We start from the raw sequence: 72089 nt of genomic DNA on the forward strand, positions 1-72089 counted from the left end.
TCCCTCGGTCCATACGCGGAATCAGTGGAAGTGAGAGGCGACAGGTATATATACCACACCACCCGCCGGCTTAGGACGTCCGTCGCCGCCGCCGCCGCCGCGCCCATTCCGGTGCTGGACTCGCTGCGACGCACATCGTCTCCGCGCACGCAACGCCATGGCTGGGAAGCAGATTGCCGCCGCATTAGAAGACCTGATCAAGGCGTTGGGTTTCACCGGCAGCCGCCAACGGCAGTCAAGGCGCAAAAGATCGCAGCGGAACGAGACGATGCTCCAGTGCTACAACTGTCAGCAGCTGGGGCACATCACGCGCGGGTGTAAGAACGCCGCCGTGTGCTTAAAGTGCGCGGCGGCCCACGACACCCGCAGCTGCACGAAACCTCGTGGGGTGGCTTGCAGCTGCGCGAACTGCGGCGGGCCACACGCCGCCAACTCGCGTAGCTGCGGCTACCTCCGCGAGTCACGCCGTCCACTCGCCGCACCACGCCCTGCGGTGACGCCAAGCGCCTCAACGGCCGCCCCGCCCCCCCGCTCCGGCGTGGGGTGCGATCCGCGCCGACGCGAGGCTGCCACCGACGAAGCTCTGGCCGGCTTCCAAGCCGCCTTTGCGGCCGAAAGGGCCGCACTGAAGGAGGAGCTCGCAGCGGTCCATCGCCAGCTCCAACAGCTGCGCGAGGAGCTGCGGGCTATCAAGAAGAAGCCGCCAGTTCCCGCCGCCGCCCCCGCCGTGAGCCGTCCGGTGAGGGTCGACGCGACCACGCAAACATCCGCCGCTCCCCCTCCTGCAACAATGCAGGAGGTGGCGCCCATGGAAACGGAGGATGTGCCGCCAGTGCTGCCCCCCTCCAGACCAACCCATACCTCCCCTCCCCCATCGACTGCTCCACCTTCGCACGTACAGCTACCGTGCTGTATTTACGGAAGTGATCACGAAGAAGGAACTAACCTTGATAAACTCACACCCAATCTTCACGCCTTCACAGTGGGACGAATTAGTGAACGTTATAGACTTATTCATGAAGGAAGAGTTCTGGTCTGGTAGGAGGAAGCCGACCCCTGAAGACCTGGAAGCCATTGCAGAAATCGAACGTAACCAGCGACAGTTCCAGTAATGTAATGCGAGGCCATCACCAGTGTAGCGGGACCCATGCAAACCCCACCGGCCCGTCACTTCGGCCGTTCGTTTTCCACTTCTCTCACTATCCCTCTCACTATCCTTTAATCTTTCTTTTATTTAAAAAAAAATGCAAGCACAAAGTCAAGCAGAACAATAAGTCAAGTAATTCCCTACCGAAAACGTCATGCCAGAAGGAGAAGCGCCTCGTGCGCTAGAACTTCTCTTACAGTCGAGGATACTCCCTCAGCCTTGTGCGAAGTGAAGTGAAGGCTTAGGACGTCAGTCAACAGGAGTAACCTGATGGTTATGGCACGCTACGCCGTCGAAAACTCGTTCTACAACGACCAGTCAACCCGTCTGCTTGCCCGAGAGACCTTCAAGCATCTCATTCGCCGGGAAAATCTACGAACACACATATGATTTCCTTAACTTCGTCTGTTTCGTGAACACCAGTTTTTATGTTAAGTGTGGTGTCCTCCCCACTCGTTTCTTACAGGGTGCCTAAAGGAAGTTGCTTTCTCGAAGCTATTCAACAATTCAAGCAAATCAAATTAATGGTTTTCATTACAATAAAGTAGAGTGACAATACTCAACTTTCGTTAGTACGAGCTGTCGCAAGCGATGGGCCACATGCAACTAATCAATGTTCTTCGCTATATATAATGTCCACACAAGTTATCACAAAAGTTCCTATGGATCACTAATAACGGTTCTGCTAGTGCCTCTGCTAGAGCGCATTTTCTACTGTCCTGGTGACGGTCTACTATCGTCCGGCCGAGGCTCGCAGTAGCGGCGCTTACATTGTCTTCCGGTAGAGGCTGCTCCTGTCGTGGTGACGTCACAGGCAGCGTGCTTTTGGCTGACGGCATCTCACAGCCCGTGGGGCGGCGCTTGGAGAATTTTGTCTGTTGTATTGCCATTCTCAACACAGGCTCTCTAACTACAATGCTGGCAACCAGAAAGTGATTAGCAGGACGTGATGCCTGTAATTAAAGTTCACTGTGGCCACTCTGATGGAGAAATAAAGTCATTGATCATTGAAGTTCATTACGCTGTGGATTTAAAATGATGTCTGGGATTAATAGAGAATGCAGTTTACTATAACAATTTTCACTATATTCAGAAAACGATAAAGCGTAATGTTTCAGACAAATGTTTACCCAAGCAATGCTACTATCAGCTGTTGTACTATCAGAGCTGTTCGGAGTCTATAGCGCGAATGCTATCATCCCTAGATAACGAAACTGTTCAATAATCGTTATCGATTTAAATGTTCAAAGTGAATGCTCGCCAAAATTTGCCGTTAACACTCATCAAATGCCACGCTAGTAAAGGTAGAAGGTCTGTCCCGCGGCGCACGTGAAAATACGACATCGCAAACTGAGAATAAATTACTGAAGTCGTTCTGCAATTAACACTTTACAACAATGCGAACTCATTGTTACGTGCATACCAAGTTACATAATACGGCATCCAATGCTGTCCTTGCAACTGCGCAGAAGCGACGCGGCTTCTGACACGGAGTGCGCGCTGATACGAATCTAGAAGAGAACTGAAGCCTGACTCTACTAGCTCCCAGCGCTCTGATTTATATAGCCGCGGTGCGGACCGCCGAAGGCGCAGACGACAACATTTTCCTTCCCGACTAGCCGCTGGGGCTAGCAGAACACCACTTCAAGTTACTAAATAATTAATTGCTTCATTTTCTGAAGGCCAATCAAGCTCTCAATTTAATTGTGCAATCAGCACACAGGTAAGTATCTGTAATAAAATACTGATGGGGCTAGGTTAGCCAGCCGGGGTGGCCGAGCGGTTCTAGGCTCTTCAGTCTGGAACCGCGCGACCGCTACGGTCGCAGGTTCGAATCCTGCCTCGGGCATGGATGTGTGTGATGTCCTTAGGTTAGTTAGGTTTAAGTAGTTCTAAGTTCTAGGGGGCTGATGATCTCAGAAGTTAAGCCCCATAGTGCTCAGAGCCATTTTTTTGGGCTAGGTTAAATACTTTTGGCGAGAGAATTATTTTGTTTGCACTGCAGGCAATAGATGAGCTCTGAACTTGCCCTTTGGAGAGACGCTACAGCTATAGTTTTATAGCTAACTTTTCGAAACTTCTCACATCTTTGTTATTATAGAGTATCTCCATTCTACGTAAATCTAAACATCCTAGCTTTATCTAAACACTTGCTTAATCTATCTTGCTTCGGTACTTTAAGGACACAAAAAAAGAAAGTAATGAATTTCAACCAAAATATCACTTTGTGAGATCCAGCAGGTTGTTTCCATTAAATAACAATTAAAAAGGAATCCGAATATAAATTTTGAAGTTTCTAGCTCCTTCCTGTTCCGCCGATGATTTTTACGTAAAACGTCCAAATTTCGAAAACAGTTATAATTACTAAACTGAAACTTAACACATTATTTTAGCATCATTCCCGAACTGCTATTAACTCGTCAGATCATTTACTTTACTTTGACGGTATTGCACAACATTCGTGACTTCATGGCTAGTATGAGTGGACCAGGCTGGCACACAATGGAAAGCATATGAATTCCATATGGCGTGAGGAGGCTGCTTCCCTACAAGCCCTCTCTTCACTCGAGTTCTTCATTTTCGTGCCAGCGCTTATCGTTATGCCGGAACATTAATCTTCTTGCTTTTCTGAATTCAGCGACTTCTCATCACTTTTGTAGTTTTCCGGTTTAATCTCAATCTGTTTATTCCATCCAACAGGTCATCTCATTCTTCTTCACATTCACTGAGGTTAGCAATATCATCAGAGGATCACTTGATATCTTTTCACACTGAATTTTAATCCCATTCTTTAATCTTTCGTTCATTTCCATCATTGCTTCTTCGGTGTGTAAACTGAACGGTAAGGGAAAAAGATTGCATCCCTGTCTTGAGCACTTTTTAATCCGAGAAGTAGTTCTATGTCTTCCACTCTTACTGTTCCCTCATGATTCGTGAACATATGCATATTACCCGTCCTCTGTGGATGACCTGTATTTTTCTGAGAATTTAGAACATCTTGAACTACTTTACATTGAGAACGCGTTTCATAGATCAACGAATGCTATGGACGTGTTTTTATTTTTCTTCAACTTTGTTTGCATTACCAATCGCAATTCAGTACTGCCTCCCTGGTGCTGTTGCCTTCTCTGGCAGAACTGACCATCATGTAACTGATCCTTAATTTTCTTTTCCATTTTTCTCTATATTATTCTTGTTAGCAGCTTGGAGGCATGAACTCTTAAGGTGATTGTGCGATAGTTTTCGCATTTACCTGTCCTTAGTGGCTTCGGGATTATGCGGACGATGTTTTTCTGGAAGTCTTGCGGTACGCCGCCAGTCTGATAGATTCTTCCCGCCAACCTTGGATAGGCATTTGGTTGCCACTTCCTCCAAGGATTTTAGAAACTTCGATGGATTGTTAGTCATCCCTTCTGCCCTATTTGATGTCTTGTGTTCCACAGATCATTTTTTAATTCTGATTCTAATACTAGATCCCCCATAACATCGCTATCGACTCCAGATTCTTCGAACATGTCATCAGAGCTATCTGCTCCCTCACTGAACAGTGGAGTTACTATTGCAATCTTAATGTTACCACCCTTGCTATTAATTTCACCGAAGGTTGTTTCGATTTTTTAAAATGCTGAATCAGTGGTACCGACGATCATTAACAACATTTTGTGGGAAATCAGTACCGGCATTGAGAGCTCTCCATCGAATTTGTCAACAAAGAGATGGAAAATGAAACGTCTACTTACTTCCATTGTTTCGACGACGACGACGACGACTAACAGTATATAGTGGTTATTTATATAACGCTGAGCATTTTTCAGAGACTACTGATAGCAAAAATCTAAATATTTTTTTCCTTAATGACGATTCAACAATAATCCGTTACCCGCAGTACTTTTGTAGAAACGAGCAATATTTAGGCACGTGAAGCTTATTGAACTTCACGCAGCTCTCGAACTGTATGCGAGAGCTCATATCACTGTTTTTGTCCGTTACTGATATTTGAACTTCATCCATTCTCGAACTGTATGCGAGAGCACATATCATGTTGAAATTTATTTGTAGAGTTTGAAATCTTTTTGCCTCAGCGTCAGAATCATTTGCCTCTTGGTGGATCTGTTTTTGTCCGTTGCTGTAGTTTGAAATTCACTTAGCTCTCGAATTGATTATTGGACGTTAGTCAAAGAGCAGCCTCTACATCAGTAGTGAGAGCGTGGGCCATTGCAATTTCAAGATCTTAGTGTAGATGACGATTCTGATGCAACAGGAGGCGTCATGAACACAAACAGTAAAGAAATTTTAAGACGTACCATGTAGAAAACTTTTCTAGGCGCACACACACCTTAGTTATGAAACGGTAGAAATCGCTAGTGGTCGCAGAATTTTTGTTTGCTCCACTGCCAATTTCGACAGCACACGAACCCCTTTACTACACATAGTAATGGCTATAGCATTGCTACAGACGGTATTATTCTCGCATCTGCTTTGCTTTTCAAGACTGAAATATCGAAACTTTAAGCAGAATCATATCCTTCATAGCACAACTCAAAATGCAATTAATCAAGTTTTGTAGTATTATAATGTGGTTTTCTAGGACAATTTCTTACCTATCCTTGGAAGGCCTGATTTGGTTGACGTTCTAGGGACGGGCCTATTGACGGTAAGAAGGTAAAGAAGCAATAATATGTGATTTTATGTAGGATAAATATAAAATTCGTAAAAATACATAATTACAGGGAAATACGTAAAATATCTAACGATAAAATGAAATATTTCAACGCTGGCAACATAATTTGTCAAATTTACACGTTTAACGTGCATACGAGCGCAGGACAAGAAACATGTTATGGTATTACTTAAAAATTTGGGCTGTAGTGATAACTACTAAAAATTCGCGATTCAACGCTTCTTCACATACGTATCGTGGTACATGATTGTATCAGTACGATCACAGAAAACAGCAAAATTGAGTCTTACTGATTTCGAAGAAAGTAGTCTTTAATATCTCACTTGCAGACAACTAAGTTGTAAACACAAAAAGAAATCACCGTTGCCTTTGTTAAGATCACTGTTGTGTGTAAGTCTGAAAAACTAACAAAATGCAGAAAATGAATACGGACTGCATGTTCTCAAATTTCATAGGATTTAACCCGTAGCTGGGGATTCCCATAAAAATATCAGTTACTGATAAAATTATGTGAAAAAAGGAAACAATATTTCCAAGAGATGGGTAGGGTTTTACGAAGTACTAAACGTCTAAATTATTTTGTAACACAGATGACTGCGTAACAAACTCAAGCAATGACAACTAGTAAAACAACAATAGCAAAAATGTGGCTTTTTCCAACAAGACGGGCTATTCGTTTGTTCCATAGATATTGGAGGTCTTGTTGAATAGCAATGGCACTGTTCTTTTCACTTGGAAATAAATGTTATTAACATCCTACTTCTTTATTCTTCATGTCTACATATTTTCAGACCACTGCTGATTTCTAATGTAATTATGCCGATGCGTGAGAAACAGCGTGCTGTATTAGAGTTTCAAATTTGAAGACTTCGTCCACAGATCGAACATCCTTTCCTTCAGCGTGACAATGGCCGAACTAGTTGTGCGACATCTGCAACAGTCCGAAGCCTTGGGTTCACTGTCATCGATCGTCCTCCACACAATCCCGACTTGTCCCCAATTGATTTTTATCTGTTTCCAAAACTTAAAGAACACCTTTGAGGACATCAGTTTGATAGTGATAAAATGGTGCAAGTAGAGGCGACATTGTATCTGTGTCAACAAAGTCAAACATTCTATAATGACGATATCAAAAAACTAGTCTGTCTTTGGAATAAATGTTTTCGTTACCACGGGGACTATGTTGAGAAATAAATATGTACAGATAAAGAATAAAGATGCAGAATGTTAGTGACGTTTGTTTTATTTAAAAATATTTAAGAATCTCACATAAAATATTCGGAGGCTTTACTTTCAGCGCGTCTTCATATGTCTAACTGCTGCTAGAATTGCGGCTGTAATTTTCGAATATTCGATGGTGGTAACACTAGGCACCCATCGGAACCATTGGCATTCACACCACAACTAACTGCAGTGAGATTTTGACCAGCGAATTAACTTAATTAACTTCAGTAGGGGACATTTTGTTTTCCAGCTGGATTTGTGAATGATCAACAGGAGACTAGAAGGCTTACTTTCAGATGTTGACTGACCTAACCATATTATTTCAAAAAATGAAATTTGGATCTCAAATTCACTCAGTACTGCTTGCATAGCTGCCAATAAGTTAGTACTGTGATCGGTCAGCTGGTGTTAATCATCAAGGTTTCAGTTTCATCTGAATCATCGACGAAGCTCAACGAGCATTCTTAGGTCTTAATTAATTATTAGAATAGTGGAAGCGCTTTCAGTGTCCTGCACAGAAGCTCGACAAGAATCTGAAACTTACGCGAAAGACACATGTTATGCTATCTAGAGAGGTCAACAGGTTCACTATCCTAATTTAGAATTTATGAAAAGAACCATCCGTGGCGTTTGTTTCCTGATTTGTTGGGTGTGGGTTTCCTTAACGCCATCACCGATCATGAGGACAGAGAAATGTTTACATAAGGCAGAAGTTTCTAGAACTATTGAGCTGTACGTTTTTAGAGTCACTGAAATACAATCATCAGTCCACTAGGACATACGACAATTCGAACTATTTGCTTGTACACATTTTCTTTTCTCCAGTGCAAATATTTCAATCAAACTTGGAGTCTACTATATGCAAATTATAATTTGTGGCTTATCTTTCACTACAACAGTCAACTTCAAAAGGACTGAAAATCTCATCAGTTCAAAATCAACGAAAGAATAATTTGCGTACATAGAGAAATTAATACTCAGAGTTATCTTTATTGTGGCGTGGACTAAATTATACAGGATGTATCAAAGCATATGTCACAACGTGTGGTTTTTGTTAGACTTGCGACCATACTCTGCTAATGAACATAAGTCCAAAAATGCTCCGTTCGCGTGTTGACCTCCATGAAATTTTGCGGAGGACGTAGGCAGTATGGATCACTGAAGCTACGCAAGGAGTTTGCAATTAATGAGGATAGTGCGATAAGAAATATCATAGTAGTGACTCAGCTGCAGAGGAATGGGCGTCCCTAAAAAGGGCAATCACTGGTACAAGGAAGGTAGCCTCAAAAAAGCCTTGAGTAATTGGTGAAAATCTTCAATGGCTCAATGAAAGAATGATGTAGAAGCATGTACAGGGAAACATAAGAATACAGCAATATACATGCCTTAGGAGTCAAACAAATAGCAAAGGCAGGCCAGCTACAGGAAATATCTGGAACACACAAATCATTCAACAGTAGATTGTTTTGTGAATGACAGTCCAGGTGCTTTAACGTGAAGAAATTCAATAAAAAAAGTTCATGTTATGTATTCCGATGCTGCGACCTACACGCTGAACGCAGCAACTGCTTTTTGCCTATTCTGTCCGAACTTAATCCACTCCACCTGTCTGCCGTATGCACTGCAGCGTGTGGCTCAAGATGTGCGCGGCAACTATCTGGAAGTAAGTAAAATAATTTCATACACAAAGAAATTGTTTCTAAGAAATCCGCATCGTGTGTCGGTTTATAGAGAACTGCTGCGGAACCTGGCATTACAAATGTGACCGAAAGCCTTTCCTTTCAGTAGTCCAATATAGAAACTGAAAGAAAAGTAATGTAAATTGTACCTTCTTCGTCTACTTTTTGTTCTACTTGAAGTGTATTTAAAGGCTATAAGGTAGGGTGTGCTGTGTTTCAGAAATTGGTTTTAGTGGCAACTGTTTTATGTGAAATATTCAATAAAATATTTTCGTGATTTTAATATTTTCTTACATATTTTACCCACATTCAGTACATAAAAATGCATATGTCTAGCATGTATGTATTACATAAAAACCTGAAACAGCTTTGTTAAGGTTTTCAAACTTATAATGTGCGATAGTGGATAATTTTGAGACTGAATTCTGTACAACTAGAAAAAACATTTTTTCTCTCAGTTACCTTCTTCTGAATGTTGTTCTGAGTGAATTTAAAAACTTAAACTTCATCGTTAGGCTCGGGTGCGAGAGCTTCTGCGTATTAAGGATTACGGGTAAATGGCAGTTACTCTTAAGAAATATAATTCCCCCCCCCCCCCCCCCGCAACTGCCGGTGTCAGTTTCGCAGTCGTACATGTAAATGTATATTTAATTGTCAGGAGTTCATCTATATGCAAACCGCTAGCTTTGGGACTAGAAATGTAATACTTCAGAAGATCCAGTCTATCAATCCTATTGCTGGAAGAAGAATTGAAACTAATAGCCTCGAGCTAATTACGGGAAAAATAGAATTCATTTGTAGTGTCTGGCCTTGGCATGTCCATCGTCACAACACTGCACCGCCTAGCCGGTGGCTTCTACAAAGAATGGCTGGTGCATGGTGATTATGTAGGTCCTTTACCATAAGGATACAATTTACTAGCATACATTTTAAGAGATGCCCGAACACCTAACAGGGCTGTAGGTTAATCTGTGTAAGGACAATTGTACGAAGGAATACCATAGGAGAAAGAACTATAATATGCATTTCCACGTGGTTCGGCTTTAGGTTTCATGCATATGTGCTCTATTACCCATCGACAGAATTAGAATTAGATTCAAGAATTAGAGTTCAAAGTCAATGTTTAAATTAGGTCATATTATAAGAGGACGTGCAACACGATATGTTCAATGAAGTCGAGGAATTATCACCTTCAGCACGACTAAGAGAACTATTTTGTCGTTCAAACAATGATTCAGTGAGAATTCTGCTTCACTATTTCCTTTATTAATTTGGTTAGGTCCAAGTTAAGCTTTCAATTGTCTCAATGTTTTAGTTGTCCTGCCTCATTTCAAGACACGCATGGTGATTCCAATACCTCGAGTAAGTTTACATACACTGAAGAGCCGAAGAAACTGGTGCAACTGCCTAATATCGTGTATGGCCCCCGCAGGCACTCAGAAGTGACGCAACAGGAGGGAATTGACGCCAAGAATCCTGCAGGGCTTTCTATAAATCCGTAATAGTACCAGAGGGCGGAGATCTCTTCTGAACAGCACGTTGCAAGGCATCCCAGATATGCTCAGTAATGTTCATATCTCAGGAGTTTGGCGGCCAGCAGAAGTGCTTAAACTCAGAAGAGTGTTCCTGGAGCAACTCTGCAGCAATTCAGGAGTGGACGTGTAGGGTATCGCATTGTCCTGCTGGAATTGCCCAAGTCGTCGGAATGCACAATGGACATGAATGGATGCAAGTGATCAGACAGGATGCTTACGTATGTGTCACCTGTCACGAGTCATATCTAGGCGTATCCGGGGCCGGTATTACTCCAACTGCACACGCCCAACACCATTACAGAGCCTGCACCAGCTTGAACAGTCCCCTGCTGACATGCAGGGTCCATAGATTCATGAGGTTGTGTTTATACCCGTGCACGTCCATCCGCTCGATACAATTTGGAACGATACTCGTCCGACAAGGCAACATGTTCCCAGTCATCAACAGTCCAATGTCGGTATTAACGGACACAGGCGAGACGTAAAGTTTTGTGTCGCGCTGTCATCGCTGAATGGTTCGCACGCTGACACTAGTTGAAGGCCCAGCACTGAAATCTGTAGCAATTTGCGGGAGGGTTGCACTGCTGTCACGTTGAAAGATTCTCTTCAGTCATCGTTGGTCCCGTTCTGCCAGGATCTTTTTCTGCCTGTTCCGATGTCAGGGAATTGATGTTTTTCCGGTTTCCTGATATTCACGGTACACTCGTGAAACGGTCGTACGGGAAAGTCCCCACTTCATCGGTACCTCGGAGAAGCTGTGTCCCGTCACTCGTGCGCTGACTATACCACCACGTTCAAACTCACTCAAATCTTGCGGCAGACACTTGTTGTCTTATAAAGGCGTTGCCGACCACAGTACCGTATTCTGTCTGTTTACGTGTCTCTGTATTTGAGTACGCATGCCTATAGTAGTTTCCTTCGCGCTTCAGTGTATGATCCAAGTCTGTTACCTAGTTTCCATTTGTTTGCTATTGTCTGGCAATCTCTTCAATGCTTCATAGAAGATACAGTCTTGTCTGACATACAACGTAAGAAAGTAGCAGTGTTTGTTCTCGCCTCAGTTACATAGTTGCTGATTTTACAAGCGATTTCTGCCAACGTTGTTTATTAGCAGCTCTCTGTTTTCATACTGCAAATAACAACGAAATTTCAATTTGTTTTCGGTTCACTGCTGTGTACTGAATAATCGTATTGCTGTTTTCAATGCTGTTTTAATTTACAGTATGTACAACCGCAGCAGCTGGTTTGTTCGCAGGAAAATGATACGCGAGACTGTAAGGGTCATTCTCGATATGTGATTGATTGTTACACTCGAATATGTTTGCCTTGCTAATGTAATGAATGTTTGCCAATTAATGAAAGAATGAATCAGTACTGGGAAATGGGACAAGCTTTTTACAAACATAAATTAATGCTGCGCGTGGACAGCTCCTCTAATCGAGAAAAAGCCGTGCTGTTGCTCAGTTTGCGACGCTACACGCAAGGTAATTTCATAATTACAGTCCTGAAATTAGTAAAGGCTGTTGCTCAAGAGTGTAGTAACTCTCTCCGTAGGTATGCATACTATCCGGCAAATTTCCTTAATATCTTATACTGAGCTGAAGGGGAAAATTATCACCACTTCTGAGGATTATCAATAATACATGGGTTGGATTATTGAAGGTATTCACCGTATTACATGCTCTCAGTATAATCTCCCCGAATCTGGATCGCCTTCCCCGAAACAAAAGGAAGATGTAGCACACCGTCAGTGTGTACATTTACATCTACATCGCACACCGCAAACCACCTAAAGGCGTGGGGTGGAGGGCACCACTAACCGATCGAAGCTTCCTGTTCCACGCGCGAAGTATGTGTTTGGAAAACACTTGTGAGAGAGCTTCTGTATTACCTCTAATGTCTCGAATTTTCTCGTTGCTGTCATTTCGCGAGATGTTGTGGAAGGAAGCAAATTTTGACCCACTCTTCCCGGAATGTAGTTTCAATAACAAACTTCTCCGTGAAGCATAACGTCTCTCTTGTAGCGTCTGCCACTGTTGAGCATCTCTGTAAAGCTCTCGCGCCAATTAAACGACATCGTGACGGGACGCTCGGCTCTTCATTCGGTCTACTGTACCTTTCCTTTAAGTCCTGCCAGGTAATAATCCCAGACTAATGAACGAAACTCCCTGTTGATGGTTCACATGCCTTTAAGATTCTTTCAATGAGTCTCAGCATGGCATCTGCTTTCGCTACTGCTTTCTATAGCCATTCAACTTAAAGTCGTTCTGGATAGTTCCTCCAAGATATTTTACTGTAAATAAGTTTCCAGTAATTTGCCATCAAAAGTGTTATTGTACGGTACTGGATTTCCATTCTGTCGATGTCTCGCAAGGACCGCCCTGTGACACAGTTTATCTCTTATCTTGTGTTGTGGCGCATTTTCGACGAACAGATCGTAATTAAACTGACTCGTATCGAGTGAATACAGTGGTATTCCAGTACATCCCAGTCTCAAGTGCGCAGGAGCTCACGCACCGTGATCGCCGAATGGCATCGTGCGTTGTGAGTGCCAGAAGGTACCGTCGCTGTCTTCTCACTGCGAAACGAAGATGATACCGCACGACATTGCGGTAGTAGGCTGCAGTGATCGTCTGCCTCTGCGGTAAAGCATGATGAAGGATTAATCCGTGGATAAGGCACAATAACCATCACTTTGCTACCAACTAGTTCAAGGAACACTTTCATTGTATTGCCCCTTTAATCGTGGTTCCCACGATCGAGCCCATATTTCGCATAGTGATGATCCGTCCGAGGAAGACTTCACCCTCCCTATGGTAGCGACTCAGTAACTCTTCTGCAAGTGTGTAACCGATTCCACTATTGCACAACAGTCATCGCATGTGGTAACCAACACGCTGCAATTTTGCGGAACCGAACAAAATCGGAAAAAAATTGTTTTGTGGAACACTTTTACCACAACGGCTAGCTCATACCCAGTGCTTTGGCAATACGCATCCAGCCAGGAGGCAAGGGGCGCAATGCCATCCCGATACACCTTAACACATTTCATCACTGTTACTTTTTTTTTTCTTTTTTTTTCGGCCCGCCACGAATTCCTCTCCCGTGCCAACCCCTTTGTCTCAGAGGAGCACTTGCAACCTAAGTTCTCAATTATTTTCTGGATGTATTCCAATCTCTGTCTTCCTTTACAGTTTTTACCTTCTACAGCTCCCACTAGTACCACCCAAGTCATTCCCTGATGTCTTAATAGATGTCCTACCATCCTGTCCCTTCTCCTTGTCAGTGTTTTCCACATATTCATTTCCTCTCCCATTCTGCGCAGAAACTCCTCGTTCCTTATCAGTTCAACTAAATTTCAACATTCCTCTGTAGCAGCACATCTCAAATGCTTCGATACTCTTCTGTACCGGATTTCCTACAATCCATGTTTCACTACCATAAAACATTGTGCTCCAAACGTACATTCTCAGTAAATATTCCTCAAATTAAGACCGATGTTAGTAGACTTCTCTTGGCCAGAAGTGTTCTTTTTGGCACTGCTAGTCTGCTTTTGATGTCATCCTTGCTTCGCCTGTCGTGGGTGACCATCGATCCTGATGTTAAGTGTCTCGCTGTTCTCATTTCTTCTACTTGTCATTACTTTTCTCTATCTTCGATTTACTTTCAATCTGTTTTCTGCACTCATTAGACGGTTCATTCCATTCAGCAGATCAGGTAATTCGTCTTCACTTTCACTACCTATAGCAATGTCATCAGCGAATCTTATCATTGATATCCTTTCACCTTCAATTTTAATCCCACTTCTGAACCTTTCTTTTATTTCCATCTTTGCTTCTTCGACAGACCGATTGAATAGTAGGTGCGAAGGACTATATAATTTTCTTACACCGTTTTTAATCGGAGCACGTCGTTCTTGGTCGTCCACACTTGTTATTCCCTCTTGGCTGTTGTGCATATTGTACATATTGTATCTCCCTATAGATTACCCCTATTTTTCTCAGAATTTCGAACATCTTGCACCATTTTACATTGTCGAACGCTTTTTCCAGGTCGCTAAACCCTATGAACTTGTCTTGATTTTCCTTTCGTCTTCCTTTCATTATCAACCGCAACGTCAGAATCGCGTTCCTGGTGCCTTTACCTTTCCTAAAGCCAAACAGGTCGTCATCTTACACATCCTAAATTTCCTTTTCCATTCTTCTGTACATTATTCCTGTCATTAGCTTGAATTCATGAGCTATTAAGCTGATTGTGCGATAATTCTCGCACTTGTCTGCTCTTGCATTCTTCGAGACGCGCGGTTTGAGGCGTAATGTCACTGACTGCGCGTCCCATCCAACCGGAGGTTTGAGTCTTCACACGGGCATGGGTGGGTGTGTTATTCGTAGGATAAGTTAGTTTAAGTAGTGTGTGAGTCTAGGGACCGATTACCTAAGCAGTTTGGTCCCTTAGGAATTCACACACATTTGAACATTTTGCAGTCTTCGAAATTGTGTGGATGATATTCGACAGATTCGCACATTATACACATCAATGTTAATAGCTGTTTTGATGCCGCTCCCTCCAATCATTTCAAAAATTCTGGTGGAATGTTATCTTTTCCTTCTGCTTTGTTTGATCATAAGTCCTCCAAAGCCCTCTTAACTTCTTATTCTAATACTGGATTCCCTAACTCTTCTCAATCGAGTCCTGTTTCTTCTTCTGTCACATCAGAAAAAATCTCACTCCCCCCCCCCCCCGTCCCCACATGCAGGCCTTCGATGTACTCTTCCCACCTATCCGCTCTCTTCTCTGCATTTAACAGTGGAATTCCCGTCGCACTCTTAATGTTACCACCCTTGCTTCCAGTTTCACCGAAGATTGTTTTGACTGAGCCAGTCCAGCTTGACAATCATTTCGCCACCATATGATGCGGCAGCGCTGCATCATCACACGCCTCACGCAGTTCCTAAAAACGATGTTCTGCGCTCCAACCACGTGTCACTTCAATCTTCAACATCGCACTTTGTTGGTGTTTCCTAAAAGTACTGTTAGGATACTTGAACTGAGCTCCCACGTTTTGAGGCAGTACATCCTACAACTGACTTAAACACAGCCATCATCGCTCACTGCTCTTCTTCAACTTAACTGGTATCAATTATAGACAGCGCGCAACCTGTTTGATGTAATACCCCCTTGTTACGGCAGATTTGCCACTACTTTTTATCCTGCGCTTGCAAATGCACTAGAAGCTCTGGAGCTTACTTCTATATCCGCATTTCCCTTTAGAATTAGCAGTCTTTAACTTCTGGATGAACTCAGTTTAAATTTTATTAAGTCGCTAAGAAAAACAAAATACTTAAACGAAGAATACAAATTTTTGAAACCTGTTTTGAAGAGCTTTCTTTTTGTTCTGAACAAAGATTCACTAGTGCAGTTAGAATAAAGAAACCAAGGAAAATTAGGATGTTATGTACCGTGGGTAATGAACTTCAGAAAAAGTAAAATGAGAATCATGGAATGTAGTCGAATTAAATCATGTAATGCTGAGGGAACTCGACTAGAAAAGGTGACACTTAAAGAAGTAGATGAGTTTTGCTATTTGGGCAGCAAAATAACTGATGACGGCTGAAGTAGAGAGGATTTGAAATGTAGACTGGCGATGGCCAGAAAAGTTCTTCTGAAGGAGAGAAATTTGTTCGCATCGAGTATAGATTTAAGTTTCAGGGAGTTCCTTCTGAAAGTATTTGTATGGAGTGCATCTATTTATGGAAGTGAAACATGTGCGATGAACAGTTTAGACTAGAGGCGAATAGAAGCATTTTATACGCTGTGATACAGTAGAATGGTGAAGATTAGGTGGTTAGATCACGTAACTAATGACAAGGTACTGAATAGAATTGAGGAACAAGGAAATTTGTGGCACAGCCTGACTAGAAAAAGGGATCCTTGGTATGAAATACTCTGCGACATCAAGTGATCACCAATTTAGTACTGTATGGAAATATGTGTGTGGGGGGGGGGGGGGGGGGTTTGGGGGTAGGAGGGGAAGGGTAATCGTAGAGCAAGGCCAAGAGATGAGTACAGTAAGCAGATTCAGATGGATGCATGTAGCAGGGGTTACTTGGATATGAAGTGCCTTGTACGGGTCTGAGTAGCACCGAGAGCTCCCTCAAACAAGTGTTCGTACTGAAGACGACAACAACGACGATGTGAACGAATCGTCCTCTTTCAAAGGAAACGTACCCATTCCTTAGGCGATTCAGGGAAATCAGAGAGAATATAAATCTAGATGCCCGAACAGGAAAAACAGAAAATAAAAGAAAGGTTCAATAGTAGAATTAGTACAATTAAAATACACCGTTGAAGGCTATTAATGATGTGATTCGCTCATGATGTTGCTATCCTCAGTGAAAAAAAGAAAACGAAGAAGTACAGGGTCTGCTGAATTGAAGGAACAGTCTAATTAATGCAGAATGTGAACTGAAAGTAAACTGAAGATAAAACTAATGGATAGTAGCAGAACAGCGGGAACTTTAACGCGAGGACTGGTGATCATGAAGTAGATAAAGTTGAGGAATTTAGCTACCTAGGTAGCAAAATAACACGTGACGGATGGAGCAAGGAGGACATAAGAAGCAGACTAGCAAAAAGTCATTGCTGGCTAATAGAAGCGCGATGTAGGCTTTTATTGAGGAAGAAATGTCTGAGAATTTACGTTTGGGCGCACTGTTATGGTGAAACGTGGAAGTGAAATATGGACTGTGGGAAAACCGGAATATAAGGGAATCGAAGCGTTCTAGGTGTAGTGCTACATAAGAGTGTTGAAAAGTAGGTGGTCTGATAAGATAAGGAATGGGGATGTTCCCTGAAGAATCGGCTAGCGAATGGATATATGTAAGGCATACACACAAAGAAAGAACAGAATGGTAGGCCATCTGTTAAGACATCACGGAATTACTTCCATGGTACTAGAGGGTAGAAACTGTAGAGGAAGACAGAGATTGGAATACATGCAACAAATAATTGAGGACGTAGGTTTGAGATGAAGTTGGCACAGGAATAAACATTCGTGGTGGCCCGCATCAAATAAGTCTGGAGACTGATGACTTAAAAACAGAAAAGAAATTGTTTTACCACTGCATCATCTTGTTCGGTGCCACTGTTATAATAACTTGCCTGTAACGTATTAGGAATGTTACAGGAATTTGTTGCTTTCAGTTGGTTTATTCAGTAACTTATAACAAACGTTCTTAGTGTAGTCACTTGTACCATGATGAAGTTCCTTATGCTCAGGTTGGATAGAGCTAAATTTCCTAGGGTAAATGTAGGAAACAAAAACTATTGTGTTAAAAGTAGCAACGGAGTCCGTTTTTTAGGGGGTGGGGAGGAGGGAAAAATATTTTTATATTTTTCTGTTAGGCTCTCCATGTACCATATACGTACGTTGTGATAAGGTAACTAATGTTGTTAATATCTGGTTCTGTTGTCTTGTGTGCTGCAAAGGCAGAGGCATAATTAGAATCAAAGAATTAAGAATGATTATCAGTATCGATTTTAGAGAAAGCAGGAACTCTTCTACCAAGCGTTATACGTTGTGTGAAAGGCAAATGTAGTTCCATGGTAGTTCACATCCAAATGTCACACTATTGTTGTTTGGTAGAACATTCTATATCATGACAACAAAAGGAATATGCGATCGATTCACTGGTGTCTACCCACACATATATCGATTACACTACAAGTACGCGATGGGTTAATATATTCCAAAGTGTTGCTCCAAAAGTCTCTAACGAACATGGTCACGGTTGTATACGTAGCACACCTTAATTTCTTTCTTTGGTACACGTAAACGCTTAAATGTATAATGATATTGTGGAAGTAGGGAAATGATAACAGTCCAGCGTGAAAAAGAAAGTACAGAGGGTGGGTGCAGCTGAGTGGATTGTTGTCGCTGTGGCCTCTACAGCGGCCGAAGCAAACAGTAGATGAAGCGGCGGGAGTGGCGATGTCGACCAGGACACAAAGGGAATCTGGAGTGGAGTGGAGGCACACGTGCGGACCGGGGTTAGTGTAGCGAGCCCCGCTAAAGGCTTCAAACGGCCGCCTGCACAAAGCTTTGCGGCCGACTCGCCTTCTTGGCTCTCACTCCAGATTAGCGCAGGACGCAGAGGTGGTGAACGAATGGCCGCAAAGAGATGTCAGCTCTTTGAACGAGCTCTCATTTGAGGAAAAATTCTACTGTGTGAACTAAGTGGGTACACTGGTTCGTGGCTCCACGGTGTACGTCAGCGTGTTACGTGTGTATCGTTACACGTCGTCTTTTCAAAGTGTTGGGCACTTCGGGCTTCAGCTGTTCATCGGAAAGTTCACGTCACTAGACTTCCGTAACAATATTTCCGGCAAATTTTCTAAACAATCTATTGAATTATGCTACGTGGAATCAGACCATACATCAGAGAATATTTAAATACGTATCACAGATGTCTGAAAAGCGCCATATTTCATCCACATACGAGAATCGGATGAACAAGTCTTTCCTTACAAGCAGTTTCGAGAATCTGAACGTCATAAGTTGAGATTTCGTAATTTTGTCACCCTACGTTATTACAGCGATACCAAATGAAATAAACGAGATAGTATGTCTCTGTCATCAATCGAAATACATTATATTACCATTGCTAATAAGGACTAATGCAATCAGTCGTCGTCTGCTGTTTGTACCGACTCAAACGTCACTGCTATTTTGATGCATCTGAACTCCTCGCATTCCGCTGCCTCTAGCGCTGTTGGGTGACGATGTCGGTGTCGCTAGAGTCAGTGCGAGTGTGGCGCTTCTTAAATGCCGCCACTTGCCGCCTCTTGCGGACTGACAATACGAATTTTCTTCCACCACGATCCTGGAACTGGCAGCGAGTATCGACGAAATCCAGCTATCTGGACCCGTGACTGGATATGTTTCTTTTGCTGGATAGATATCACCAACGTTAGCGCCTACCGTCGGGTGATCCAGTGTGGTAATGGTTACCTCTTCGGAGTTGTGAAACCTGGTTTACCTGGTCGCAAGCCCAGGAATGCTTGGTGGCTCTGGCCGTGATTGAGGAAGCCGGGAAGCCATTGGTGTGCCAGGCTAAGCCAATTTAGCTGTATTAATTTGTGACTACTGTGGTTCAAGCCATTCAGGTTGCTGTATTTATTTCAAACTCAGTTCTGGTACAAGTTACAGTATGTGTACCCAGTTAATTAATTGTTGGGCAAGATAAACAAGAGTTTAGTTGAAGGGTGGTTAGGACTGGTAGCCCAGAAAACAAATTTAAAATTCTCATAAGACATTTATTTTAACCCAGAGACGTGTTGCAAGGAAATTTTACGTGTTACAATAACCACACAGTGCAACACATAAAATTACATTCCTTTTGTAAAATTAAAAAAAGGGATGATAATAACTTTACTTTTATTTACACCAAATCTGATGTGATGGCCCGAAGGAAAAAGCCTAACTTCTTGTAACTTAACTTGAATCTTAAGCGACTCAAAGTTTATACTGAGTGAATTAAAATGCAAAAAATAATTTGACTGAATCGAAGCAGTCATCTAACGTGAATGCAAGGATTACTGCTAACAAACTAACATCTCAAAAATGTAAGCTACGTGTTTTGCAACATGGAAATTCTGCGAGTGATATATCTTTTCAGATGAAAATAATGGTAGGTAAATCACTCTCGACAGAGCTTATACAAATACATTCTTCCGCCACCACACGAACAGGCGGTACACAATACAGGAAGTACCAGAGAAACACAAACAATAGTGAGAACCGCTCTTGACACGAGAACACTCAACTACGATAAAAAATATGCAGTCGAGTTCTCCGTGACATAGCAATTGAGAACAATTAGCAATAATGTTAGCTCAGTCACTGTAGTTAGTACAATTACGTGAAATGTAGAGTGGATTATTAAAAGAAGCTCTTCAACGGGCAATAGATCATGACCAGAAAACATAATTGAGTGTTCTGTAAGCGTAGGTTGAGTTTGTGTCAGATTAAACAATAATATCAGCAGCTCACAGAGAAGGACCGGATCACAGCTGTAACAACGGGAGGCATGTTGCTATAATCGTAGCACGACCAGGAGCCAACTAGATATCAGAGGACACAGTGTTCAATGTTTTCAACCGCTAACCTTCACAAGTAACAACGACCGGCGAGCTGTCGCTCTGATACAACTGTAGTCCTGACGTTTAACATGGTCCTTATGCCAGCAACGCATTAGCTTCAGAACGAGTAGGATCACGTATAGCACAAAACAAAATTTCTTCTCAAAAGTGCACATCGATGTAGTGCCCTACAACCAGTGGTCACTGGTTGCGCAAGCGCTGCTGTGTCTAGCCTTACTGACTGTTAGAGCCTCCTCTTGGCGGAAAAGTCACACATTTCTCCCGTAGGCTCGCCCACCCTGCACTCCTGCGGTCAGAGACAAAGCTCGCTAGGATTGGGATCCAAAGGTCTTTTTGTACAATGAGGTCGGTTACTTTGCTTCAATGGGATCTATCTGAGCCGACGATTGCACAGTATGTTATAATAACTGTTTTCATAAATGTGTGTGGTAGTTGTCTATATGAAAAGAAAATATTTTTTATCTCCCTAAGGTTTAATATCACTCACGTCACAGCAATGGTTTTCCATTCACGGATAATGAGGGACCTGCAAATTTGATTTATTTCATCTGGTTTATTATGATACCTTTCATAAATTATTGTTACTGAATTTTATAACTGCTGAAGAATTGATGGAGGTACATCCATGTTACTGGCCATTTTAGATTGACTGAATAGCGGTACTGAATATTGTTGTGTTCTTCAACGGGAGTTTTTTAAATAAAAGTGTTGTGTGGTTGATGTGCTAATGATAAGGGTTGGAGGGCGCAAGACAGCCAGGCTTTTATTGCCAGAACGTCTATTGAATAAAAGTATCACCCTGATCTCAACTTACCTCTTATACTCACATATCCCGTATGACTGTCATAATTAAGTTCAAACTTTACATGTTGAGGAGCTGTACACAACGACTGACAACATATTCAGTTCGTACAAATCTCTTTGCCGCTGGACAACGTCTCTGGTCTTTGAGTATATGTGGCCAAATGCACAGTGGCATGGCCAACGGTTTTACTCTTTCTTTTAATGTTCTGTCGCGAATGTTGTAGCTTTATTCCTTTGGCTCAATCGGAAGGCGCCCGAATATACAGCCGAAATACCAGTTCAAGAAATGGAGTTTTGTGCGTGTGCACACCCGAAACCCAATAGATAGCATCACAGACGTGTTTTGAGACAAAATAAGACTTTTTGTCTGTGGCAATATACTTTCAGTTGTATTTAGGCTTTACATACCGGCGCAGTCGATGTGTTTTGTCAACTGAGAATCACAACGAATTGCGCGCGGTAGGCTTTCCTACTACGAGTACATGTGACCTGTAAGCAAGCCTTGGGCAAATTTCAAAAACATTTGTGACTGAATTCATCAGGGCTGTCATTCCAGGCGACAACTACCGAAGTTGAACTTAACGACGCTGATATGTTGGTATCATGGTAAAAATGATTTACCATATCAACATCGTGAAGGATATTTACCATGCTACCAACCACATGGAGCAGGGCAGCCGTAGATAATGGGCTCCAGTAGATTAATGTAACAACATACAATAAGTATTTTTATGTTCCAGAGGTCTCCACATAGAAAATTAAGCACAATCTTTTAAGAAAAGATATTCCAGTTAATTTAATAAAGTTTAAGCCAAGTTCTCTGAACCAACCAACAACTGAAATTATTTTAAAAAAAGTATAATAAAGACATATAGTAAAGTTCACAGTTTTTAACCACGAAATTACAGTATCAAAGTAGTTTTAAAACCAATAAAAGATTAAAGTAACACACTTCCATTAAATCTGGAAGTACTTGGTTACTGCCAAGATTGATAGATGGAGAGGTTTCAAAAGCAATAACAATACAGTATCAGCTCCTCTGTACCAAGGACACCAATTCAATAAACATAGTAAGAACGGCTCTGTACAGTTGGTGTGTGTGCCTTGCCTGTTATGAGTACCAGTAGCACCAAAGAGCCCCTTGACTACAACATACAAAAAGGAAATTTACCCACATGCTGTGAAATCACGTATCCATGTACAGTTAGCAATGGTAACGCAAGTAACCATCTGACACCGCTGTCGCAAGTGTATAGGGAATGTTGGACGAGGATGGAAACTGTCAGGATGCGCCATATAAAAACTCGTCCGAGTTTCAAGTGATTTATTATTTCCAGCTACAGTGCCCCCATTTCTCTCGGTCTGCGTCACTAGGTCTCGCAGTGATGAGGACGCAACTTCGCTGTCTTGAAAAAGGCTTGGCGCATAATGGCTGCCTCAGCGACCTGTGCAATGGCCTGCTGTTTGTCGGCCTTGTACGGCCGTGATGTTGTGTCGACGTCTGGATGCGTCTGCAGTTGACTCAGTGGTCTTCGCTTCTATTGCTTCAGTGCCGCCCTTTGGGAGCTGCAAGGCGGCCACAGCGTGATTCCTTGGCAGTGTGGCTAAGATCACGGTGACAACAAGCGCCTGCCATCCGGCATCCAAATATGCGGACCTCAACTCAGGATGCCTCCGGCGTATGTTGGGAGCCAACAGGTCTGCCTGCAGTAGCGAGCTGTGGTATGGCCCGCTGCTGGCTGGCTGTGGACCTCAGAGTGTCGAACCAGCGACGTGCCATGGACTGGAACGCTGGCACCCCATCTGCTGCTGCGTGTAGCCAGTGGTGCGACACGCCCCACCATCCAGGAGAGCTTTCACACTTGAATGCTTTGTTAGTGAACTGGCGCCTATTTGTAAGCGGCTGTGTACTTCTGTTTTGTTAACGCGCCATATTGAGTCATGTACTCATAACCCCCGGTTTGGGCCAGTGGGCCCCTTCTGTGTGTAGCTTGCGCCATACAAATCACTACATTTACTCTTTTCAGTGTGTCCACAGCCCTGTGTCCTCCATTCTACTTCTCAACCGCTGGTAGCTTAACTTACTGTCAACAGCCTCATGTCTGACTTTAACTTGTGCACTCCAAGATATTGGACCAAAGCTAACCTTTTCCCATCTTAAATGGTGGTGTCGCTACATTATTCCCCCTTTGGAAAGACCCGGTCCCTGGTTTGACCTCTAACTACTCTTAAACTTGTTGGGGTCGGCATGTACTTATGACATATTTCCTAGTACTATTAGAAGACTTAGATGTGGTCTAGTAGTCATAAAAAACATGACATGAGACTAAACGTAAAAATTCCTTTCTGCATGACCACTCCACTTAACGCGTGATCAACCACTTACCTACCTGTCTTGTGCCCTCGGTATTCAGTCCACTAGGATTTGGACTACCGTCAGTTCCCTCTTGGAAATGGCTCTCCGCCTGATCAGAATGAAAACAACATGCATCAAAGTTAAGGCTGCGATGGCACTTCGTACAGAGGTGCTCAAAATTATCGTAGCCTTTCCCTGTATTGAGCGACGTTCTGCCCAAACTGTTCAGCTGATACGCACCTGGCTTACGAATCTCAACAGACCTGACCCCAGGGTCTGATTTAACAAGGTCACATTCTGCCTTGGCAAAAACTCTAAAGTTGCTTCTGGCCAGTACAGCTGTGGCTGTGTAACATTTAACTGCGTGACTCCTGAAATTGATGCTGGCAGATGGAAGGTTGGTCCTATTATGTTACTCGCAGTTACATTGATTAAAATTCCGCTCCCCTCGAGCTTTATACGTTTCGCTTCTGCAAATGCTCTCTGCTCAAAACAACTTCCTACTATTATTAAATTTTTTCAAGTTTTACTTCTACAAACTTGCTCAACACTCCCCGCTTCACTGGATACGGGTGGATTGTGTATCATTGAAACCTTGCATTTTTCCTCATAACTGGGAACTGGATCAAAATACACACTCGTGCACAGTTGGTCGTTACCTTTACTGCCCGCCACGAATTCCTTTCCTGCGCTAACCTCTTCATCTCAGAGTAGCACTTGCAACCTACGTCCTCAGCTATTTGCTTGACGTATTCCAATCTCTGTCTTCCTCTGCAGTTTTAGCCCTCTACAGCTCCCTCTAGTACCATGGAAGTCATTCCCTCATGTCTTAGCAGATGTCCTATCATCTTGTCCCTTCTCCTTATCAGTGTTTTCCACATATTCCTTTCCTCTCCGATTGTGCGTAGAACCTCCTCATTCCTTACCTTATCAGGCCACCTAATTTTCTACATTCGTCTATAGCACCACATCTCAAATGCTTCGATTCTCTTCTGTTCCGGATTTCCCACAGTCCATGTTTCACTACCATACAATGCTGTACTCCAGGCGTACATCCTCAGAAATTTCTTCCTCAAATTAAGGCCGGTATTTGATATTAGTAGACTTCTCTTGGCCAGAAATGCCTTTTTTTCCATAGCGAGTCTGCTTTTGATGTCCTCCTTGCTCCGTCCGTCATTGGTTATTTTACTGCCTAGGTACCAGAATTCCTTAACTTCATTGACTTCGTGACCATCAATCCTGATGTTAAGTTTCTCGCTGTTCTCATTTCTACTACTTCTCATTACCTTCGTCTTTCTCCGATTTACTCTCAAACCATACTGTGTAGTCATTAGACTGTTCATTCCGTTCAGCAGATCATTTAATTCTTCTTCACTTTCACTCAGGATAGCAATGTCATCAGCGAATCGTATCATTGATATCCTTTCACCTTGTATTTTAACTCCACTCCTAAACCTTTCTTTTATTTCCATCATTGCTTCCTCGATGTACAGATTGAAGAGTAGGGGGAAAGGCTACAGCCTTGTCTTACACCCTTCTTAATACAAGCACTTCGTTCTTGATCGTCCACTCTTATTATTCCCTCTTGGTTGTTGTACATATTGTATATGACCCGACTCTCGCTGTAGCTTACCCCTACTTTTTTCAGAATCTCGAACAGCTTGCACCATTTTATTTTGTCGAACGCTTTTTCCAGGTCGACAAATCCTATGAAAGTGTCTTGATTTTTCTTTAGCCTTGCTTGCAGTATTGGCCGTAACGTCAGAAATGCCTCTCTCGTCCCTTTACTTTTCCTAAAGCCAAACTGATCGACACCTAGCGCATTCTCAATTTTCTTTTCCATTCTCCTGTATATTATTCTTGTAAGCAACTTCGATGCATGAGCTATTAAGCTGATTGTACGATAATTCTCGCACTTGTCAGCTCTTGCCGTCTTCGGAATTGTGTGGATGATGCCTTTCCGAAAGTCAGATGGTACATCGCCAGACTCATATATTCTACACACCAACGTGAATAGTCGTTTTGTTGCCACTTCCCCCAATGATTTTAGAAACTCTGATGGAATGATATCTATCCCTTCTGCCTTATTTGACCGTAAGTCCTCCAAAGCTCTTTTAAATTCCGATTCTAATACTGGATCCCCTATCTCTTCTAAATCGACTCCTGTTTCTTCTTCTATCACATCAGACAAATCTGCACCCTCGTAGATGCTTTCAATGTATTCTTTCCACCTTTCTGCTCTCTCCTCTGCATTTAACAGTGGAATTCCCGTTGCACTCTTAATGTTACCACCGTTGCCTTTTATGTCACCAAAGGTTGTTTCGACTTTCCTGTATGCTGAGTCTGTCCTTCCGACAATCATATATTTTTCGATGTCTTCAGATTTTTCCTGCACCCATTTCGTCTTAGCTTCCCTGCACTTCCTATTTATTTCATTCCTCAGCGACTAGTGTTTCTGTATTCCTGATTTTCCCGGAACATGTTTGTACTTCCTCCTTTCATCAATCAACTGAAGTATTTCCTCTGTTACCCATGGTTTCTTCGCAGCTACCTTCTTTGTACCTATGTTTCCCTTCCCAACTTTTGTGATGGCCCTTTTTAGAGATGTCCATTCCTCTTCAACTGTACTGCTTACTGCGCTATTCCTTAAAGCTGTATCTATAGCGTTAGTGAACTTCAAACGTATCTCGTCATTCCTTCGTACTTCCGTATCCCACTTCTTTGAGTATTGATTCTTCCTGACTAATGTCTTGAACTTCAGCCTACTCTTCATCACTACTATATTCTGATCTGAGTCTATATCTGCTCCTGGGTACGCCTTACAATCCAGTATCTGATTTCGGAATCTCTGTCTGACAATGATGTAATCTAATTGAAATCTTCCCGTATCTCCCGGCCTTTTCCAAGTATACCTCCTCCACTTGTGATTCTTGAACAGGGTATTCGCTATTACTAGCTGAAACTTGTTACAGAACTCAATTAGTCTTTCTCCTATTTCATTCCTTGTCCCAAGCCCATTTTCTCCTGTAACCTTTTCTTCTACTCCTTCCCCTACAACTGCATTCCAGTCGCCCATGACTATTAGATTTTCGTCCCCCTTTACATACTGCATAACCCTTTCAATATCCTCATACACTTTCTCTATCTGTTCATCTTCAGCTTGCGACGTCGGCATGTATACCTGAACTATCGTTGTCGGTGTTGGTCTGCTGTCGATTCTGATTAGAACAACGCGGTCACTGAACTGTTTACAGTAACACACCCTCTGCCCTACCTTCCTATTCATAACGAATCCTACATCTGTTATACCATTTCCTGCTACTGTTGATATTTCCCGATACTCATCTGACCAGAAATCCTGGTCTTCCTTCCACTTCACTTCACTGACCCCTACTTTATCTAGATTGAGCCTTTGCATTTCCCTTTTCAGATTTTCTAGTATCCCTACCTCATTCAAGCTTCTGACATTCCACGCCCCGGCTCGTAGAACGTTATCCTTTCGTAGATTATTGAATCTTTTTCTCATGGTAACCTCCCCCTTGGCAGTCCCATCCAGGAGATCCGAAAGTGGGACTATTCCGGAATCTTTTGCCAATGGAGAGATCATCATTACACTTCTTCAATTACAGGCCACATGTCCTGTGGATACACTTCTTCAATTACAGGCCACATGTCCTGTGGATACACGGTACGTGTCTTTAATGCAGTGGTTTCCATTGCCTTCTGCATCCTCATGTCGTTGATCATTGCTGATTCTTCCGCCTTTAGGGGCAATTTCCCACCCATAGGACAAACGAGTGCCCTGAACCTATATCCGCTCCTCCTCCCTCTTTGACAAGGCCGTTGGCGGATTGAGGCTGACTTCTTATGCCGGAAGTCTTCCGCCGCCAATGCTGATTATTTATCAAAATTTAGACAGTGGCGGGGATTGAACCCGGGACCGAAGACGTTTTGATCATGAATCAAAGACGATACCCCTAGACCATGGGTACGGGTAGAAAAATGGGAGATTTCGCTCGCTGGTCTCCATTATTAGATATAACGCTGATGGTAGTTCCTTCTGCACCTTGCGCAACCCGCGTAAATGTTGGTCCAGCGGTAAGAAGTCGGTACATATCTGGCCTCGCAAATCCTGATGCTGTGATTCTTGCAGATTCTTTATCACTCCCTGTGCATCCCACACACTGTCAGCTATCCCCTGCAGAAGTGTATTTAACACCACCCGGCTATCTAGGGCTTCCAGACTCCTCCGTAAGGTTCTCAGGTTACTATTTATTACGTCTTCTGGCGCCTTAGCGTACTCCACTACCTGCCCTGCTAATGAACGGAGTAACTGTGAGATATTCAGGACTTCCCCTTCCAATGTCCCTATCTGTGTTGTGTGCCAAGCTTCCGGTGCTCTATCCCCCTCTGCAAGTTGCCTCACTGCTTCCACCGTGTTGTTCATCTCCTTCATATCACTTTCGTCCACGGTTCCAAAGTCTGTTTTCAATATTTTCCCCCCTGCGTTCAACCACTCTCGTTTCCATCTTACCCGTGGCACCACTTCATCCATCCGTGCTGGCCAGGCTGAGCGAGCGGTTGTAGGCGCTACAGTGTGGAACCGCGCGGCTGCTACGGTTGCAGGTGTGAATCCTGCCTTGGGCATGGATGTGTGTGAGGTCCTTAGGTTAGTTAGGTTTAAGTAGTTCTAAGTTCTAGAGGACTGATGACCACAGTAGTTAAGTCCCATAGTGCTCAGAGCCATCCATTCATCCTTCCTGCTTCCGTAGCATCTCATAAGCCTCATGCAATTTATTACAATCCCCGGCTACTTCCTTCAGCATTCCCTTACCCTCTCCACATTGCCTAAGCTCCTCAAACACATCCTAAAGCCTCCTTACTCCACTCCACATTTCTCATACGTTCCATATCAACCTTAATGCCCAGTCCTTCCTCGAGTACAGCACACCTCCACCCAGGTGCTGCACCCACAAGGCGTCCACCCCGATGATGAAGTGATGGATTACCACCAACACTCTCCTTCTCAGTGACCTGAAGAGAGGGATCGCCTTCACTGTTCCTCCCTCTTCAGAAAGACTGCTGTCCCTAGCAGGCTCACAATACTCGAAAACACACGCCTACTCAACTTGAATAATTATCTGTTAGAATGTTGCTAGGTACGATCGAGGCTGTCGTGTGTGAAATGCAGTGAAGTGTACTGTTGTGGAGGAAATATGGGGCTCGCAATAGCTGTAGCACACAATACCGTAATCTGCGATGACTGCTGTCAGCGCTGCTCGCTGCTGACAAATTAGATAACTCTCCTTCTATCTGGATTGACCTTCTCTAATCAAACTCTCCCTACGCCTTGATGAAGTCAAGGACTCCTATTCGCCCCTAGTCTAACTATTGGCGTGGTACACCTGTCAGATAACCAGTCCACCGCTATTCCACTCAAAATTTCGCTCACAGGCATTTAACTGTAACTCTATCCGTTCACACCACACAAGTGTGTCAGCCAACACAGCCAACACAGTGAACAACGCTTAATCACAAGGACTTGATATAGAGTCGCACTTCGATTCGCTCTCGACAGAGGTGCTCTCCCAGTGGAGTACTGAGGAAAGACTTGTTCCTCACTGTTTGAGTACACGTATGTGCGCGCACGCTCTCGTTACGTGTTCTCGCTCCAAGAGCGACAACGGAACGGCCCCTCTCCACACCAGACGTGAAGGGGCATATCTTTCGGTCTCTTCCATTACTCCTTCAGCTCAAAGCGTCAGAAATATCGTCTGTCAATCAGTATTGCTCTTCTCAAATGGGAGAATGACGTTTCGTTTAAGGCGACCAATCTGGAAACCTGCAATATTGGCATTTGGAGTTTGCTGTCTCCCTGTGAAAATCTCTGAAACTGCATGCTATGTGTAAAGAATGCATAGGCTGGGCGCTCCCACACAATGTAGCGGAATTTGCTTTTAAGCCGAACACGCAGTCGTTCCCCCTTTTTACTCGGACCAACGCTGTCTGCTCTACGGGCGGTAACCGGCCAACATACATAGGCTGAGTCGTCCTCTGAAGGGACCGGCCCCCTGGCCTGCAGTTTGCGTCTCCTGAACTAAAAGCAAGCCCCTGCGACTGTCATGTCTTGAATGTGTGTGTGTACACCAGCCTCGAGTATTTCAATCTCGGTGCACATTGGCGATTTACTAGTTATTTGCATATCGTTTTCATGAGTTCATACAACATCGACTTTATGTTATCGAGTTTGGGTTCGAATGAAGCGTCTTGATGTGCGGAATATGATTGAGAGGGCGGAAGATGTAAGCAATGAAGGTCAGGAGGCCACGACGTCTTACAACACATAACAAGAAAGAAAAAGCTACAAATACTTCACTATTTTCTGGATCGCAAAGCATATGGTACATCATGCTGTACTTTATCTTCCTGGTTTTCTCTACACTGAACACCTATCTTTACTCTCTCTTTCTTCCTCTTCCCTTCCTGTGACATATCTGGAATCACATCGGACAACCCTTAAATGGCTGTAACCGCCCAATGTGTACTATTGTTGTTCTAGTGGGTAGCAGAAGCTTAATATTAACGGAGGATGTGGTTTCAACTACTTGGTATGGCCCTTGATCCCTCGTGACGAACTTGTTCATTTTCTGTTTTGGCATATATGGGCTGGACAGCCTTACCCATTGCCCTACTCTATACTGCAGTAAACTTCCTTTCCAGTTCACTACGTCTTCCTGCATTTCCAAAGCCTTCTTATTCGCCTTTTGTACCCATTTTCAAACATGCCGAATTGTTCTCGCGATTTTACGTACAGATTCACCGGTCCTTCCTTTCTGTAGCTTCACTAAATCAAACAGTGATGGCATTTTCGCCCTTACACTACCTCATACAGAGACAAACCGTTATTGGTATGGACTTTTGCATTGTATGTGCATGCAATATGCTTCAAATATTCGTCCCACTAACGGTGATGAGAATCCACATAAAAACCCAGAATCTTCCCGATTGTTCTGTGTACCCGTTCTGTCCTTCCATTCACCTGTGGATGCATCACGCTCGTCTTCAACTTCTTTACATTCAACATTTACACAGTTCCTTCGATGCATCCTGCTCGTCCTCAACTTCTTTACATTCAACAGTTACACAGTTCCTTCATTAAATCTGACATAAAGTTGGTCAGTAATTATTGTATCCGGTGCACCAAACTTCAAAATCCAGTTGTTTATTAATGCTTGTGCGTCCATTGCTGCCTGTTGATTTGGCATAGCCACCATCTCCACATACCTCGAAAAATGGTCTATTATTGTCAGAACGAATCTGTTCCTCAATGGTGTTCGAATGAAAGGTCCTAAGGCATCAGTTTGCAGCACTGAAAATTGACATCTCGCTTCCGGCAATCATTGTAGCTGTATCTCTTTCTGACGCAAATCTGCTCTCTACACACATGGTATACAATTCTTGACATTCTGATCCACATCCTCTTTCCTTCCTCTTCACCAATACCTCTTCGCCACTCTCCTATTCGTCGCTCTACACCAGCCATGACCAGATAACAGGTGATCATGTGCTTCTTTGTCAGTGTCCTGCAATTCTTGCCATACTGCTAGGTCATAAGTTATGACTTCTACTTTCACCACCTTTCTACTCAGTGCATCCACATTACCACACTTCTTCCCAGGCTTGTGCCCCACCTTGTAGTCAAATTCACTAAGCCTCACAGCCCACCTAGCGAGTCTAGTGGTCGGATCCTTCAACCCCAACATCCATTCAATGCTGCATGACCTGTCACTACCCAAAATCTTCTCCCATATAAATAACATTTAAAATATGTGATTCGGTAGATTACGCTAAGCATCTCCCTCTGTTGTTGAGTAATTCCTCTCTGCTGCATTCAACTGCCTAGATGCATAGGCTACAGGATGTTCTTTCCCATCAATTTCCTGACTAAGAACCCACCCCAATGTTTGATTCGATGCATCGCACGCTAGAATAAATTCCTTTTCAAAATCTGGAACCACAAGAAGTGGACTTGACCTTAACACTTCTTTCAGTTTGTCAAACACTTTCTGACACTCTTCTCTCCGCTCAAATTTCACACCGTTCCATAACAATCGTGTCAACGGCTGTGCTAATCTGCAAAACCCTTCACGAACTTCCGACAGAAATGGCAAATTCCGATGAATGACTACACTTCCTTAATTGTTTTCACTGTGCGGCTGGTCCCGGCGGAGGTTCGAGTCCTCCCTCGGGCATGGGTGTGTGTTTTTGTCCTTAGAATAATTTAGGTAAAGTAGTGTGTAGGCTTAGGGACTGATGACTTTAGCAGTTAAATCCTGTAAGATTTCACACACATTTTAACATTTTTTTGAACTGTTTTCGGTTCCTGACAACCCTTTACAGCTTGTACCAACATCGGATCTGTTCACACTCTGGCCTTACTGATTATATGACCTTAATATTTCACTTATTCCAAAGCAAAAGATACTTCTCCATGCTCAAAGTCAGACGAGCTGCTCGTAACCTGATAAAGATTTCCCTTAACCGCGGTCTATGCTACTCCATACTACTTGAAAACACTATAATGTCATCCAAATAGAAAACACACTGCCATGGTTTCAAACACCTCAGCACACTGTCTAGCAACCTCTGAAATGTCGCTGGAGCGCTTTCCAAACCGAATGGCAGTCTGATGTACTGTTAATGGCCTCGGAGAGTAGAGAAAGTATATTTTGGACTATCTTCTGAAGGCATATCTAACTGAAGATAACCAGTTGTCTAATCCATCGCAGAAAAGTACTGGCACTTTCCTGAGTGATCCAAAGTCTGCGATATGTTTTGAAAGGGGTATTCATCCCTTACGGTCTTATTATTGAGGTATCGGTAGTCACAACAGAACAGTTCCATCCATAGATTATTTTAGGCACAACAACTATGCCTGCTCCCCAGAAACTATTCCTATGCTCTGTAATACCGTCCACAAGTGGTTGATCAATGAAATCCTCCACAATCGGCTGCAAATACCTCAGTATTCTGTTTGGCTTAGGGTAAACAGGTGCTTCGTGCCCTGTTGGTATCCTATGTTGAACTAATGGAGTTGCTGTTAACGGCCCTTCCAGATACAACCAATTCTTAAATTCCCACAACATTGTTGCAAGTCCTCTTTTTCTTCTCCATTCAAATGCTTAACTTTCTAGCAACGCAGATCTATCGGCAGTTAGTGGTTGATCGCTATGCCTACCTGTCGAACACCATTCTTCTTGATCTGGTACTTCCAAATTCGCTACTAAAAGTCCTTTTCTCGAATTCAGCGCTAAAGTTATCCCCGTTCACGGGGACTACTCGCCCGTCCTTTCCCTCTTGTATGCATACGACAATACGTTTCAGAAAACAATCTAATGGATCCAAAAATTCATTATCCTCCAATGGTTCAATAACACATACTATACCCACAGGTAGATTTGACTCTGCACTTCCCAAAGCAACTTCCCAGTGCCACTAGACACACACATTCATGCAAATTAAGCCTTAATGTTAATGTATGCGGTTCACTTGGTTTGTTCATTATGTTGAATGCCCCTCTTGGCAGTTCTGCATCGACAACAGTTTCCCCTAGCTGAAATAACATTCCACCAGGTTCCACAGTTCGTTATCCAAGGTCACTTTTGGCATGATGTTGATGCAAGAAATATACTCCTAGGAACTCCTAGGATCATGTCATAGCCCTTGATTACCCATGATACTACCTCCATACATGCACTAAATTGGTCTTTCCCTACGCGAATGTCGACTGTCGCTGACCCAAAAAGTGTCACCTCTTTATCCTCCCTCCACGCAACCTATAACATGGTGGGACTATCTTCCTTCTTCCCATTAAAATCTTAGTAGCCACTGACATTTGCATCCCTATGTCCAACAAAATCTTAAGCTTTTTAGTACATATTGATCCTACCACTGAACATTCCACCTCTGCACACGTCTTTGTAGCACTGAAATTAGATGGGAGCTCCCTAAGGGGGGTCTTGGGCTGCCTCTGCAGTTTATTGATTGTCCTCCTTTATAAACTCCACTTCTCCATTCTATATGCTGCTGATTTCCACCACTCCCTCTATTCCTTGGCGACTGGGTTCATTGCCCCTGCACACGTCCCAAACGACCACGCTTAAAACATTTTATTCCTACTGTAAACACTACTTGTTTGTCACATACCCCCATTGCCATGTATATTTCCTCATATTGGATTGCCAACTGAATGGCTGAACACAAATGTTTCGGAGTCCCTTCATGCACTTTCCGCGAAATATGCGCCGGTAACCTGCTAAAAAATACATCAAGTGCCCTTTGCTTGGCCTCCTGCAACAGAACGCCAATGGCTTCATCACTCTGACCCGACCATGAGTATACACGTTAATTTGTCTTATCCCATCCGCAAACTTCTCTACTGTCTCCCCATGCCTCTCTGTCATTGAACTCAGCCTCTCCCTGAAGTACCGAGCACTATTCGGTTTCTTGTACCTCTGTAAAAGCCCCTCCTTCAACTGCTTAAACTGTCCCACCTTCCTTAAGGCCACAGAACACTTACATATATCTTTGCTTCACCCATTAATCTTCTTATTTCAATTTCCAGGAGTGTATTTCTGAATGTCCTAGAACAGTTTTTAATCATTTCAGTGTAATTTTCTGCAGTAACTAGTTATCAATATTTCGCAAAGCTGCTAATGGTGAATAAAGCAGATATAAAAACATTAACTGTGCCGGAACAGTCCTATTGTTTCATGGACTATCGATTTAGGGCAACGTTAATGCACTCTGGAGATTTATCCCAAGGAGTGTGCGATTTGCCATATAATATGATCAGAGCAGATCTTAAATTATGCTTAAGCCTGTCTATGAGGCCAAATGGGCTAATCTTGCAGATTTCCGGGGCCTCAACAAAATACACTCCTGGAAATTGAAATAAGAACACCGTGAATTCATTGTCCCAGGAAGGGTAAACTTTATTGACACATTCCTGGGGTCAGATACATCACATGATCACACTGACAGAACCACAGGCACATAGACACAGGCAACAATGCATGCACAATGTCGGCACTAGTACAGTGTATATCCACCTTTCGCAGCAATGCAGGCTGCTATTCTCCCATGGAGACGATCGTAGAGATGCTGTATGTAGTCCTGTGGAACGGCTTGCCATGCCATTTCCACCTGGCGCCTCAGTTGGACCAGCGTTCGTGCTGGACGTGCAGACCGCGTGAGATGACGCTTCATCCAGTCCCAAACATGCCCAATGGGGGACAGATCCGGAGATCTTGCTGGCCAGGGTAGTTGACTTACACCTTCTAGAGCACGTTGGGTGGCACGGGATACATGCGGACGTGCATTGTCCTGTTGGAACAGCAAGTTCCCTTGCCGGTCTAGGAATGATAGAACGATGGGTTCGTTGACGGTTTGGATGTACCGTACACTATTCAGTGTCCCCTCGACGATCACCACTGGTGTACGGCCAGTGTAGGAGATCGATCCCCACATCATGATGCTGGGTGTTGGCCCTGTGTGCCTCGGTCGTATGCAGTCCTGATTGTGGCGCTCACCTGCACGGCGCCAAACACGCATACGACCATCATTGGCACCAAGGCAGAAGCGACTCTCATCGCTGAAGACGACACGTCTCCATTCGTCCCTCCATTCACGCCTGTCGCGACACCACTGGAGGCGGGCTGCACGATGTTGGGGCGTGAGCGGAAGACGGCCTAACGGTGTGCGGGACCATAGCCCAGCTTCATGGAGACGGTTGCGAATGGTCCTCGCCGATACCCCAGGAGCAACAGTGTCCCTAATTTGCTGGGAAGTGGCGTTGCGGTCCCCTACGGTACTATGTAGGATCCTAAGGTCTTGGCGTGTATCCGTGCGTCGCTGCGGTCCGGTCCCAGGTCGACGGGCACGTGCACCTTCCGCCGACCACTGGCGACAACATCGATGTACTGTGGAGACCTCACGCCCCACGTGTTGAGCAATTCGGTGGTACGTCCACCCGGCCTCCCGCATGCCCACTATACGCCCTTGCTCAAAGTCCGTCAACTGCACATACGGTTCACGTCCACGCTGTCGCGGCATGCTACCAGTGTTAAAGACTGCGATGGAGCTCCGTATGCCACGGCAAACTGGCTGACACTGACGGTGGCGGTGCACAAATGCTGCGCAGCTAGCGCCATTCGACGGCCAACACCGCGGTTCCTGGTGTGTCCGCTGTGCTGTGCGTGTGATCATTGCTTGTACAGCCCTCTCGCAGTGTCCGGAGCAAGTATGGTGGGTCTGACACACCGGTGTCAATGTGTTCTTTTTTCCATTTCCAGGAGTGTACATGTGAGGACTTGGTATAGGTCTCCAGTATGAAACATCTGTGATCAAGATAAAAGCGAAAATTCTCTAACTCAAATAAAATGACAAGAAGCTCCAACTTATATGCAAAATATTTCATTTCATGGATGGACAAGATTATAAGGAAGTAAGCTCGACGAATCTTCTCCCAGTTGTTCCTAGAACAGAATCGCATTGGACATGTCGTTTTGAAGAACAAATTCCTTCCAAAATTCTGAGATGACTAACAGGAACGTATTACTGTAATCCAGCTTCAACATTTCAAACGACGACTGTAAAAAATCTTACATTCCCTACAGAGTCGATTTAACGGCACAGCTAGATGATGAATTTTGAATCAAGCTGTTACCTTATTATCTTTTGCGGTTGCTAATGAAGTATGGCTTTAGTTGACTCTGCATTGAAATTATTTCTTTGGGCCAACACTGAATATCTAAAAAAAATCCCTGGACACATTAAATCAGTTTTAGGAGACTGTATCGCAACAGTCTTCTCCATTACATGGTCCAAAACCTGCCCTAAGTGATCAAGGTTTTCTCAAAAGTTCCAAATGTAAAATACCACATCATTCAAAATAACTTTGAACACACTGGAATTTTAAAAAGCCTGTGATCGAATCCAATAAGCGGCATGACAAAGCCAAGCCCCTTGCTAAGCCAAACTGGATTGTGGTAAATTCGAACTGATTCCAGTCAGTAGAGAAAGCTGTTGGCGGCATAGATCTTTGAGTTACAGTTATTTGATAGCAAGCCTGTTTCGAATTACTGTGCTGCAAACAACATAAAGGAATTATGGAGATCCAGTAATGGAACTCGTTCTAGTAGAACATTCTACTTCAGAATCCAATAATCTACCAAGGGTAGGGATCCCTCGCCTTCTCCTTTAGGAACTGAAAGATGGCTCCACCCTCCTACTACTGACTGATAATCTATTTCAACTCCCCTATCGTGCATGGAGAAAGATGATAAGGAGACTGTCATACTGGCACCTGGTCTGTTAATTTATCATTTTCTTACATTTTTCAGGGCTGCCACAAGTCGAACTAAGTAGATTTTATCGACTAATTTCACTGTGTAGCATCACAAGAGAATTATACGAACCTCAGTAATTTACAGTTTAAAGCATGACAGTGGAATGCATTGCCCGCAGTGACATTTACATGATAAATTGAGTCTTTTGTTGAACATGAAATTCATATGTTTTAGCAAAATTTATCAGATGCTTCCAATTGGTCCTTCTCTTTTGCCTTTGTCACCTCCCATTAACACAGAAAGGAAGCGGTCCTAGAACTATGTTCCATCTTCCAGCTAACTCTCTGAAGAACTCCAGTAACATCTCCTGCCATGCACTGTCGTATGCAAGCATGGAATCCCAGTAGGAGGAATTTGTATGTTCTGGGACACTAGGGCAATTTTATAAAAGTTAAAAAAATCTCTTGTGAGTGTGTCACTCACGATTTTCTTATTTTTCACAAAATTGTCCTAATCTCCCAGATAATACTATTTCATCCTACTATCCCTTTTACCTAATAATATAATATAATATAATAATACAATAACACGTATAATAAAGGATCATTTATTTATCATACATTTCTTACAGGTGATTATAATAGATAAATAATAAAAGTAAATATATAAAATTATTTACTTTCTCCTTTAGCAGCCATAACATTATTATGAGTTGTTGTTTTTAAATGTTTTTTGAAGGAAGATTTATTTACAGTTCTGCCACATTTACAAGTCTCTTTTATTTTATTATGTTACTTACAGCATTCCTTACAAACATATTTATGTCCACCTGTTCGATATTTATCTTTATAAATTTCTTCAATCCCTTTTTTAATCATACATTTACTACACTGTCTTAATTGTGGCTTGGCACAGCATAAGACTGCTTTAGCTTTCGCTTAGTGTTGTCCATTTAAATAAAATAAAATCAATTAGAAAAATAATTTGACATTGTGAACATAAGTAAATGTATTAGTCAACAGAAGTAAATTTTTTGCATTGTGAACTCTATATCATGAAATTCATTATTTCTATTTTTAAGTTTCTTCATTCCTTGTATGTCAGTTTCATTTGTCCTCTTTTAATTATATCAAAATCAAAATCATCAATTAATTTAGAAAATCTAATTGGTAAAATAACTTTAAAAACATTATTAAGTTATAGACAAAGTTGTTCTCAAAATCTATTATTTAAATATTCAAAGTCCATAAAATTATATAATACATTTATCTCTAGCTCATTTACTTTTCTAATTTCTTTAGAAATACTTAAATTATATAGCTTCTTGATAAAAGTAGTCTCCATTTTTATAGAAAAAATAGATTTATAAATAATAATTTTTATTAGATTTTCAATATTACCTTATGGTAATATATCTATTCTAAAACAAGTATATATTCGAAATCATATGTATCTATTCTAAAACATATATTTTATTATCAATAGGACTTAGTGCTTTTTTGTTTACTTGAATTGTATATATTTCATGTTTTTCACTTTTAATTAAATTAAACTTTCTATGTTGCTCTATTTGTTAAGCAAACAATCTTTAAAATCATCTCATCTTATTTTGTTTTTAACAACACATTTTTAATTCATTAGATTTCTTATATTGTCACCAACTTTATAAGCATACGTCTGTGGTCTTAAACCACAAAATTCTGTCATTACTTTTCCATTACATTGATGTTTCATTTTACAAACAACGTTTTTGTTTACTTGTTGAATATTATATGTATAACCTGTTGGATAATCACTTGTATCAAAAACATCAATCATTGATTCCATATCTTCATAGAAATCTTCGGTTTTAATATTGTAAATATAGATATCTGTATCTTGATAACATAATTCAATATTTTCTCTGTATTTAGGTTTCATAACTCTATAACGAAAATTATATATTAATTCTTTATATCAATCAAGTATACTTAATCCAACATAAATAGGTTTATTAAATATTATTTTAGTTTTATTCATATGAATAGCACCTACATTATCATTAAATATAGTTCTTTGTTTAAATTTTGGTTTAGGTACAGGCTTATCACATAGTTTACAATTTGAATCTAATTTTATATATTGTCTGTTTCTTACATTTTTTTAAAGCAAAAGATGTTACTGATATTTTGGAATATAAGCAAACTCATAAAGCTTTTAAACATGTTGATGAAGGTGATAAAATTTATTAGAAAATCTTAGACTGTGTAATTTGGACAATCTAACATATAACGAAAAAAACACTACATACAGTAATGAATCAGGATTATATTCACTAATTTTATCTTCTAAAAAAAAAAGAAGCTAAACAATTTAGAAAAATGGGTTACTTATGAAGTTTTACCATCAATTAGAAAACGTTGTGTTTATAAGATTAGAAAAGAGATGATGGATGCTTATCAATATCAAATAAAAAACAACGATAATTGCATACAACACCTACATGGATTGAATAAATTAACACAGAAATGATTCATTTAAAAGATGATAGAATTGAAATAAAAGCTGACACAATGAAAATTAAAGATGATCATATTCAGAATATGAGAGAAACAGTTAATATTCCTTCAGAAATAATAGGTAAGAGAAATGAAGAAACAAATAGTTTAATACCAATGTAGTCCCTAAAACGATTAATGATAACTTAAGACGAACATTCATTCTTTTAAAATTATTTGATAATGAATGTGAATATAACTATTATGTCATGAGAATACAACAAAAAATTTACAAAACAACTATATAAAACCAAAGATAGACATCCAAATTGTGAGCAAATGTTAAGATTGAATTATAATCCTAATTCAATAAATCTGTATCAAAAAATGAAAGATAATTTATGGATTGTCTGTCTTATGAACTGTTTTAATATTTTGGATAACTATACACAAAAACAATAGATTAATGATATAGTTAGTCCTAATCAAAGTGAACTACTATAAAATTACTTTATCTTTATTTACCTATCTGTAATGTGAATTACAAAACCCCACCATTAAACATAAACTTTATTATCTTTCGTTTTTAAAACTTTTTCAAATAAGTGTACATACGGATTTTTCTTTTTCTGTAATTCTTGTACATAAAAATTTCCTTTTATATCTTTTAATTCATATGTAATTGGATTAGAATGAATAACATCTTAAATTTCAAATATTTCTGTTGACCAATTAGCTATATATACTTTTTCAAAAAAGCTTTTCAGTTTACTAATTCTAACTTTATCATCTTGTTTAAACTTAGCTTGCTCATTAGCGTCAGCTGAAGGAGATTTTAGTCTGCGACTAGATATAATAGTAATTACATTTAAATTTTTGTCATTAACTTCTATTGGTTTCATTTTTATTGTACAATGTTTTGTTATATTATGTTTATCAATTAGATCTTTAACTAACTTTACCCATTTATAATATTCTTTTAAGGCAAATTTCTTCCACATTTTTCTTTTAGTGTTCCGTTAAATAGTTCAAAAGCAGATGCTTCTAATTCTGAAAAAGTTGAATAATGATTAATGTTGTATTTTTTAAAAATTCTTTAAATTATTTATTATAAAGTTCTTTACCATTATCTGTTTCTAAATTATGCGGCTTTCCATCTATAAATTTTTTCTGAATGCATTGCCTATATTTTTAGCTGTTTTATCTTTAATAGGAACAGCAAATGCATATTTTGAGAAACATCAATAACAGTCTATAAACATCTATATTGTTCATTTATTTTAGAAATACCTTTTAAATGACCTAAATCCACTTCAACTAAATCAGCATTCCATACATCATCTGTATTAAAAGAAGTAACATTTCTTCTTTTAAAATTCTTTCTCATTGGTGTATGTAGTTCAATTATTGTATTTTCATTAATATTATTTTAACTTTCACCAGCACCTACAAAATTTTTTTAACAAATTTACTCTTTTTAGATTTACAAATTCTACAAAGACATTCAATTTATTGTCTTTCATTTTTAGTTGTTACTCTATGTGGATTATGTGTATCAGTAAACTTTTTACACTTTAAACAATTAAATATTTTAATCATGCGAAATATGATTTTCCATTCATACAGATAAAAAATTTATTAAATTTTAAATTATTTCACCAAATATAATTAACTTTACACCAACAAGAACAGTTTTAACAGAATCTTTCAGTATTACACTTATAAAATTGGATTTATGTAACATTATTGATTGACTATTATTATTTAATTTATATATCAGTACAAGAAAAATCTGAAAAACTTGAACATCGATCCGAATAACTGGTCCACAATAGCAGAAGACCAAAGTCGCTGGCGATCAGTTACCTCAAATGCTCTTCAAAACTTCGAGCTGGAACGTTGAAGAATTGAGGATGACAAACGCCGGAGATGTAAACTCCTCCAGGCTCAGCCACGTCCTCCACCTTCCATCAGCTGTAATGTCTGTGGCCGCTTGTTCCACACTAGGATTCGATTGCTAAGCCATCAAGGACACTTCCACACCTGAACTGTGAGAAAGGAAATCTCAGGAGAGAAATGAAAACTCGGATACGAGTATCAGCCGATGACGACGACGATATATCTTATGAGTTACTGTTATATCAAAATCATCAAAGTTTAAAGCTCTATTTATATTTTTACCAACAACAAAAATCCTGTTAAGTATGAAACCATATTCAAAATTGAACATTTTTTGTTCACCACCTGTCATAAAAATAAATTCAAATATTTGTTTATCATATACTTTATCTTTAAGGTTACGTAACTGTTCTAAGTATGGTGTTCAATCTGTTTTTCAGAAATAATCTGAAAAAGCTTTTTCTATTCCCTTTTTTGTAAAGAAATTCTTGAAAGTGTCATAGTTATCTTGATGAGTCTGATTAATTTTTTCAATAAATTGTGTATTGTTGACATAATTATTAAATTGTGTTATAATGCTCATGTATTTTGGTTTTGTAACATATTCGTTTTATAAGTATTGTTTGTTAACTACATCATTCACATCAATTGGACGATTTACATTAGCAAGTCTTCTATATCTAAAACCAATTTAACCTTCAGTTATTTTAAAAATAGCATTAAATTCTTTTTGAACTGTTTAATTGCATTAGATATCTTTGGCTCTATTGATGATTGTAGTTGTTTAATAGTATTTTAAATATTTTCTAAATTTAATGTTGTTGTATTAACTAGTTGTTAATTTTGTTTAAAAAAATGAGACTTATTTCCCAAAATGTCCATTTATTACTTCTAAAATAACATTAAGATTATAAGTATCACATAGTAATATTAAAACGAATAAACATAAATGACCACATATGACTTCATCAAAATTCTGTATTCTTTCTGTATTGTAATATAATTCATCTTTTCCTCAATAATTAACTATTTGTTATGGTATATTACCACCAAACGAATCAAAAACAACTATTTTAAAATTATTTTTATAATAACAAATCCAACGTGTATCAGGATTATCTGATGTATCCAAATTTACTATACACATCAAATTTTAATGGCGTATTTGGTAATTCATCAATCATATTTTCACCACAAAATTTTTTTAATATTTAATTGTTTACTAAGTTCTTCTATATCAAAATTATTTAATGCATTAGGATTTTTATTAATTAGTTTTTCGAATTATTTGTTTCCTTTATCCCAGTTCCAGCTTTCTTATCCATTTCTTTCGTCTAATTTTTAATCAGATTCCTTTTTATTTATAACTGCATTTGCAATTTCTGCAGATCCACCAGTAAACAAGAAATTGTTGCTAAATAAGGTAATGCAGGTAATAATTATGGTAAAAATCTTCGTTCGGGTTGTGTTAATCCTTTACCACATTTCTTTTTTGTTAAATATTCAATAATTTTTTAACAACAGTCATAGCTAATGTATCATGTAAATATCACCAATTTTCGTTTCTTTCTTCGTTTTTTAATGTCTGTTAAAAATTGTTCAGTTGCATTTAATTGTTCATTATTTAATTGCATTTGGTTTAGTTTTGCCATTAGGTAGCAAAGTATAATCAATTGTAATGTTATTCATTTATATAGTAAAACATTTAATAAAATTTTTTTAAAATTTATAATTCCCAACCATTTTCATCAGCATTAATTCCCATACCTCATTTTCGTTTTCCATACATTATTCTTCTAACTGCTATTGCTGCAACTTTTCGCCAAATGAATCATCATCTGCAAACATTCTTTCTTTTGCAGGTAATTGAAGTTCTTCATCAGCTATATGTCTTTTTTCTAAGTCTTGATTATCTCTACAAGCAATATCACATTTTTTACAAACTTCATCTAATGGATTCATACCTTTATCACCTTTAGCTAATCTTTCTTCTAATTTTGTACCTGGACCATAATAATTATAACCTGGAAGATGCATTTCAAATGGTAATTTATTAATTAAAGTATTTACTAATCCTTTTCCATATTTATTGCTTATCCAAAATGGATGTGGAAGAATTTTTAACGATCTAATTAAATGTGGATTTCCTTTTGGATTATCAATTATAAAATCACTTAATTTATTTGTTAACATTTGTGCAATAGTCACTTTTTCATTATGATAATTCTTATTTCCAGCAAATTCTTCACTATGAATAACTGCTAATCTATCAATTAATTGTTTAACATCATTCATCCAAACATATTCAATTGATTTATCTTTATATTTTTTATCTAAACCTTCACCCATTTTTAAGGAGAACTTTGTTCTGAATCATCTTTAGTTGATCATCTTAAATTTGGAAAATAAACATCAAGAATTTCTTTTATTAAGTAATTACATTTATTATCTTTACCTGATCTTATTTTGTTTGTATTATTATTAGAATATAATGTTCCTTAATTACATAATATATCTGCATAATTTGATAAATCTACAGCATCAATCTTTTTATTTAAATCTTCCATAGTAATTTGTTTTTCAGTTGAAAGTTTCATTAATCTCTCTGTACCTTCATATGTTTTAGCACCAATTTTTAGTTTATCACCATTAAATTCCATAGGTAATTTACCAACATATTTAAACATACCAACAAACCAAATACTTCATCTTCACTATGATTAATATACTGTAACATTCTTTCATTAACATTTATCTTTTTAGTTTCATTTATGTTTTTACTTTAATTTATCATTTTATTTTCATTTTCTTTTTTGTATTTATTCAATATGTCTTAAATTTCTGATTCACTTAACGTATAATCGTATTTTCCCAGAATATCATTAGACCAATCTTTTTATGGTTTAATTGGTGATAATTCTCCAAAATTTTCTATATGATGACAAAATGGAATCCTTGGTTATTCAACTCCTCTGTTTCCTTCGATTGCTTGTAAAACATTATCACCTAAACTTTCAATACCTTGTTTTACTTTTTCAGTTGCGTTAATAACAGGTTGATCTTCCTTTTTATATTTCTCATATTCTGTTCTTGGTTGCTTTTTCCAAGGCTTAAATTGTTCTTTTAATTCTTCAGCTTTCATTCTATTTTGTTTAGCATGTTTAACAACTTCTTCATCACACTTTGCACACATTTATTATTGAAGAGAAACATTAATTATGTTTAACATTTATGTTTAACGTTTATGTTTAACAGTTATATTTAATGTCTATGTTTAATGTGTATAGTTATGTTTAACATGCATGTTTATGTTTAATGTTTATGTTTTCATTTAGGTTTAACATGCATATTAATGTTTAACATTTATGTTTATGTTTAATGTTTGTTTTTATAATAATTTATATGGCAACATGTTTTTCTTATACATTTATCATAATAATAACAACCACATGTAGCATTATCATTAGACCATGAAAAATTTGTGTAACTTGATTCTATTATTCCTGATTTTTCATATATTTTTAAGTAATGAAGAGCTTCCTTAAATTCGTTTAGATGTTCAGGTAAAACATCATCATCATGGTCTAACAGATATGTAATATCATTTTTTAAAGTGTCCATTTATTAGAGATTAAAAATCATTTAAAGTTTATAAAATGTTATATTTCACTTGTAAACTTGCTTTCATTTGGTTTCCTAGTCACGTCTATTTTGAAAAATCCAAACTCATCATTCCAACATTTACTACACATTTCTTTAAAATTATCAAACTTTAAATCTTCACCAGCAAAGTCATAGTAAATATGATTTAAATTTGTATTATCTTGACGAAATACATTTAAAAATTTTAAATTATCTCTACCTAACTGTTTTGGTATTTTTGAATAAGTTTGAGCCAATTAAAAGCAACTTCTGGGGTTGCTAGCAACGAAAACAGTGATCCCATAGTTGTGTGCAAAATGAAAAATCACTAGAAATGGAATGCAGAGTTATTCAGTCACTGCGACATATGAGTTTAAATTTAGAGGTGGTCAATCACTTTCGGGGGGGGGGGGTAGTTTGGAAAGTTGCCAGAACGCCAACAACACCAGTTTCCTTGTTTTGAGGCTCTCCTTTACTTAAAATCATTCAGTGTTATGTTATCGACTGTAAGAATTTGATTACAGGGTGCTACGTATAGTTTCCTGTGAGAAGCCATGCATCAGTCTGTGTTAATGTCTGTTTAGAATCAGACACGGACTTTGAAGTCGAAATGGTTGGCAGCGTGCAGAAGCGTGTTAGAAAACACTGTTTGAACAATGGTCAGAGCTAGCTTCTCATTTGCTTACAATATGGGTGATCAAACTTTAAAGTGGTCTCTGCAGCGTCTGTATATTTAATATGATCTTGTTCATATAAGGTGCTGTAGTTTGAGGTGTCGGACTTGGTGAGCTGTTAGGAATTCTTGGATGCTCGTTATCAGATGTGTGCAGTGATCACTAGACGTGTCCACAGGACTATATTGCGCTCATATTTTGAATTACTTAATATGATTAAAACTGAATTGAAATTAAGTACTTAGGTAATTGATAGGTTAGAAGAGCGATGTGGGAGTTAGCATATTTACTGAATACTATGTCAGACGTGTGTATGGAGGGTGTGTGACGTAAGTGGGGCGGTGGAGCGGCGAGTGGCCAGTTATAACGTGCACATGAGAGAGAGTCAGTTAGCAAGCGATCTAGTGCCAACCAAACGTGCTGTTATTCAGGCACGGCAGATTCCACTGCCGAGGAAACTTTGGCGCCAGAAGTGTAGCATGGCGTTCTCGGTCATACAAAGAAACGTGGGGGATGGTGAATGGTCGGCATCGACAGCTTTGAATGTGCCCCGGAAAACAACTCTGGCGCAAAACAGCCGACCGTTGTGTGATTCACCTCCGAGGCAAACAATTTGGCGGGAAACGTGCGGAGGCGACGAATACACGTGGTGAACAGGCATGGGACCACTGTGATGTCAAACTCGGCAAGTTGCAGCATGTCCAGCGGGAACATGTTGACGACGTGGGAGTGATCGCTGGACCCACGCCTAGCGCTGGCCGCCCCCAGCGCACCAGTTGCAGCTGGATCGCGCCACCAGTCCAGCGCGAGCGGCCGCCTCACGTGACAGGCATCGGCATGGCGCCGCGCGCTGGCCGGCGGAGCCAGGGGGTGGCGACGATTTGAACTAATTCAGTTGGAGTGTGGGCGTCGTGGCGACTGCACTGCAATTTCAAAGATGTGTACTGATTTTGTTGGAGAACAAGTGATGAGCATAATGTCTGAAATAAAGTGTCATTTCCCCACCTGGTGACTTAGTGTAGTCCAAGTGACGAGATTTTAATAATGTAGCTGCAGAAGCATAAGTGAACGCGAAAATTCAATCTAGGGGGGTGGGCCCAATTGCCGCAATCTTAAATGACATCCCGGCGACGTTCTCGGGTGGCTCAGATACAACTAACACACAGTTTGACTCCGGACCTCGTACCGAGCACAGTGGATCATGCTACAATCTCGAAGATGTGTACTAAGTATGTGGGAGAACAAGTGATGACCGTACTGTTTGAAATGAAGACTTCAGACCTTTTCCCGTGACTTCACAGGAAGTGACTTAGATTAGTGGAAGTGCAGTTTATTATTATTATTTGACACGATTTTCATAGCTTACGAATGAAACAAAAAGTGACCGCAAAATAATTAAAACTTGGTAGGATGAGGAGGAGTATTTCGTATGTGTGACCGATTATCGTGTTGGAATTTGAACTTGTGACCGATTTTTTGTTATAGTTGTAACAGAAATGACTTTCTCCCTACCTAAATGAGGCGTATGGAATAAATAATAATAAATGTTTGAAATTTCGCGATTTTCTATGTTAGTGGAGGTAGGCCAATAATAATAATATTAAATAATACTTAACAACAATAAATAAAATAAATGATAATAAATGAACATAAAAATAAATGATAATAAATGAACATAAATAATAATAAATGATAATAAATGAATATAAATAATAATAAATGACAATAATAAAGAGAAGCCCACCATTATCCTGTTGGAATTCAAACTTACCGCAATTTTTGCTTCTGGAAGGTTAGGTTAGTGGACATAGCCCAATTGACCTATCTTACCACCAAAATTCAAACTTTCCCCCATTTTTTCCGGAGGTTAGGTTAGTGGACATAGCCCAGTTGGCCTATTTTCCATCCAAAATCCACCATCTTGGATGCCATCATGCACTGTTGCCAAGTCTACATGCCGCCATCTTGGATGACAGCATCGCCGCCATCTTGAATAAATTTGGCAACAATTCAGAGTGAAGTGGCAACTGCTTTGTCCCACTACTTGGGACTAGGCTGTCTTCAGGGTTAATCATGATGACAGACCCTGCCCTCCCGTGCCTCAAAAATGTCTCAAGTAATATAGAAATTTCTTCACGGTGTAAAAGGTTGATATAATGTACTGCATAGGAATGTACTGTCACCAGTTATCAGAGAGAAAAAGGAAATCACTATCAGTCCAGTAACATGGTCAGAATTAGCTTTCCTCATTAAAATACGCAGTCTACTGAAAATAAAATACAGCAGCTGAAAGCTGAATAACTGTTTTTCAACACAGTAATGTGTTACACACTTCTTGCGTTGCAGCTGATTTGGAAGGAAGATCCAGTTCTTAAGGGACTGAACGTCACTGGTATTGATTATAAACATTAATTAATATCATCACATACTCTTATTGCCTTACAGTTGACTTAATTACGAAAATTATTAAGCAAAATATGAACTTTAATTTTAACCAATTAAGGAAGCAAAAACTCAAGCAAATGACTAGGTGCTCTTTTCTTCCTTTCTCAAAAAGCAGGCAAAATAAAATAGTGAAGTTGAAAGGAAATTTAGCAACCCTTCAAAATTTCATGAGTTGAATGCTTTTGTGCTTTTAAAAATTTCGCACTTTAAACAGAAACTTCGTAACGTTTTAAGAATTAGGAAGTTATACACATTTTGCAGCCAAACTTACAACACACATGACAATTTGAATCTCAATAGTAAAATATGAGGGACTTGTTACAAATACGGAAACGATAGGGACATTCCGTGACACCTTGTAACACGGCAACTTGGAAGAATTGGGAGATCCCACTCCTTCAACATAAAGAACAATATCCTTTCAAGCACAGGCTTTTAATATAAAAGGTCATTGGAAATGTAGGTAATACAAATCACATATTAATTACAAGGTTAAAGGATTTCTCTAATTATGATCTAAGTTTAAACCATACGCCCACAGATTACGATAAAGGGCACTGGCCAATGACCCTTAAAAGTTTGCCTAACAGTGGGCCCAAAATGACAACAGCCTTTTCATGCACAACACACTGTAGAAGTATATCAAAAAGTTTTAATAAAAGTAATATCTTTGAGCAAACTGTCGATTGGGACCCTGTCAGGGGAAACAACTGAAAAATTACCAGGTCCAACTTAATCACCAGTAACAACGTATAAATATTACAAACATTTACTATTTGAAGGTTCGTCAAGGGCAAATTATGCAGGCTTATCAAACATAGTCACATTCGATATAAAAGAAAATTGGCAAAATTGCACAAGATAACCTGGCTCTAAAACTACACCAAATGGCAACGAATTAAGGAACAGGCTAAGACCATGTGTTCCTCAAATCTTGCAAAACACCAAGCAGTACACTAAAATCCACTCACCAAATAATCAAAATCTGTGGCGATGCTGAGACACAGAAGTTAGGGTGGGACTGTGCAGGGGCCGTAACGGACACAGGCTCTAATAAGGCACAGCTGACAGTAAGAAGAGACGGCGGGAGACGGCTGAAAACTTAATTAACGAGGAAGATGAGAGAAGCCCAGTCAAAACAGGTTTCCTAGCATAATCATGGCGTGGCCCACACTCGTCGAGTCACTAACGGATCCTGGACGCATTACTGAAGGTGATGTACAGCCAACTCAGCAAACACACCGTACCCAGGTTTGCCTCCATCCCCCTTCGTCCAAGCTCAGTTGAGAGTCACCAGCTCTGCTCCCTGCCCCAGACCGCCTCCGTAAGCAAAGATGTAATTACGACGTGACATGACTATCGAAGGTCTTGGCACGGCTCAAAATGCATTACAGACCGCTGGCACAGGTACGCTGATATACAGCATAACAGTGCTATTGTCATGTGAATTAGCAAGTTGGTACTGAAGAACTACCTAAGCCAGTGTTAGATCACCCATTTATATTAGAAGTGGCAGAGATCTGATATGATATTAGTGTGAAAGAGTGACGTAGCTCCTACGTCCTTTACTCTAAAAAGACGACCGACATAGGACTTACGTCGGCCGTTTCTCAGTTTTGTAAACATGTCCAGATGTTTGTTTTACGTCAGTCATCTGTATAAAAGTATTTGTGATGCCTTCACTACGATGGGAAAAAAAGAGCAATTGCCAGCACCTGTCACTCTTATTGGTGGAAATAGAATGTTAACTGCTTTGCGGCCTTCGATTCATCTGATTTCCACGTGATGATGATGTGTTTGGTTTGTGGGGCGCTCAACTGTGCGGTTACCAGCGCTCGTACAAAGTCCTAATTTTCCAAAGTCAAATTTTCTACCCAGGCCAATCTAGCCACTTCCACGAAAGATGATGTAGATGATGAAATGATGAAGACAACGCAAACACCTAGTCCCCAGGTAGAGAAAATCCCCAACCCTGGCGGGAATCGAACCCGCGACCCCGTGATCCAGAGGCAGCAACGGTAGCAACTTGACCACGAGATGCAGACTGACTTCCCTTTTCAAGTCACAGGCGGAGTAGAGAATTTCGATAATTTTCTGCGTTGTCGGCTTCACACTTTGTGTTTGTCTTGAGATGGCCTTACGTGGATGATCAAATTTCTAAGTTCGAGAACAGAGACGACAATCTATTTGTTTCGTAATACTTTTCTGTGAGTGTATGTAGTGTCTACTCTCACCATAGACGAATTCTTTACGATTTATTTTATAGAAGAAGAAAGAACTTTTGGTGATGAAGTGACATCTTAGCCCCTAGGATGAAGCTGCTCACATTGGTGGTGTGTCGGAGACGAGATTCCTCTCAGCCTAGCAATCTGGACAGGTAATGACACTACAGCTCCAAAGATTCCAGTTTCAGAAGTATCCCTCTCAGAGCTCTTCCGTGTTTGTTGTTTCACCTTAATTTCTCATGAAGATCTGCTGAAGATGGTAAACGAGAGACAAACCTCTATGCCAGGATAACTATTGACAAGCTAATTGGAGTAGGGAGCCCGAAGAGGCACATAGTTTGGCGCTAGTGGAGTACTGTGAAAAAGTGAAGTGTAGAAGATTTTTGGTGTGGTTTTATACATATGCCTTTTTAGGAAACCGAAACTGACTGACTATTTGTCTACAAATTCCTTATTGCAGATTTCTTTATCAGGAAAGTGTTTATCATCACTTCTCTCAATTCTGTGAATGTCGCCTGCAGATAAATCGGCGTGTATTTCTAAAAATAAAGAAGTGCACGATCCTATCCACAATGTGAGACGAATATTTGATATAGCTCGTGACAAAAGTGGTGGAGCGTACAATCCTGGAGACCATCTTACTATAGATGAAGGACCTTGTCTTTTCGAGGAAGACTTTGTGTCAAGGTCTGTATGAAAAAATAAGCATAACAAATCTGTCATAAATTTTTAAGTTATGTGAAAGTGAAAATGGATAAATTTTGGAACGTGGAATATATTTTAGTTGTCAGGCAAATGCTAATACTAGAATTTTCAATGTGGTAAACAGACGACATGAAAGTTTCTATAGTAAAGGTCGTACTCTATAGTAGTATCGTTTTCACACTGGGCCTGATCTACTTCATCATTTATGGAGAAACTAGACTAAAGCATCGAGTACAGTATTAGAACAGAAATAGTTAAACATCTAGAACCACAGAGACTGAAAAAATGAACCTCCTTTTCGCATGTAAATCCATTTGGTGTTTGTAAAATAGAATGACTCCTGGGTTGTACTTAGTTTTACAAAACAAGCGCAAAATGACAGTATCTAACTTCAATGTCAGAACAAAGCTACGAATCATAGAGCTGTATTTTGGATTACAACAAAAATAAGGTTAGTGTGTACAACAGCGACGAGGAAACAAGTAAAAGTGCTGGAAGAGTTTTTTTTTCATCTCTTCATGACGACTCCTTAAATTCACTTGATATAAAAATTTAAGGCCTCCTAATAAACTCCTTCCTTAGCTCATTAATGAACTGCCAGAGGTTTATACAAGTCAAAATGATCTCAGAGATTAAAGTACCTACAGAAAAAAGGAAGGCAAAATCTAGTTAAGTGGCAATTAAAGATTCTAGGCACTAATGTGAAGAATATTACGCAGGACTTTGTTTTCAGGAATGCTCCGAAATTTTTCTCACGAAACCAAACGTAACTAACTAATTTTGAATAAAGGAAACCACATCCTAAAACAATTTTGTTTTTGATACCACCAAATTCTAATCTCACCAATATTTAGGAAATTAAAGACGAAAAACAATACTTTGTTGTAGGGAAAGCGGCATTTTCATTTCAGTGTTAAAAAATAGTCATCCCTGTAAGGATATGTCTTTCGCAGTATTTCACATACAAAAGATACGTCTTTCAAGTACAATAAAATGACCTACATTCTGCACAATAGTCTGCCACGTAAAATTCAGAAAAAAAACGAAAATACGCAGTATCAACCAGCTGAACAATATCCTAGCCACCCAGCCATTAGAATGGTAGGCAAATATTTGAAATTGGTAGATGCTGATATAACAAATCTAGCAATTCATAAAAAAAATTAATAATTCTGTGTATTTACCGCTCACCCAGTCGTAATCACAGTTCATAAATATTCTGAACACCTTTGGAACAGCACAAACCATAAACACTGGAATCAAAATGTTGTGCATTGGTCTTACATAACGTACTTTCAGGTATTTGCAGGAAAAACTGTATTTATAGAAGGTCTTGTGACACCTGATCACTACTTTCAGATGATAAAGCTAAAGAAGCGCTTCGAACACTCATAAAATAGGAAGCATACAAACGGATCTTCTCAGAATGTAAAATACGTTCATTTTCTAGGAAATTACCAAATTAATACTGGTATGAAGTGTACAAAAAAAGCAATATAAATACTAAGTTCTCTAAATTCAAAGCGCTGTTTAAGTTAACAATTCAAGAAGGTTTCTACGAAGGTTTCTAGAACAACAGAGACTGAAACAATGAACCTCCTTTTCGCATGTAAATCCATTTGGTGTTTGTAAAATAGAATGACTCCTGGGTTGTACTTAGTAGCAACAGCTAAGCAACAGCTGGTATTAGAAAGCCTTCCACAGGCACTTCTATATCTCTGTTTTCTGAAATAGCACTACACTAATCCACAAATACTAAATTACTATCATAGGTATAACAAGGTATAGAGAAGGTACTGCCTGGTATAAAAAATAATTGAACGACAAAATAATATGGAACACAAAATTAAAAGCACAGCAATAAGGGTGAATCATAGCTCCTCGCATCATGCCTATCCAGACAGGACATTACAGCAGTGATTATATGAAGGGCTTATTTCAATAGTGGTACAAGTTAGTTTTGTTCATATTGAGATATAGAGTCCTAAACTTAAATGAGCGATGACAAATCAGCAGTTGAAATACCAGAAATATTCAAGCATATGGCATCTTGATAGAGATGAACCTTTCTTTCTGTTTGTTTCGCTCATTAATTTCAGAGGCATTATAGACAGAAAAGCAGAGGTAATGGACTTGTACCACTATTGAGATAAGCCTTTCTTACGTGCATACTGCAGTGCCGGCAGTTTCTATGCGATATGACAGAGGTCGCTAGCTGACGGCCACATTTGAACCGCAGTCAAAATACTATCTGTTTTATTTCCGGTTTTGTTGGTTTGAATTTCTAATTGTTCATTAATTACACTCCTGGAAATTGAAATAAGAACACCGTGAATTCATTGTCCCAGGAAGGGGAAACTTTATTGACACATTCCTGGGGTCAGATACATCACATGATCACACTGACAGAACCACAGGCACATAGACACAGGCAACAGAGCACGCACAATGTCGGCACTAGTTCAGTGTATATCCACCTTTCGCAGCAATGCAGGCTGCTATTCTCCCATGGAGACGATCGTAGAGATGCTGGATGTAGTCCTGTGGAACGGCTTGCCATGCCATTTCCACCTGGCGCCTCAGTTGGACCAGCGTTCGTGCGTGAGACGACGCTTCATCCAGTCCCAAACATACTCAATGGGGGACAGATCCGGAGATCTTGCTGGCTAGGGTAGTTGACTTACACCTTCTAGAGCACGTTGGGTGGCACAGGATACATGCGGATGTCCATTGTCCTGTTGGAACAGCAAGTTCCCTGGCCGGTCTAGGAATGGTAGAACGATGGGTTCGATGACGGTTTGGATGTACCGTGCACTATTCAGTGTCCCCTCGACGATCACCAGTGGTGTACGGCCAGTGTAGGAGATCGCTCCCCACACCATGATGCCGGGTGTTGGCCCTGTGGGCCTCGGTCGTATGCAGTCCTGATTGTGGCGCTCACCTGCACGGCGCCAAACACGCATACGACCATCATTGGCACCAAGGCAGAAGCGACTCTCATCGCTGAAGACGACACGTCTCCATTCGTCCCTCCATTCACGCCTGTCGCGACACCACTGGAGGCGGGCTGCACGATGTTGGGGCGTGAGCGGAAGACGGCCTAACGGTGTGCGGGACCGTAGCCCAGCTTCATGGAGACGGTTGCGAATGGTCCTCGCCGATACCCCAGGAGCAACAGTGTCCCTAATTTGCTGGGAAGTGGCGGTGCGGTCCCCTACGGCACTGCGTAGGATCCTGCGGTCTTGGCGTGCATCCGTGCGTCGCTGCATTCCGGTCCCAGGTCGACGGGCACGTGCACCTTCCGCCGACCACTGGCGACAACATCGATGTACTGTGGAGACCTCACGCCCCACGTGTTGAGCAATTCGGCGGTACGTCCACCCGGCCTCCCGCATGCCCACTATACGCCCTCGCTCAAAGTCCGTCAACTGCACATTCGGTTCACGTCCACGCTGTCGCGGCATGCTACCAGTGTTAAAGACTGCGATGGAGCTCCGTATGCCACGGCAAACTGGCTGACACTGACGGCGGCGGTGCACAAATGCTGCGCAGCTAGCGCCATTCGACGGCCAACACCGCGGTTCCTGGTGTGACCGCTGTGCCGTGCGTGTGATCATTGCTTGTACAGCCCTCTCGCAGTGTCCGGAGCAAGTATGGTGGGTCTGACACACCGGTGTCAATGTGTTCTTTTTTCCATTTCCAGGAGTGTACTACTACTTTAGTGTGCTTAGTTATGACAGTGAAAGAAGGTGTGAATGTCAAATTTTGTCTTATGTGAAGTTTTTGTACTATACAGTGAAGTAACTGGTCACATGAGGAATGTTCGTGAATGATGTGTGCGTTAGTCACAATACCGGGGAATTTGTTATAAACTATTTCGGGAGTTTATGGTTCTGGGGAAATGAGATTATGATTTCGGTAAAGTAGTTGTGTTAAGAGAGAGAGTATTTTATATTTGTGGGTTTTCTAAATTTATTTAAGGCAATTTACTGTTGTGATTCAGTGACGAATTTGAAATGGTTCTGTGTATATGCTCGGGATTGAGCAGGTTGGATGCTGCTTTACGATTGGCTTGGACGTTTCTCCGCCAATCAGAAATTAGCATATTTGCGCTGTTTTGGGAGCTAGAAGCTTCTTTTGTGCAGAGAGGGGGGAAGAGTCAGGTCTTGGATCTCATAGTGATAAGACCTTCTGTAATGTGGTTCCTTGAAAATTATTGTGATTTTTCGGTATTAAAATGTTTGAGAAATGCAGTGAAGCGTGGAAGAGTGTTTCAGTTAATGCACAAGGTGATATTCAGGACTTTTAGTGACGTTATAAATAAATAAACAACGCATGGCGTGTTGCTTACTCACAAACTTGAGCAGTTTGTACTGTGAGACTGATACTAGCAACATGTGAATGAGCAGTTATAATAGAATCAAGCCGTTTGCGAACTTTCGGTGAAAGATTATCACAAACTGGCTACAGTTATGAATTAAGTGTGTGTGTGAACTTTTCAGACTTTGTACAGTTTGGAGTAGGGCTTGATAGTGACTGGTATATGCAAGTTTAAGGTAATGGAGTGGAATATACTCACATAAATACTGTCATTTAACAGTTCCTTTCACGGACCAAACAAATTTCGTGCGACTTTTAGTTGCAATGTGTACAGCTATCTTTTCTATAGCTGTATGTGGCTGAGAACAGGATTCCAATAACTTCGAGGATGCGTGCATGTTGAGAAGAGATTCACCACAGGATGAGTGGAAATTCGAAATGCACTGTGCCGCCGCAAATGGCGAGGCATGGGCCGCGGACCATAGAAAGCTGAAGAGAAGAGAACCGCTGTCGTGAATAAATGTGAAAATGAACAGCGTCGAACAGTGATCAAAAGGCGGAATTGAAAAGTGTGTGAGAAAGATGAAATATAGGAGACTGCGAGGAGAGTTGTAATCCTACGGTGGAAAGGAGAAGAACGTCATGGATCCGCAGAAGAAGAGGCGTGTAGTTGGCAGACGGAGCGACGGATGCAGTGACAACCGCGATTTCACCAATTGCGTTGATGGTGTTGGCAGTAGAAGGCGGTCCACGAACTGGTATAGGTGGAGGAGGAGGACGGACGTGCTGTTACACTGCACTAAGACTACAGTCGACAAATGTCGACAAGTTAAGTTTAGTTCATATGTTGTTTGCTTCTATCAAAAGATTATTTAAAATGGAAGGGAATAAATATTCTTTGGTGGTGAGGGAAGAGGATGTGTTTCACGTTGATGGAAAAGACAGTCAGACAAGCACCACAGGGCAGGGAAACGTTGGTGAATTAGAAATTAACCTTGTTTCAGTTACTAATTTACAATATTTATCTCCAATTGTGGGAGAGGAATAGGAGGCAAACTGTTTAACTGTAGACTTAAAAAAATCGTTCGGTAGTGTAAAATAGAGCACCGTGGTCGAAATTGTGAGATAAACACAATTAGGTTGTAGGGAAATTTTAGTAATACACAATATGTACAAGAACCAGAGGGAACAATGAGAAGTGAAGACAAAGAACTAAGTGCTGGGATTAATAATGATATAAGACAGTAATAGTCTTTCACCCCTACTGTTCGATATGTACCATGAAGAAGCAACGACGAAAATCAAAGGATGATTCAGGAGTGGAAAACATGTCAATGGCATGATTCCCTCATGACATTTCGATCCTCAGTGAATTTGAAGAAGAATGGCAGGATATGCTGGATGGAATGAACAGTCTAATGAATACACAAATGGACTGGGAGTAAACCGGAAAAGAGAAAGATACTGACATGTAGCATTACCGAGAGTAGTGATGAAGATAAGGAGTTCTGCCGCCTTGGGAGCAAAATTTCCCACGACGGATGGAGAAAGGAGGACATAAAAAACAGTCTGGTACAAGCAAAGAAGAGTAAGGTACTGATATCAAACATAAACTTTAATTTGAGGAAGGCAATTTTGAGATTATATGTTTGGAGCGCAGCACTGTATGGTACTGTATAATAGACAGCTGGGAAACAAGAACCGAAAAGAATGAAAGCGTTTGAGATGTGGTTCTATGAATGAACTTTCAGTATCAACTGGACTAATAAGGTAAGGATTAAGGACGTTTTCCACGGAGACAATGGTATCATTAGGAGTGAACCAGGGAAGTGTGATAGGACCGTTGTCGTTCTCTATATACATAAACCATTTGGCGGACAGGGTGGTCAGGAATCTGCGGTTGTTTGCTGCACGGTAAGATGTCGAAGTTGAGGAATTGTAGAAAGCTACAAGACGACTTGGACAAAATTTCCAATTGGTGGGATGAATGGCAGCTATTGCTAAATGTGGAAAAATGTAAGTTAATGTGGATGTTAGGGAGACCAAACCTGTAACGTTCGGATACAGTATTACTAATGTCCTGCTTGACACAGTCAAGTCGTTTAAGTATCTGGGCGTAACACTGCAAAGCGATGTGAGGTGGAATGAAAATGTGAAAACTGTGGTAGGGAAAGAAAATGGTCAACTTCTGTTTATTGGGAGAATTTTAGCAGAGGCTGGTTCACCATATAAAGGAGACCGCATATAGGACGCTAGTGCGACCTATTCTTGAGTGCTGCTCGAGTGTCTGGGATCCGTATCCGTATCAGTTAAGATTGAATGAAGGCATCGAAGCAGTTCAGAGTCGGGCTGCTAGATTCGTTACTGTTAGGTTTGATCTACAAGTAAGTGTAACGGAGATGCTTCGGGAACTCAGATGGGTATACCCGTAGGGAAGGCGACGTTCTTTTAAAGAAACATTATCAAGAAAATTTAGAGGACCGGTATATGAAGCTGACTGCCAAACTATTATACTGCCGCCTACACACATCGCCCGTAAGGACCACGAAGATAAGATACGAGAAATTAGGGCTCATACGGAGGTATACTGATAGTTATTTTTTCCTCCCTCTATTTGCGAGTGGATCAGGGGGTAAATGACAAGTAGTGCGGTGACTTGCGGAGTATCTATGTAGATGTAGAAGGAGATGTAGATAGGCGAAGGAAGTTAGGTATGGAAAACGCTGTTAAGGATACGGTACAGGGTGAAAGGAAATGTGCTACTGCATCAGGGATAACCTTCGTGGTACTAGAGTGAACCGTAGAGAATAAAAAACTGCAGTAAATGCAGAGATTTGAATACATGCTACAAATAATTGAGAACTCAGGGAGCAAGTGATACTGTGTGACGAAGAGGTTAGTACAGGAGAGAAATTCGTGGCGGGCAGTATCAAAGTCAGAATAATGGTGACCCAGGGGAAGTAAAAAGGAAATTGCCACTTGACAAAGGCGGTTCGTCTAAATATCTACGCGTAAAGTGACAAAACGATATAAAATTAAACGAGCGTGTAGGGCTTATAATGGAGAAGACGAATGGTCGACTTCGGTTTGTTAGAGAGTTTTAGGGAAGTATGGTTCATATCTAAAGCAGACATTATTGCGACCCATTCCTCTTGAGTTCCGTTTAAGTGTTTGGGATTCCCAGGATGTTCAATTAAAGGAAGACATGGAAGCAATTCAGAGGTGGACAGCTAGATTTGTTACCGATTGTTCGATGAACATGTATTATGGAGACCTTCGGAAACTCAAATGGAAATTTAATAATTTAGAGAATCGACAGCTAAAGCTGACTGCAAGACGATCCCACTGACAATGATGTACATTTAGCTAAGGAATACGAACGTAAGAGGTAAGAGGAAGTAGGGGTCGTACGGATGCATATAGGCAGTCGTTTTTTTTCTCGCTCTATTTGTGAGTGGAACACTTAGGGAAATGAATGGTATTGGTACAGCTACCATACGGTGGCTTGAGATGTATACATGTGTGAGGAGGTGGCGAGTTTCAGGCCTTTCACCTCACATTGTGGCATACTTGCACAGCGAATTTACATATGGAACTGTCTTGCTGTATTTACTTTCCGACACGGGTTCTACTTGTCGACGTTTCACCAGCATTGCGCGGTGATTACATGAGTGGCTAGTGGCAGCTTGTAGCTACGTTGGGTAACCACTGTATCTAACCTAACATTGCATTCTTGTAGTAGTTTTCCCATTAAATTCATCTGGTCTTGACCTGCGGAACTCACTTTCATTCGGTGACAACAGAAGAAGATATCACATGCGTTGGAAAAGCTGCCGGTCACTCAGAAGGCAGCTCCCACGCTAGCAGATGCACAGACAGTCAGATGACTCTTTCGGGGACTAAACTCCTGTCTCAGTCTCCACAGACGCAGAACAGGAAGCTATTGGTGGTAGGGGTGAGAACACTGCTTGTTAGCAACCTTCGGGTGGAGTCCTCAGATGTATACTTAACGTTATCCTGCGTTGTGTGGTCTGTAGACAAATTTCTTGGAGAAAATAAATAACCACTAGCGCGTCTGTTAATTTCCAAACTTTACCCTTCTTGTGGGAATGTTGTAAGGAGTCCAATGAAGTTTCCCGAACTTCCGTCAAACAATTCTGCACTTGGAAAAGGGGTGACTCTACATCTACATCTACGTGATTACTCTGCTATCCACAATAAAGTGCCTGGCAGAGGATTCACGGAACCACCTTCAAGCTGCCCGTCAGCCGTTCTACTCTCGAACGGCGCGCAGGAAAAACGAGCTCCTAAATTTTTCTGTGGGAGCCCTGATTTATCTTATTTTATCGTGATGATCATTTCTCTCTATGTAGGTGGGTGCCAACAGAACGTTTTCGCAAACGGAAAATGCAGAGGCTCAAACTAGATGTAATGGTGGTCAGTGAAGTGGAAAGAAAACCAGGATTTCTGGCCAAATGAGAATAGAGTAATATCAACAGCAGCAGAAAACGGTGTAACGGGATTAGGATTCGTTATGAATAAAAAGGTGGGACAGAGAGTGTGTTACTTGAAACAGTTCAGTGACAGTTATTATTTTCAGAACAGAAAGCAAACCAACACCGACAACAATAGTTCAGGAATATATTCCGACGTCGCAACCTGAAGGTGAAGAGATGGAGAAAATATATGAGGATGTTGAAAGGACAATACAATACGCAAAGGGAGATGAAAATGTAACAGCGATGGGCGACTGGAATGCAGTTGCAGGGGAAGAAGAAAAGGTTACAGGACTATATGTGGTTTCGACTAGGAATGGGAGAGAAGAAAGATTAATCGAATTATACAATAAATTCGTATATAAAGAGAAAGTTTTGTCTGTTGTTACAACACATGTACCATAATTCCTATTAGGGATGACACCAATGGAAAATGTGCAAAAAGCTATTATATCTCTCTCATTATAGCTCTCGAGTCCTCCAAGCGATGTCTCTCGTCCTCGTAGTACAGCAAGAGTCAACCAAGAATTACCACTCACAACCTCTGTAGTTGTACAAGAAAAATTAATCTTGCATCCTGCAAAAGTAATTGGTCCTCCAAGTAATTGTTGTTGTGCAGTTGGCTTCGGAGTAATATCAAACGTATCAACATTCTTGTAGACAGGCATCTGTCTCCTCCTGATGTATCTCCTCCTTCGGTAAGGCATGGCTGTGTGTTACGTGCGGCTGCCTCGAGTCGAATGAACATGCTGTGGCCTCACGAACTCTGCTGGACCAGCTAGCGGATGTGGCTAATGATAAGCGCACAGCCAGCCAATCATCGCACGCCGGAAGGGCGTCGCCGCACCGGAAGTATTTGTTAGCAGCGGATCGCGCTCTGTTAAAACTAGAGCGCGATCCTGCGCGACCCTCGCCTCTGCGACTAAGTCCGTTTCAAGGTCACCCGCCTTGCGCAACCACATGCAGTGTAGCCAACACAGCCATGCTGTGGTATAATTGGAAAATCGCTGGGTGATACGGGATGATTTCAGTTAGATTTCATCACGGTCTGACAGAGATTCCGAAATCAGATTCTGGACTGTAAGGCATGCCCAAGAGCAGATATATACTCAGGTCACAGTGTAGTAGTGACGAAGAGCAGGCTGAAGTTGAAGAGATTAGTCAGGAAGTACTAAGGAATGACGAGATACGCTTGAAGTCATCTAAGGCTATAGTTACAGCAATACAGAATAGTCCAGTAGGCAGTACATTTGAAGAGGAATCGACATCTCTAAAAAGGGCCATCACAGAAACTGGAAAGAAAAACATAGGTACAAAGAAGGTAACTGTAAAGAAACCATGGGGAACAGAAAAAATTCTTCAGCTGATCGATGAAAGAAGGAAGTAGAAAAATGTTAAGGGAAATTCAGGAATACAGAAATACAAGTCGCTGAGGAAAGAAATAAATAGAAAGTGCAGGGAAGGTAATACGAAATGGCTGCATGAAGAATGTGAAGGAATCGAAAAAGAAATGATAATCGGAAGGACTGACTCAATATTTAGGAAAGTCCAAACAACCTTCGGTGAAGTTAAAACATTAAGAATGCAACCGGAATTCCATTGTTAAATGCAGAGGAGAGAGCGGTTAGGTGGAAAAAGTACATTCAAGGCCTCTATGAGGAAGAAGATTTGTCTGATGTGATACAAGAAAAAAACAGCAGCCTATTTAGAAGAGATAAGGGATCCAGTATTAAAATCAGAATTTAAGAGAGCTTTGGAGGAAGTCAGATCAAATAATGGAAAAGGGATCCATAACATTCCATCAGAATTTCTGTAATCATTCGGATAAGTGGCAACAAAACGACTATTCACTTTGGTGTGGAGAATGTTTGGGTCTGGCAATACACCGTCTGACTGTCGGAAAAATATCATCCACAAAATTCCGAAGACGGCAAGAACTGAGAAGTGTGAGAATCATTGGACAATCAGCTTAACAGGTCGTGCATCCAAGTTGTTGAGAAGATTGCTATGCACAAGAATGGAAAAGAAAACTGAGGATGTGCTAGTTGGCGATCAGTTTGGCTTTAGGAAAGGTAATGGCACCAGAGAGTCAATTATGACGTTTCGGTTGGTAATGCAAGAAAGACTGAAGATAAATTAAGACACGTTCATAGGATTTGTCGACCTAGAAAAAGGGTTCGACAGTGTAAATTGGTTCAAGATGTTCGAAATTCTGAGGAACAAAGGGATAAGCTATAGGGAGAGATGGGTAATATACAATTTGTACAAGCTCCAAGAGGGAATAGTAAGAGTGGACAACCAAGAACGATATGTTCGTATTTAGAAAGGAGTAAGACAGGGAAGTAGTCTTTCGCCCCTAGTGTTCAATCTGTACATAGAAGAAGCAATGATGGAAATAAAAGAAAGGTTCAGGAGTGAAAGTGTATCAATCTAAGATTCGCTAATGGCATTGCTATACTAAGTGAATGTGTAGAAGTATTAAAAAATCTGCTAATGAGGACAGTATATGGACTGAGAGTACATAGAAGATTGACGAAAGTAGTTAGAAGTAACATAAATGAGAAGAACAAGAAACTTAATGTCAGCATTGATGGTCACGAAGTAGATAAAGTTAAGGAATTCTGCTACCTAGGCAGCAAAATAACCAATGACGGACGGAGAAAGGGGGGCGTCAAAAGCAGACTAGCACTGGGAAAAAGGGCATTCCTGGCCAAGAGAAGTCTACTAGTATCAAATATAGGCTTCAACTTGAGGAAGAAATTTCTGAGAAGATATTCGTACGTTTGGAGTTCAGCATCGTATGGTCGTGAGACGTGGGCCACGGGAAAACCGGAACTGAAGAGAATCGAAGCATTTGAGATGTGGTGCTAGAGAGGAATATTGAAAATTAGGTGGACTACGGAGGTGAAGAACGAGGAGATTCTGCGCAGAATCGGAGACGAAAGGAATACGTGGGAAACACTGACGAGGAGCAGGGACTGGATGATAGGACGTATGTTAAGATGTCAGGGACTGACTTCTAGCTGTAGAGGACAAAAACTGTAGAAGACTGAGATTGGAATACATGCCGCAGATAAGTGAGGACTTACGTTGCAAATGCTACTGTGAGATGAAGAGTTTGGCACATTATAGAAATTTGTGATTGGCCGCATCAAACAGTCAGAAGACTGACGATTCTGAAAAAAAGGATTAAAAGTCTCCTTACCTTGAACTGATTATTTATTGGTGGTTACATAATTTTGCAATAACCTTCGAAAACGTGATTTGTGTCCTTTATGCGTCTGCGTTCCATCTTCGTCATAATTATCCAGCACCATGCTTGTGACGATCCTAACAACCATCATTTTCTTATCGTTTTCTATTTTGATTATGTAAATTAATTCTCAAATTGTTTTATAATCTCGACGTTTATGTATTCTTATTGTTATTTACACACTGTTTCAATAAATGTTATTTAACTAAGTCAAACTTTATCATTCAGCAAACCCTTAAATTATCCTATTGAAATGCCGAGGTCCTCCAGCCACAAGTAATAGACGAGACTCCTGATGAGTTCAGGAACGTATTTCGTAACGATTTCCGGCGTGCGTGTTAGTTAATGATTTCAAGTAGCCTATTTCCTTCATGGGTGTAACCTACCATTTTACATGATAGATTCAGCAGCAGCCACACCTGAGTACTCACGGAGCTCCTGATAAGCAAGCGGTTGTGCTCACAGTACACCCGGCTTATAGCATATACTGGCGACCCTGCCACTCCTTTTCTTACTGGAGTTAGGGGATGCAGACTTGTTTTCTTCTTGCCATTGGTCAGATAGGAATCTTTTGCCCACCATAAATGAACATCTGAGTATTAGTGAGTTGCTTCAGGAACACAAGTGCGGCCGCTGTAGTGTAACGACGTATAGGTTTGTTTATAAATGGTTTTCTTTCGACCTATTACCATGTGCAGACTTCGTCACCTACGTCAGTTACAACCCACTTCAAAATGATTTATATGCCTTTTAAATTGTCACAGAATGGTTCTTGAACGAAACTGTAAAACATCTGTTGAGTCGTAAGCAAAGAATTTCGTCACTTGGGCCAATTGGTTTGTGTAAACTCTTTCAATTTAATTTTCGTTTGTTTCTCCTCAGAACTTATATTGACACACGTTATCTTGACTTAATCGATATCAGAATCATACATTGACTAAACTTTTCAGATTCGAAGTTGCGATGAACGCTGTCAAAATCCAATAATCTTGTCAAATATATTATTAATCAGTTCACATAATTCTCCATAAATAAATCCTCAGAACACGTGTTTCAACTTTAGTAACCTCCACTAATTTATTAGCTTCCTACATACATATGTGAACTTGACCGTTAACAAACTAGGACTGACTTTTTCAATAAGATTAAGCTCTCTATGACGTCATTGTTATACAAAAAGAGTACAAAAAATTCATTTTCAATTTTTAGAAGCACGACGCAACAACTCGGTTCCAGGATCTTCTGTTGCTCTTTGGCTGTCGACCCGCGACGTATAGTGGGCAGCAATTTCCTCTCTGATCGCGGCAGCGAAGATGCTGTCTCCGTTCGTTGCGCCGCCCTCTCCGTACATGAAACACACAAAAAATACAAAAAACTTTAAATAATTCACAGCTATTACAAAAATATTACAGAAATACATAAACAAAACTAAATTAAACTTATATTCACCTGCAAACTGGGCTGACACTGGTGGATGGGTGACGCTTCAATTTCGCGTCCCACTACATACCCCACCCACAAGCTCAGTTTGTCAGGTTTTAACCGAAAATAAGACCTTTTCTATATACCATATTTAACTGTTAATACATGTTCCTCACATTTTACGTAATCTAGAGTCCTTGTTCTCAGATAGATTTAATCCTTTTAATACGATATTGTTGTGACTATTTGTCATTTACTCTTAATTGTGCTATTATGGTAATTCATAACCGAATATATGGAGATTACTCCTCTTCATTTAATAGTTGCTAGTAAATACTAATTTAGTCAGTTGTTTCACGTGGTTACATTAGGACAGAGCGTTCAAATTCTGATAAATTAGTTTCAGTTTTATTCATTTACTAGAGTTACTATTTCCAAAAATGTACATTACTAATAAGTTTCTCACAATAACTAATAGTACTACTTACTTTACTTCATTCTTTTCCCTAATACCTTATTTATGCCTGAGGTCAAGAAGAAATCAAGCAAAACTTTCTTTAGCATCTCGGCGCGGCTTTCTTTACCTTCGGACACCTTGTTGGGTAATGGCAATTTATTTAGGAGAAACAAGCGAGAGAGCCCCGTTTGGTGTGTTCTATATTAACACTATTACAAACCTCTATTAAAGGCACTCTGCTATGTTCTCGTGAGCCATATAGCTCTTGACGCCCATGGTCCCTAAAATTATTGACCATCCCCTTTGGTTCCTACTATCCGAGTAAACATGAAAATATACAAAATTCCTTTTAACCTAATAGCAAAATTTCTTCCATATAAATCCCCCTTTTGGTTATCTTTCTCTTTTTGAAGTACCAGTAGATTATTGTAGAACACTTGTTTAAGCTTTCTGTTATTTATTTAAAATAACACGTAACTATCACGAAACTTCACATGAATGAACTATGAACTCTCTTCCGTATGTAACATATACTAAATATTTAGGAATGAAGGGTTTCATTTGATCAACACTATATAAACCTTTAATTACACCTGATGAAGGTTCCATAAGAAGTAATGCTTTGGGATGTACAATCTTATGTACAACATATGGACCTTCAAAGATAAAGAAGGATTTTCTACATTCCTTACCGATCTTAGAACTTTTAGGATGAGATCGTACTAGCACAAGATCTCCTACCTGAAATGAGGATTCTATAGCATGTTGATTATAACTTTTAATTCTCCGTTCGGCATTTTTAATAATCTGTTCGCAAACTTTATCGTCTGGGATGCATTGTTGGATCTCATTTGCTGGTGGCCAAGGTAGAGCAGCTAGTAAAGGCTCACCTATAATTCGTAGAGTAACATTTTTCTTTCCTTTACATAATACGGTAATCCACTAATTAGGACTCGTATTGGATGACTTTCAATAATGGGTTCTTCAATTAATTTAGCACGGTTTAAATGCCATTCAAAATAATTCCTATAACCTCCCCACCGTTTAGAATATGGAGGAGGGTCTAGCAACTCTAAAGTTAAGTGTTGTTGTTTTCCTCTTGACCAATAATGTTGTTGAAACTGCTTAACAAAATCATCCCAGTCCCTAAATTCAGTTCTATGCAGTACTGCCCATTCCGCAGCTTCTGCTTCTAAATGTCCTATTATAAATTGAATCCGTTTTTCATTACTCCATTTAGGAGATAATGATGTTTCAAAAGCTTTTATAAAGATTATAGGGTGAAGTTCGCCTCCTGGTTCGAGTACAGGGAATCGACTTGCTACATTTGAATTTGTCGTTATATCATCTAAACATTCTGCGAGAGACATAGTTGGATTTTGTTTAGATTGCAGAGACGGAGTTGCATCGGATTGGCTTGCCGTGATTTCTTTATTTGTATTGTTGTCGTCCGAGCTAGCAAACACGATGCGACTGTTGTCTCTGATTACGTTATTACTTCTACTACTTGAAATGTTTTCATTATTATCTAATTCCGATAACCGTTTAGTAATTTCCTGTATTCTCATTTCTGTATGGGATACGCGGTTAGCTAATATCGATTCTTCACTGTGTTCACGATGTGAACGCTCTGTACCTTCGTCAATGTTATTATCTTTGGCAGTCTCAAAGTTACTGCATATTTCCGTAATTAAAAATTTCATGTTTTCTATTTCAGTATGATCTTTTTCTACTTGCTGAGTTAATGTCTCTAATTCTACATTATCTATTGAAGAAATCTCCACAGGTTTGGTAGAGACCTCTTTAATAGATTCTAATAATTCTCTACGAACAGTTTCTGTTTGCATAGAAAATTCATCTCGTAACATTTCGTTATTTTTCTGTATTTCATTTACAACTAAGATATTGACATTATCTAGTCTCTCGGTTAAGTCAGTAATATCATTTCGCATACGAGCTTTTTCCTCACGTGATTCCTGGATATGTTCTTCTAACCTTTTACAATTATCCGCAATCTTATTACTAAGTCCTACTAGTTTTTCCTGCATTTCAACTTTAGAAGCATCTATTTTATCACTTAATCTAGCAGTAGATTCTTCATTAGATTGTTTTAATTCCTCCTTTAATCTAGCAATAGATTCTTCGTTAGACTGTTTTAATCTAGCAGTAGATTCTTCGTTATACTGTCTTAATCTAGCAGTAGATTCTTCGTTAGACTGTTTTAATTCCTCTTTTAATCTAGCAGTAGATTCTTCGTTAGACTGTTTTAATTTATCAATCGCCCTAAAAAGGGATCTCATGCTCCTATCGGACATAGACTGCTCTTCGTCTGACATTTCACTTCCCGACATTATTGTAAGATATTAACTAGTTACACACGCAGACTTGTAATCAACAATCCTGTAAAAGCACACTCCCAATGTACAACACTCCACTTCCAACTTGAAACAGACTCAGCGGACACTAATATTGTAATTTGTAGTTCTCGATGATCAGTGTGCTGCAATGGGCTGCAGATGTAACAGCCGTCGATGCAGCCGCTGAGATGCTGCGACCCCGCTTCCGCAACCTGCAAGACGCTGAGTCGAACACCGGAGACGTCACTGGCTGCAACCACGCCCGGCACCGCCGTAGACAGGCGAAGCCCTCAGCAACACCTCTAATACCAGCCGGCGGAACGCCCCGCAGCTGACGTACTGGGCCTCTTAGTTTAGGGAGAAAAAGGGTTGTCGGGGTTTGCAGCGTTCAGCTGCTGCCCAACAGAGGCGCCTTCTCGTGGAATAACTGCGTGACCGTACTGCTTGGCTGCGCTCCGTCAGATGCCCACACCCGCGAAGTCGCCGCTGGCTGGTGAAGACTCCACGAAAACTCGCGTTGACTTCCGAAGGACTCTTGATGTTTTGTTTCGTACCTGTGTGCCTTAATTGCACACAAGTCCTGTTTATAAGGTCGCCACGGTGTAGTGTAACGACGTATAGGTTTGTTTATAAATGGTTTTCTTTCGACCTATGACCATGTGCAGACTTCGTCACCTACGTCAGTTACAACCCACTTCAAAATGATTTATATTCCTTTTAAATTGTCACAGAATGGTTCTTGAACGAAACTGTAAAACATCAGTTGAGTCGTAAGCAAAGAATTCCGTCACTTGGGCCAATTGGTTTGCGTAAACTCTTTCAATTTAAATTTCGTTTGTTTCTCCTCAGAACTTATATTGACACACGTTATCTTGACTTAATCGATATCAGAATCATACATTGACTAAACTTTTCAGATTCGAAGTTGCGATGAACGCTGTCAAAATCCAATAATCTTGTCAAATATATTATTAATCAGTTCACATAATTCTCCATAAATAAATCCTCAGAACACGTGTTTCAACTTTAGTAACCTCCACTAATTTATTAGCTTCCTACATACATATGTGAACTTGACAGTTAACAAACTAGGACTGACTTTTTCAATAAGATTAAGCTCTCTATGACGTCATTGTTATACAAAAAGAGTACAAAAAATTCATTTTCAATTTTTAGAAGCACGACGCAACAACTCGGTTCCAGGATCTTCTGTTGCTCTTTGGCTGTCGACCCGCGACGTATAGTGGGCAGCAATTTCCTCTCTGATCGCGGCAGCGAAGATGCTGTCTCCGTTCGTTGCGCCGCCCTCTCCGTACATGAAACACACAAAAAATACAAAAAACTTTAAATAATTCACAGCTATTACAAAAATATTACAGAAATACATAAACAAAACTAAATTAAACTTATATTCACCTGCAAACTGGGCTGACACTGGTGGATGGGTGACGCTTCAATTTCGCGTCCCACTACACCGCGCGGGGTAGCCGCCAGTCTAGGGCGCGTTGTCACGATTCGCGCGGCTACCCCAATCGAAGTTTCGAGTCCTACCTCGGGAATGGGTGTTATTGTACTTAGCGTAAATTAATTTCAGTTATATTAAGTAGTGTGTGAACCTAGAGACCGATGACCTCAGCTGTTTCGTCCCACAGGTACTTACCACCATTACCATTAACACAAATGGGAATTCGAAGAATTCAGAGAACCGGCAGTTGAAGGAGAACGATCCTAATGGCGCTAACGTACATGTAACGTAAGGAACACAAACCTAAGACGAATTAGGGGTCATTCGAAGGCATGTAGACCGTAGTTTTTCCGTCACTCCATTTACGAGTGGAGCAGGAAGGTAAATGACTTGTAGTGGTACAACGTATCCTCTACTACGCACCTTACCGTGGCTTGCAACGTAAACATGTAGATGTAGAAGATGGAACACTATGGCATATACTAGTGAAGTTTCATAGACATTTGGAAGGACGTTAAACCCCACAACACAGACATACGTTTTACAACAGTGAAGTTTAGATAAGCTGTGATTGAACAGTAAGTACAGAATCATACGTTTGACACAAAGGCGCACCTGCAGAATCGCATGCAAACACTGAGAATTAAATGTAGGCCAGTCAGAAAGAGCTGGTGGCCGTCTGAACATGACAGAATCTGGAGACTGTGATAAACATATTCAAGCTTTCCTGAACATGTACCGTATGCAGCTAAAAGCGGTAGAAAACGACACTGCTGGAAATAAATCTACAGGCAAAGGACAAAGAATACTAGTTTGGAATAAACGCACGTTTCGTTATTTTAGAATTTAATGAACCCATTATCAACAGCGCAGAAGCGGAAAGAAACAGATAATCTTTGAACAGGGTCGGTAGCTTTCCGCTTTAAGTTATGTTCTGCGATGTTTAGCAAAGAACATTCTCTGTGAAGTATATAGAGGAAAATATCTGTCGAGAGACGATAGCGTACTTATCACGTCGCCAAAACGATCGAGTGTGTCACGCGATGATATTGTAACGTTGTGTTTAACGCTCTGCAATAAGATATAAACTGTAATATTACAAGAATATGCGAGGTTTCTAGAAATCCTTTATTAGTAACAGTAGTAGTGGACAATTGCTGCTACGTATGAATACTGATATACGTACGTCAAAGAAAGAAGAGTAGTAAATTAACATGCAAACACTAGAGTACATTCAAAATATCGCAACCTGGGAAGTGAAGCATGTTGGCGAAAGAACCTGCAAATCTGAGAGGTCACTTTATAGATATTTCCTTCCTGTGGCGTACTAAAATGATGCTAGTCGTACTGGTTGCGCGATCGACGCCTCCCTGCAAGGTTCTACACAAGGTATGGGTGGGAAATTGTACTGATTATGGCAACGATACTCGCAAATGCTTTGTTCTCATGTGGGAGTGCATTAACATCTCTCACGGACGTAATGTGTTGGCATTTAGCTGAATTCGGCGTTGAACAAGCAATCAGTGTTTTATTTTGGTAGCGGGAAATCCATATCGCAAGGCATGGAACTGTAACAAGCGTACGTCAACTGCAACAGGTGGAACTGCGGGCATGAATGAAAGCCCCCGATTCATAATTTACAAAGCTGAAGGGACAGCAGTTTCTCTTTACAGTGCAGTGACAACATTGCGGGACATCTAACGGAGATACCATCTGTTACTGACTGGCGAAGTGAGAAGAACTCTTACTTTTATTTCGTTCACGCTTTGGTCTTGTATAGAATATTTATCTCTTCATTATCAATCCCACTGAAACTGATCACTTGTCCCTAAAGAGTAGCGCTCACTAACGTTTGACCCAAAACAATTTTATAATCATATCTGACATATTTTGCTTTCCTGTGATGTAGCAATAATTTAAAATTCCACTCACAGATTTCCACATATTTATGAGGACAACTTTAAATTATTATTACTACATATAAAAACAAAAAGAAATGCGGGAATTGCATGTAGCCTATATAACGACGTCTTAAATGTGAACTAAGTAATGTAGACAAAAGTATGTGTACATTCCTGGCCACAGAAGATGCCTTCCCAATTGAGCCGTCATTTTCAGCGTACTTAAGGAAGACAGGACTACAAACGTTGAATATCTCTTTATCATAATGATTTCATTCTTTAACTTCGTTCCCACGATTTAAGCTCTGGATGAAGGTTTTTCAGCGTTGCTCTGTTATTTCACAGTTTCCCACGCAGTAGAAGCCTACAATTTGTTATAGTCGATCTTCGACAAGAGTTGCTGTTTACCACGTATCTAATAACTGACCTTTCGAGCGATATTTCGACTTACCAGAAACGGCAAATATGTAATAATTGATTAATTTACAAGAAAAGATCAATACCATTATATATAACCGCTGATATGCGCTGGAAGTTCTGAAATGTGTAGATTAAAAGCAAAAACTCGAAAGACTATCATATGGTATCGAGAAATATAAAATGAGAGTAGTAAATACAGAAAATCAAGAGAGAAATATTTATGGCAATGCTACAGCTTACCATTACTGATTTACAAGAAATAGGGAACAAAAGGAAAGTCAATGTAAGCAGTAAATAACACTTTTCTGCAGAACATATACAAACACTAAGATCAGTTGAATTAGTTGACGGCGTAGTCCTCTGCGGCATAATGTAAGAAGGTTTTAAAGACATTATGAATAGAAAAGTACTATACCTTACATACACTATGAGTAAAAGACTCATTTAAGGCAAAAAGTAGTAGGAAAGTAAGTAACGACTTGTTTAACCACGAAAGTATGAAATACACAGTTGTAAAAGGAGCGAAGCCAATCCTTTCATGCATGAAACATCCATTCATGTTTTAAGACACGAAGATAACACAAGTAGAATACCAGCCAGATGCAGTTACAGCTTTCTTCGACGATGTCGTTCTATTCGTATCATACAGTATATTGGATGAGAACTGAGCAAAGACTCCATGAAATCCATCATTTGAAACTCACAGTAAGAATTCGGAACGTAAAAAAAGAGAAAAAAGAAGACAGATGAATTATGAGGGAAAGATGAGAGTCACACATTGTTAGAAAAGGATGTAGATTACCGTAGGAATACGGATAGTATCAGCTAGATAGACGATGACGCCAACATAGGATTACTGATTTCAAATAACGTGGTTTCATTTGGAAGAGACAAAAATTTTATTTTTTGGATGTCCATCGTTTCGACAGGAGGTCTTGGGGACGCCGGACGTTTACTATTGTAAGACACTGAAACGACTACAGCTGTCTTTATGA

Source organism: Schistocerca cancellata, chromosome 3 (genome assembly GCF_023864275.1).
Source record: "Schistocerca cancellata isolate TAMUIC-IGC-003103 chromosome 3, iqSchCanc2.1, whole genome shotgun sequence".
NCBI lineage: Eukaryota > Metazoa > Arthropoda > Insecta > Orthoptera > Acrididae > Schistocerca > Schistocerca cancellata.